This window comes from Nylanderia fulva, unplaced genomic scaffold (genome assembly GCF_048542155.1).
Source record: "Nylanderia fulva isolate GAGA-0341 unplaced genomic scaffold, ASM4854215v1 Scaffold210, whole genome shotgun sequence".
Classification (NCBI taxonomy): domain Eukaryota; kingdom Metazoa; phylum Arthropoda; class Insecta; order Hymenoptera; family Formicidae; genus Nylanderia; species Nylanderia fulva.
Genome location: NW_028190276.1, coordinates 20,243 through 92,331, shown reverse-complemented (window position 1 = coordinate 92,331; position 72,089 = coordinate 20,243). Strand labels below are relative to the sequence as shown.

Sequence of the window (72,089 nt, the reverse complement as noted above, 5' to 3'; positions counted from 1 at the left end):
CATCGAGATGTATATACCATCTCTCGGCAGTCTATCAACACCCCTTCTCATGGACACTCTGCATGATTTTGCGGTGCGCTCTCCATTTTGTAAAAATTACTTGTACTGCACAGAAATAACTACTTTATTGCACACTAAACTTTTTCTCACAAGCTATTTTTCCTGAGGAAAGCGTGCGCTCGCCAGTTGGTACTATGGCCCGGCAGCGGCCATCGTTATATATCCCAATCAACCCTTGTTCGTCAACGTACGAACGAGAAAAATTTAGATGACGTAAATTTCGGCGCTTGTTTTGTTATAAATTCCTGCAGCCGCTGGTTATCGGCGCTGGTATTTCTTAGAAATATTACGTATAGATCTATGTATCAACCCCCCTTGATTGTCGGCGTTGCCAAGCGGTGGCCCTTCTTAAAAATTTGATTATCTTAGATTTTCCGAGAACTGATTGTCGGCGCTCGGATCAAGCGGCCCTTCTTAGAATTTAATTATATTCTTAGGAAATATACAGATAACGTATGGGGGAAGAGACGCAACCCCCTTGATGTCGGCGCATGCCAAGCGGTGGCCTTCTTAGAATTTGATTATATTTCTTAGAAATATACAGATAACGTTATGAGGAGAAGAAACGCAACCCCCCCCCTTCCCCGATTGTCGGCAGCCCTTTTGTAATAGATATTGTTTATCTTTTGTTATAAACATAAACGTATGAAGGAAGAAACGCAACCCCCCCCATTGTCGGCAGCCCTTTGTAATAGATATGTATTAAGATTTAACGTTGTAGGATGCCGGGTTAACGTGATCAAATAATTGTACGCGTTTTGAAACGGTTTAATTTAGTTTATTCACTTTCTACAAGTTCGTCGCGTACCTAGACTTATGTTTCTCGGCGCTCGCTCTCTCGAGGACTGACTCGAGGGGCCGCGCGAATTTCGGAGCTCGCGTAGGGCGGCAGCCGATCGGGGGTCCTCGATTGGACCATCGGAAAATCAGGCGATGTACACACGCCAATTAGCGGCGAGTGTACACGTTGGTTTCACGTGTTTCCTTGGCGTAAACACTAAGGAATTAACAAAAAACATTCTAGAAAATTCGATCGTCCTCGAGGATTCGATCCGAAGAACGAATTCTTCAACATACCGCCCGCCTCGTATGCGAACGAATGCGAAATAAAGTTAAACGAAGCGGGGAACGAATCGTCGAGGAAGATGATTACAAAACATACAGGTGAAGACGACTCGCGCTGAGAAAGTCGTCTCGAAGATTACATAACTCTTACAAGTTAGCGGCTTTATCCGTTGCGGACGCGTTAGAGTTATCACGTATTGGCAGTCGGCATAATTGCGCAATAGGTCGTTTCAATGTGGACCGTGCGGTGCGTATGGTCACAACTCGAACGAGTCCATCAGATCCAGGATGGATCTGCTGTACTCGGGCAAGCTCCCATTGCTCGGAGGGGAGCACGGGACTTTTAACTAATACTAACTCGCCTATTGCGAAGTTAGGAGACTGCTATGCACCACTTGTTTCGCTGTTGAAGCGAATGTAAATAATCCTGTGACCAGGCACGCCACACGGTTTCCTGCATGGCACGGAACTAGTTGCCATCGCGAGAGCCTACGCGGGTCGATCGCCGAGTACCGATTCCTCCGGAACGGCTACGAGGGGCCGTCCAATCAGAAAGTGACCCGGGTGAGCGCCGACAAGTCACCCGGGTCGTCACTAAGCGGAGCGATTGGTCGCGAGTTAAGGCACGCTTCTATTTTACATAGAAGCGTCGCGAGTTCAGCCCTCGAAAGTGTGTGGAACCAACAGCGCGGCCTCAGATGCGTTTTAAGGCTCTTGACTCCGGCCTCCTAAAGGCCGCCGAAATGTGGAGCGGCGGAGGAATGAAATGCCAGTTCACTCCGTCGCCTGCGAGCGCGTTTCGCAATTCAGCATCCTTCGATAAGGATTGAAAGTGTCGATGGAAGTTCGTGGTTGGCTCCATGAAAATTTGTGCGCGTTGTCGCTATACATGTGACGCGGCAGACCTCTTCGGCTAGCGAACTCTGATAGGCTGCAAGAAAGCCGGGCGTGGAGTAATCTTCACACTAATTCGAGGTGAATCGCCCTTGTAGCAAGACAAACAAACAAGCGATATATACCTTTCTGGCCTTTTGCCCTCTGCCGACGTATGAAATTACTTGGAGTGGGCCGGCGTACAGATCAATCCCACAATGAGTAAAAGGCGCCGAAGGGTGGACACGAGCGGCTGGGAAGGTCGCCCATGAACTGAGAAGACAGTTTTAGCCGCTTGACGAGTGCAGACTACACATTTTCGAATGTGCGCCTTTACTGAGCTGCGGCCCGTCCAATGATCCAGTATCGCTGACGCAGCACACGGAGTACTAGCGTGGTTCCCCCGTGGAGCGTGGATTATGAGCGCGATCAATTAAGAGATCGGATAAGTGAATGTTTCGGAATTATTATAGGATGTTGCTCGTCATAGCTGAGCGCGGAATTCGTCAACCGCCCGCCAAGACGGAGTAAAGAGTCCTCTCCTAGAAAAGGGACTCAATCTGCTCAACGAGCTCGAATGCGGTATGGTGCCGTTATTCTTTAGTGAGCGCGTTTCCCGTTCGAAGAATCTCTGTTGCAGATAGCGCAACCAGAAGAGTTTCCGCCCTCCTAAACTCGTCGGCGTTCAGAAAGGGGGATTGTTGGGAGCGAGACGCGCTCTTTTCTTTTACACGATGAATAAAGCGATTCATATAGGCAGTCACGCGGACAAGCTTGGTCCAAGTGGAGAACCTATATGGGAGTTTCCCAACCCTCGGCCTCTTGAACATGGAGCGTCACAGGCCCGTCTTCTTTCCACCGACACCTGCTGATCGGTGGACAGAGTCGAGCGGAGCTGAGACATTCAGAATCGGCCACGCAAGTTGATGGTTTCTGAAGCCATCGTGGACCGTTCCACCATAGCGGGTGAGTCACGAGCTCTGAGGCGGTCAAGCCGCGCGAGGGCACAGTCCGCCGGATTATCGCGAGACGGAACGTGATTCCAACAAACGGAATCCAGAACGGTATGCACCTCGGATACGCGGTTAGCCACGTAGGTGCTCCATTTTGATGGATGTTGACGGAGCCACGCGAGAGCGATGGTCGAATCCGTCATCCGTATATGGAATCGGAGGTAATTTCAACGATGTCAAGGTCCACTTGATTAGCCGGCTGAGGAGGACGATAGCGTTCAGTTCCAAGCGCGGGATGCTTACGGTTTTGATCGGCGCGACCTTTGTTTTAGCAGCGAGCAGAGTGATTTGAACTTCGGTGGCGAAGGAAGCACTCGAATATAAACGACCGCCGCGTAAGCGCGGTTTGAAGCTCGGCAACCCGTGGATTTCGAACGCTGAGGTTTATTGGATGTCGACCGGTCCAACGCGGTATTCGGACGCGGTTCAATGATTCCAAATCGTTGGTGTAGCTCTCCCAACGATTCGCGCAACTCCTCTGGAAGAGGGGAGTCCCAATCACATTTGAGAAGCCATAATTCTTGTAGCAAGATTTTCGCGGTTACAACGACCGGAGCAGCCCATCCTAGTGGGTCGTATAATTTTTGCCGTGAACGAGAGAAACGGAACGTTTCGTGTGCGTAACCGATCTCAACGGAGTTATCACGAATTTGAACGCGTCCTCTTTAGCCAGCCATGAAAGCCGAGAACCTTGAGAATTATCTTCTTTTACGAGTAAATGATCGGTGACTTCCGGCTGATGAGCCGGAAAGTCCTTGAAGAAGAGAGGAGGCATTAGAAGCCCACTTTCGTAGTTGAAAACCTACCTTCGCAGGATCTCAACTAGTTGGACACGAGTTTTCTATCAATGAAGTCGTATCGTCCGCTCCAAGAGTGCATCGTCCACGTAGAGGGACTCGCTGAGAATTGGAACGGCCGCGGGATAGTTGTCGCCTCATCTAGAGAAAGCTGTTTCAGTACCCTCATTGCGAGGTACGGAGCGGGGGCGAGCCGTACGTTACAGTGAGAAGGCGATAGTGTTCAATCGGGCCCATCGGCCGACGATCGCCATAAGATTCTTTGAAAAATCCGCGCAGACGGATGCACGAGAATTTGGCGGAACATTTGAGCAATGTCCGCCGGTGTAACAAATTGCCATTGACGCCAGCGCAATAATATAGCGAGGAGGGTCTTGCTGCAGTCCTCTGACCGATCAGTAGTGATCGTTAAGCGAAGTCTTATTGCTCGTTTTGCACGAAGCGTTGAAGACCAACGCGCAATTTCGTAGTGCAACTCGAGTCGCGCAAAACGGGATGATGAGGAATATATACCGTTTGAACCGGAGCGGTCAGAATAATTCACTTCCTTTTGGCCCGAGCGATTGACTTCGTAAGAACCGTTGTACCGCGTGAAGTTCGGACGAACCCTTTAGCTTCTTCCATTTTATTATAAAGCGGGGGTTTTGCAAGTGAAAAGAATCACCGTTTTTTGCGGGAAATAGCGAAGGGCAATCGAACCGCATAGCGTCCTGAGGGGAAAGAAGTGGTTGGCGATGAAATGAGCCTGAAACCTTTCCCTTTCCCCCTCGTAGGGGGACAGGTGGGGGTTTCCCTCATTCCAGAATTCTGGGGGAAGAGAGTGGTGCTTTGTTCAACACGCGTTTAATCGATGCTTGAGCAGTAGTAGTCGGCCACTTTTTTGGGGGCCGGAAAGGTTTAAAACCGACCCCCCCGCCCCCAATTTTTTTTTGCGCGGTTCGGAGTCCATAGGACTGACGGACATCGCGTTCAGAGCGAGCCGTAAAGGTCAGCACCAAAATCAACAAATGATTGATGTTGACTGGAAAGGATCAGGGTCAGCAAAAGAGACCCTTGTAAATGGGCCACGCACAAAGGGGTAAATTTTTTTTTCCCGGCCGAGGAGCGATGAAGAATGCGTGAAAATGAAAGCTTTCGGGGAAAGGGGAAATCGATCGGTTGAGCACACGGGGTTAACTGTAGTTTAGGGCGCGATGCCCAATACCCGTGTATTTTTCGCCGAAGCAATTTAATTTGTAAATCGGTCGTTGCCGTTAGTGCGCAACCCCTGTGAGAGCGATTTTTTGATAAAAAAGCTTAAAAGTGGATCCTTGATCCAAAAAGCGCGAACCTTTAAAACGAAGACCCCGGTGTGGGGGTCGCCCATGCGGGTCGCCAAAAGGACATTGGATGTTCCTGAAGCGAGGGGGGGGGAAAATTTGGACGGCCCGCAATCGTATTTACCGTTTGATAGTAGTCGCATTAGATTCGGCTTTTTTGCGGTGATTCGGGGAAAAGTAGCCGGAAAAGGCCAAGTATCGGAGGGGATTTTTATTTGCCGCTTTTAAGGGAGAATGTGTGACGAGCGAACGACATTTTTCTGCACCCAATTTGTCGGGCATTTCGACGGGAAAGCCGGCTTTAAGCAGTTTTTTGCGAGTTATGCGGCGCGCGAGGCAAAGCGTGTGAGGAGTGTTCTTCGCATTTCGAAAACGTGATTTCTCACCGGAGCAACAAATACATTTAAAAAGGCAGCACGTTGTTTTCTGTTAAACGCGGTTTATATTTTTCGAAAAAACGGGAAAAATTGCTTGAATCGGCAAAAATCCCACAATCCGCGTAAAGAAAAAGTTAACGCAATTTTCGCCAAATCGCTACCTATCTCGCTTGTCATTACGGAAGGCTAATAAACCGCGTGTAAATGAGAATGATTAACGCTTGCTTATGTCGTTTATTCATTGGTGAACAATTGCCAGGCCAGATTCGTAATTTCCGCCCATTCGGGAAATTTTTAAATTATTGTCAGCAAGGAAGGTCTCCCGTTCGCTCGTTTTAAGTATATGAAATTTTTGTGAATTTGAAAAGAAGCGTCGTACTACTAACAAGAAGATTCGAAAATGTTCGGAAATTTTCCCACATCGGTTAAGTTCCCAGAAAAATTTGGAAGCGCGATGCGTGGCAATTGGAACAATGATTATTTGTTTCCGAACGGAGGAATCGGAACTATCGATCGGTAAAACGGGAATGGTATTAGGAGGATAATCGATTTATCGTATCTTGCAGCAAGATCGGCCGTGTCGATTAGTAGAATCCTCAGCTCTCAGGAACTTCGTCCAGAGTGAAAGACGGAAGGTCGGTTTGCGGCTCCGTTGGTGTCTTTTGAAGCAGTTTGACATGAAGGCCGCGGCAGGCGGCCCAGTGCTCATCCAACTTGGCAAGCTACTTCGCGTCTTGGCGAGTGTGTCACGTTGGATTTGGCCAGTTCGTGAAGTTGACGAGATTCGTTTGATCTCGTCATACAGATCCCTGCTCGATTGAGCAGGTTCACTCACGACAAGCGGACAGGATTCGATGCCGGATTGTTGAATCGTTTATCGATATTCGCTACTGAGCGAATCTTCAAGCGCGCGCGCGGACTTGAAGCGCCCGCTGATGACGCGAGAGAGAGGAGAGAGGAGAGAGTCCGAGCGCGAGCTAGCGGCACCGTTGCGTTAGCCGTATCGGATGTACTTTCTCAGCCGAAGCGATTGCGTGGCGCTGTAGCGGCGTCGAAATTTGCAAAAGCTGGTTTTTTAAATCTTAGAAAACGTAGAAAATCACCGGGATGATCGAGAGAGTCACAGAATATGCACGACGCGGACGCGTGATGCGGCCGTCGAAAAGCGAGTCGCGCACTTTTTTAAATGTTTAGAAACTGTCGAAAAATCAACAAGATAATCGAGAGAGGCACAGAGTGATGCACGACGGCCGGACGCGTGATAGCGGCGTTCGAAATAGCGAGTCGCGCACCTTTTTCGTAAAATGTTTAGAAACGTCGAAAATCACCAAGAGGATCGAGAGAGTCACAGAGAGAATGACGGGACGGTACGCGTGATAGCGGCGTTCGCGGGTCTTTACATTCGGTATGCGAGAGTCAAAAGTCAGTGAGAAAAATGCACTGGTTAAGATTCACCGGTTGCGTGCGCGGATTAGCGCGCAACGTTCACTGAGAGTCCTTTAATCAGTAGAGCGATGCATACCGCGTAACGCAAAAGCGCGCTGCTTGCGGTTTGCGGATAACTCGCGTTGTTCACACGCACCAATTAAAATCACTGGCGCGTGATTAAGCGGCGCCGGAGAGTTGAGAGTCACTGAGAGCGCGATTAGCGGAAGTACCACGTGCAGTCACTAATCTCGAAAGGCGTTAACTGCCGTCCGAATGCAAGATGCAAAAGCGCGGGGATAGCGGCGCTGCACTGCAAGTGAAATTAACGTCGAAATCTGTACTACTCAAATGCAGAATCGATGTTTACACCGGGTACGTGAGGGCGCGTTGACCGTCACAGGGGCAGGATGTCAGAAGAAGCGGCATTAGGCAGGTAGACGAAGGGAGGAGGGCGCAGAGGAAGCCAGAGGAGAGCAGCAGCTAGAAGAGATCAGAGAGCGAGCGAGGAGCCTCGGAGGCGCGCGGGCCGTGATACCGTCTCATCGCTCTTCACGTCTTGGGAGAGAGGGGGTGAGAGAGAGGGGAGAGGAGAGAGAGATGTAGACTGTTTAGGAGCTGGCGCGGCGACGCTTTTGTTGTCTGTACGCGGTTCTCACATCCCGCCACACGGAGTTTTTTACTCTAAACGAGAACGCGTAATTAGCATATTTCTCTTGCGCGGATCACTGCGTTTTTAATATGCCCCGATATAGGACACGAGGCAGAATTGTCAATTGTTTTCTCGAAAAGGTACGAAACGAAGGAGCCCTTCTTTTCCGATTTCACTATGTGCGCAAGTCCTGGGGTCGGTTTTTTAATTCCGGCTCGAAGACCATGTTATGGTATAATATTTAACGTTTTAGATGCCGGGTTAAGTTGATCAAATTCATTGTAGCGTTTTGAAACGGTTTTAATTTGGTATCACTTTCTACCAGTTCGTCGCGTACCTAGACTTATGTTTTCGGCGCTTCGATCTCTCGAGGACTGAATCGAGGGCCGCGCGAAGTTCGGAGCTCGCGTAGAGGCGGACGCAGCCGATTCGGGGGTCCTCGATTGGACCATCGGAAATCAGGCGATGTACACACGCCAATAGCGGCGTGAGGTACACGTTGGTGCAGTGGTTTCTTGGCGTAAACACTAAGGAATTTAACAAAAAAACATTCTAGAAAAATTCGATCGTCCCTCGAGGATTCGGATCCGACGAACGAATCTTAAAAAGAATAGTTTATCTTTTGTTTATATGAAAACATAGTAAGCTATGAAGAGAGGAACCCCCCCACGCAACCTCCCCTTCCCCCCCCCCCCCCCGATGTTCAGCAGCCTTTGTAATAGATATGTTTAATATTTTGGTATAAAACATAGATAAGCTGTATTCTGCTGATAAGCCCCACGCCCCCAGCCCGCGTGAACGTCATACCCCCCCGCCCCGCACCCCCCTCGAGGGACCCGGGTTAGAAACCCCCCTAGTATTCCTACGTAAAATCCACTCGCCAATTAAAACGCAAAAATCGCTATCACAACAAAAAAAAATACAAATAAAGTTAATCGCGGGACGGATGGTCGCGGGGTGCATTTCCTAGCGGAAAGAAAAGAAAACGCAAAAAGTATTTTTGGGGGGTCTCTTTCTCTTTTAAAAAGGGGGTTTGGCGAGGGGAGCAAAGGGGTTTCCCCCAAATTTTTCCCCCTTTCCCCCGGGGGGCCTTTGGGCCCTTTTCGGAAAAAAAAAAGAGTCACCAAAAATAATCTATAGGATTTGAAAACATACTTAAAAAAAATTTTTATATCAAATTGTTTTAAGGGTGGGGAAAAAAAAAGTTGGGAAAGGGTTTTTTAAAAATCAAAAAATTGTTTTATTAGAAAAAGTTTCAAAAAAATTGTAAATTTGAATAACTCGCAAAAAATTATCGTATCAAAGAAAAAAAAAGCTTTTTAAAGGGGAAAACTCGTACTACCAAACATTTTGCTTTTTAGGAAATAGTTGGGGTTTTTTTGATTTTACCCTTTAAAATTTTAAAAACTAACCCCCATTTTTTTTTCAATTTTTTTCCCTTCTTTTTGTCTTTCGTTTTTTTAAAAAAATTTATCTCGCTGCATTGAAATGAAAAAATTTTTTAAAAAATAAAATTCATAGTTTTTTTTTTTAATTTTTAGAAATTTTTTATCTTTATTTTTACGAATTTCGTCTTTTAAAATTTAAAAATTTTTTTTTTCCAATTTTTTAAGGGGAAACCCCTTTTTTTAAAGAAGTGTTGTATTTTTTTCGTTTTCCCGAATTTCTTTTTCCTTTTGAAAATTTTTCCTTTAATTTTTAGTATAGGGCTAATGAAATTTTAAAAATTTTCAAATTTTTTTATTATTTCAAAATTTTTTTAAATTTGCCAAAAATTTTTTATTTTCAAATTTTTAATTCTAATTTTTTTTTTTTGTAAAAAATTTTTTTAAATTTGCCGATTTCCAAAGGTCCCTCAAATTTTTTTTGTAAAATTTTTATAGGGTAAAAATTTTAATTTGACGAATTTTTATTTGTACAAAATTTTTAAATTTCTTTTTTAAATTTTATTTTTACAAAAATTTTAAATTTCCCCCCAATTTTTTTTTTGGAAAACCCCCAATTTTTTATTCGAAAATTTTTTTTTTTTTTTAAAAATTTTTTTTTTCCCCCAAAATTTTTATTTGTACAAAATTTTTAAAATTCCCCCAAAATTTCATCAGGGTTTTAAAATTTGGATTCCTAAATTTCATACGGACAAAAATTTTAATTTTTTAAATTTTTAATTTCTTTTTGGTCATAATTTAAATTTTCCCCAATTTTCTATTAAAAATAATTCTAATTTGAAAATTTTAAAATTTTTACAAAATTTTAAAATTTTGAATTTTTTTTTTTATTAAAAAAATTTAATTACCAAATTTCTTTTTTAAAATAATTTTAATTTTGGTAAATTTTTTATGGTGGGGAAATGTTATACCCCAAAAAGGCCCAAATTAAAAGGGTTAAGGTTTAAAAACCCCATGGAGATCGCTGAGGGGCACCCGGGGGGGGGAAAAACCCCGAAAAAACGCAAAAGAGTTAAATTTTTTAAAAGCTTTTTAAACTAAAAAATCTAGCCGCTTTGGGGAAAAGCTAGCCCCAAAACGGGTCCCCGTCGCCAGGAACCCCTTCCAAATGAAAAAAAGAAAAAAAATTAAAACGAAAGAAATTTGGGAGTGACAAGGGGGGCGAGTTTTTAAAGACCAACCTCCCGGAAAAAAATCAAAAAAAACCCCCCAACTCAAATCAGCCCGGAGTCGTTTTTTAAACAAAAAATCAAAATAAATCTAGAGTCGCGTAAAAAACGAAAAAAAAAAACAAAAGTTACCAATTTTTTTTTAAAAAAACCTTTACGCCGGTTTTTTTAAGTTTTTATATCCCAAATTTAACATATATATATATAAAATTTTTTAAAAAAAGAAGTAATTCACTTTAAAACAAAAATAAAATCTAGGGGAAAAACCCCGACGTTTCAGAAGTCCCCTTTAACCCGGGGAAACCCATCCCTTTGCCCCTAAACGCAAAGGCACAACAAAAAATTTTTTAAAAGTTGTCTCCGAAAAAATTTAAAATTAATTTTTTCCGCGTCGGAAACTTTCTTGAAATTGTCCCCGGGAAAAATTTATATACAAATAAAAGTAAAGAAAATTTATTTACAAAATAAAAATTCGAAAATTTAAAAATTTGGCAAAAAAATTTAAATTTGGCAAATTTCTCCCTATTATTTTCTCCATAATAAAAAACATTTTAAAAAAAGAGAGAAATCGCAGAGATGTTTTTTTTATCAAAAAGTTAATAATACAGTTAACCTACAAAAAGACACAGAATTTAAACATCTATGACAAAATTAAAAAGATCGTATAAATTCTATTACTCAGTTTTTTGATGATCTATCATAACGATAAGATGCGGTTACTTTCTTTCAAAAGTTTTTCCCAAAAGTTTTTTCAAATGTTTTTAAAAATTCCGATAATTATATGTTTAATAATGACAACAGTGTCAACTAACGCGTTTTTATTAAAAAAGTATGTAATTTTAATTCTTGCGTTTAACATCAAAATGTTTATCTTTATTAATTTTTAAATTTAAATTGTATCATTCTAGTTTTTACTTGAAAAGGACCAAAAAGATGGTCGAAACTTTTGTGGAAAAAAAAAAAAATTTTCTTGGCTAGTTTGGGTCGAATTTAATATATCGTTCCCATTTTAAATTCACTACGACGTTCTAAGTATTCAATTTGATTTTCTCCTATTGTTAGAATTTACCTTGAAATTATGTAAATTTTGGGAAAAATATGGTGTTGGAAGAATTTTATAAGTTTTCTTTAGATTAATATTTACCACAATAAAAAATATTAATATTTACATAGTAAAATTAATCGAGTATATTTTATATCTTATTATGGTAGATATTAATATTTTTATTGTGGTAAATATTAATCAAAAAAATTCTTATAAAATTCTTTCAATACTATATTGTCCCACGTTTACCATGATTTTCAGGGTAAATTTTAAAAGAAAATTCTCTCTGTGTATTATATACATAATTTTCATTCGCTGAATTTCTATTATGTACATAATTTTATTTTTAAATTTTCATTGATATACATAATATTAATTTTGAATTTTTATTATGTTTTAAATTTTGATTAGTCAAGTTTTTATTATGTACAATACATAAGTATTCTTGAATTTCTATTATGTTATAAGTTCAATTCGCCGAATTTCTATATGTACATAAATTCAATTGGCCAAATTTCTATTAGGTACAATTTCAGTTATTTACATAATAGAAATACGGCAAATTAAAATTATATGCAAATAGAAATTCAAAAATTTAAAAATTTTGTACATAGTAAAAAATAAAAAATTAAAAATTTTTACAAAAAAGAAATACGGCAAAAAAAAATTATGTTCGTAATAGAAATTGGGGAAATTTAAAAAATTATGTACACTCGCGGAGAAAAAATTTGTTCGCGCACGCAAGGCGCGCGCTTGGTTATCTAGTATATATTTATGTAATGAAAATTAAAATAAATAAAATATAAAAACTTTCAACTTGCATTTTGCATTGCGCAATTTTTTTAATTTTCTTAAAATCTTTATTTTGTTCATAAAAATTGTGTTATTTCCCGTTTATTACCAAGAGAAAGACTTTCTCTCTGATATACTGTGGCGACAAAAGTAACCCCACGAGAGGCCAGTCGTGAGGCACGCTCGACAAGTTACCGAGCGTCGCCGCTAGTACCGCAGCGCGGGCGTCCCAGCATAAAAAATCTCTCCCCGGGGGAATAAAGAGGTCCCCAAAAAAGGTTCAAGAGTGGGGAAATTTCTGTATTGGTAAGGAAATTTATAAACATTTTGGGGGTTTTATTTTTAAATATTGATTTTTGAATTTGATAAAAAATCCTTTTTTCTTGTGAATTTTTTTCAAAATCTTTTTAGCGAATTTAAAAAAAGATTTACATTTTTCTTAGAGGAGGATAATTTTTTAGGTTTTTTTTAAGTTTTTTTTGCTTTTTTTTAATTACTTTTGGCAAAAAAAACATTTGTATGCCTTCTACAGATAGAAAACGTTTCTAATTGTCATTCAAAATTTTGTTTAAAAAAAACTCAAAGTATAAAAGATATGTCCAATTTTAGTTTTTGTTCACTAACATGCTTTATCGAGTTATTTTAATAAACTTTTTTTCTTGGGGGGAAATACTTTCATCCATTAAATTGTATAAGCTGAAGCACAGATTTTTGCAAAAACAAAGGGGAAAAAACCAATCAAATTCTCTATTTTTAACCTTTTCTCCTTTTTTGGCATAGCGCCACAGCGCTGAACAAAAGGGTCAAAAAATTCGTAAGATGAAAAATTTTCTTACCATATGCCATGGTTTGAAAATGGCCAAAACCTTTTTTCTCTTTTCACTTCAACAGTTCGACATGCACAAAACCTTTTTAGCTTTTCTTGCTTGAATTTTTATTAAAATTTATTGTAGGATTTGTTTTTTTTAATTTTTTAAAGTGCCCTTTTTTAAATTGTAAAAATTTTAGTTTGTTACTTGATAAATAATTTTTTTAGGTACGGTTATATAGAAGTTTTTATAAAAAAAGTCTTGGTGCGTTCCCAAAAAAGTTAAAAGTAAATTTGATTTGAGGACGCACGCTTTGTTTTGATACCAAAAGTTTAATTAAAATGTGCCATATACTGATTCTCTGCCAAAATCTTTGGAAAAAATGATGTCAAAAGAAAAAATAGGATCTTTGGGAAATAAGTGTTCTTTAATTTTTTGGAACAATTTTTTTAAAGTATTTTTTTTTTAAACTTTTGTTATCATTTTTTATTGCTACTTTTTAATTTTGCTTTTTTACTTTTTAATTTTAAAATTGGGAAAAAAATGTGTAGCGGGGGCATATATGATTTTTTTGCGATGCCATAGGAAAATGGGGAAAGCTTTCTATGCACAAAACAATACTGGCATTATTTAGTAAAAAGTTTACATATAACAAAAAGAAATAACTATTTTACTGATTGAGTTATTTTTTAAATGGGTTTCTTTGAATCGAGTTTTTTTTTAAAAATTTTGACCATTATATTTTTTTACATACTTTTAAAATTCTCTCCGAAATTAAAAGGGGAAATTTTCTCATACTTTTTACTTTAATTTTTAGCCCATGGGTTTCAGATAATTTTTTCTATTTTTTTAGTGCTTTTAATGGCCCTTAATTAAAACTTCCCAAAAGCGACTCTACGACATTTTTCCCATTGAATCTGGAACAACCAGTTTTTTTTTCGTTTTTCTTCAATATATCATAATTTTTTTTTTGCTGGGTTGCTTGAATATTTATTTCTCGCGTCGTAAATTTTTTAAAACTATAATAACATAAATTTATTTTTTAAATTATTGTATATATTTATGCAAAAACGTCAATTTTTAAATTATGCTGTTCGATATTTTAAAAAGTACAATTGACAAATATGTGAAGTTATTTTTAAACTTTGTTTTGTGTTTTTGATATTTTTAAAGTTACACATTTTTTGTCAAAAGGATGATGAGGATTTTCCATCTCATGCATTCTGCAATTGGTTTTCTGGCTTTGTTTCAAAAAAAGGAACAAAGCAAAAAATGGTTGAAACGAAAATGGGGGTGGGCCCCAAACGTGCACTCCAAATATGGGGGCTTTTAACACTCTTCCACAAAAAAAATGATCCAGAATTTTTTTTTTTCCCAATGTGAGGATGAAAAGGAAACTTTCATGTTATGTAAGATGACAAACCATTTTTAACAAAAAGGCAAACGCCATTCAGTCCCAAAAAAGTTAAGCTAACTTTAAGGTATTTTTTCCTTTATTTTGTTTATTTAATTAGACCACGTATTATTTTAATGACTTCAGTATGAAAATTTATACACGTTATTTATGTTATATATATGTTAAAGATAGATTTTTAGTACTAAGTGTATGTCGAAAAAGACGTCTTAACTCCAAGTCAACTGCCCCCACAAACAGAACATCGAAAAAACAGCTAATACTGGGGTCGCCTAAAAAACCCAAAAGTGTTGAATTTGGAGCAGCAAGCTCGGCAGGATTGGCTGCTTCCTTACTTCGTTTGCTGCGGGGTCGTATTTAATTAAAAAACCATTTCTATGAAAATCTTAGGGAAAATTTTCATATATAACTATATAAATTTTTTTATGTAGTATATTTAAATATATGCTAAAAAGAAAAAGTGAAAAAACTTTTTAAAACAATATTATTTTTTTTAGCATTTCATTTATTTAAACCTATTTTTTTCAGATATTTAGCTACGGAAAACAATTTTGTCCGTTGTTGGCTTTTAATGTGGGGAACCACGTCAAAAAATTTTCCATGAAAAAAAGCTCTGTCAATCATGGTATTTCAAAACCCTTTTTCTTGTTTTCCAAAGGAAGAGAGTGGAAAAAAATTGTGCAGGTTATATGGATAATTGGAAATTTTCCAATTGTGGGGGGGTCATTTGATGGAAAGCACGTGCAATAAGCTCCGCCCATTCGAGGCTTTCAAATTTTATTTTTCAAATTTTAAAAAACCTTATTGTAGTGCTAAAGGAAACGTGATACAAAATTGTTTACGCAGTTTATATTGGATCCCTACGGTTAATAGTGATGGAGGGATTTTTACTTCTGAAATTCATATGGCTTTAGAAGAAGGAAGATTAAATCTTCCTACAGGGACTGCAAATCTTCCCGGAAGCAATTTTTAAAGGTTTGTTCTTTATTGCTACACTGATTTCATACTGCACTGCACTGAACGGAACTAGTGCAAGCAGGAAACATGTTATTTGTGAGCAAGTATAAAGAACGCTCAGTGTAATAATCAACATGGCGATGATCTTAAATGATTTATTTGATTCTTCTGATGATGAAAAAATAATATGTTGTTTCCATTTCAACCTTTTATGCGTAACGATGACGATGGTAGTATTTTATATGCAATATTTTATTATATTATAAAAAATTAATTTTTTTTTTTAATTAATTTTAATCTAATGTAAACTAACCTAGTAATTTATAATTTTTTATTTGTAGATTTTTATGAGTTACCATGTTGACATCCAATTTTCGGATTAGTGCAAAGAATTGAACATGTGAAAATAAACAATTATATCGAACATATTGTTCATAATTATAATAACGTTGATTTTATCATGCATTTTCGTTTGTCAAGAAGAGCAGCATATCAATTAATAGACCAATTTACAGTGTCGGAAATATTTACTTCTATACAAATGTGTATTTAACGAAATCTATTTAACTTTAGATATATGGTACACAGAAACAAAATAGTAAAAATAATACTTAAAAATGAAAATAAAAATTTTTTATTATTTTGTGTATTTTTTAGAACGTGAAACAAAATAATAAATTAGCGCTGAAAACATTTTTTATGTTATTTATGGTTTGTGGGTCATCAAACAGGATCTTTCGAGATATAGCAATAGTTTCGGAATAAAAATAAGTGCATTACATACAGTAATATCAAGAGTAACCGATTTTATTTTAGCTTTAGCCCTAATATTATTAAATACCCAACTGATCTCGAAAAAGAACAAACTTCAAACTTTTATCTACAACAAAAACGATTTCCTAATATAATTGGTAATATATAAGAGTATATTCTCACTTTTTAATAAAAATATTTTGCTTATTGAAAATCTTCTCATTATTGAAATTTTTTTTAAGTGCTATCGATGGTTCTCAAATAAGAATAGACAACCTCTTGAAGATCCTGATTCCTATAAAAATCGGAAACAATATTTTTCTATCAAGTGCAAGGGACAGTTAATCATGACATGAAATTTATTGACGTATTTTTGGGTATCCCAGGTTCCGTTCACGATTTCCCAAAAGTTTTAAAAATTTAACACTATATAATGATCTACATAATATTTGTGGAAAGGGAAATTGGAAAAAAATTGGGTTTTATAATATAAATTAAATATATCATATATATAAATATATCATACATTAATATATTATATTATATATAATATATATAATTTTACAGTTTGAATCGGGTCGGATTATGGGAGCACTCTTCAGTGGAAACACCAATAATAATTTTATAGGGTAAGTTATTGGGGTTTTCCCCCGTAAAAAAGCTCAACTATAACCCGACTGTGACTCTGACCCAATTCGAACTCTCGGTGGAAAAATAGTCATAACATATATATATTACATACACAATCTATTATATTTATATTATATATTAAAATAATATATATCAATATAATAATAATTTTCAAAATAATTATTACCTGTTGGGAGATATGGCATCCCTGTTTGAAACAAATTGATTGTTCCCTATAAGGATAACGGACATTGACATGCACCAAAAATCATTCAACCAGAAATAAACTCATGCAGAGTTGTTTCGAAAATGCATTTGGCTGCCTCAAGCAAAGATTTCGTCAGTTATACCATTTTAAATTTCGAGATATACCACGAATGGTACGAGTATACATGCATGTTGTGTATTACCATAACATTGCGAATGTGCAAGACTTCACTATTTGAACCACAGTTAATGACGGAATATCAGATATTGAATTACAAAATAGACATTGTAATGATCGATAATGCAAGGGAATATAGGGTATGTGAGAGGAACGCGTGTTCTGGACGAAATCCCCATGTAATTTTTTACTATTGATAAAAGAAAAAAAATGTTTAATTATTTTGTATATACAATTTTTTTTATTGTTAAAATAAAGTTCTTATTATATTATTGTATTTTAATAAGAATTTGATATTAATATATAAAATATTAATTATTATAATATATCATTAATAATTTTTTATTTGGGTTAAATTATAAATTTTTTTTTATTTTGTTACACATAAAAAAAAGTTTATTTATTAGTAATATTTTAAAAAAAAAAACAAGGAAAAAGAACAAAATAATTTGCATTAATTGTGAATTAATGCCAAAAAAAAAAACCAAAAAAATTAAACCCCCCATAAAAAATTTTAAGTCTTTAACTTTTAGTTAGTTATTTAGTTTCTTTATCAAGAAAAGGCTTTTAATAAATTTCTTTCTCCTCTCATTTTGTTTGCAATTATTAATGCTCCCTACTTTATCTAAAAAACTTTTCAGATGTCTCATTGTCTAAAATTCCGCAATATCTCTGCTTCTTTTCAATTTAGCGTGCTTTTCTTCTTGAACGATTTTATCAATTCTTTCATACTTTCTGAACGTTTTCAAAATTTTTGGCTTTTGTGCCCATTTGCCTCTTGTTTTTTCATTCTTCAAAGAAAGTGTGTTTTGCAGATTAGACTGATTAACATAGTTGGTGTTGTTGTGTTGATTCTTGTTGGTTGTTCCGATTAAATACTGAAAAATCTTGACTGGTTTAATGCGTTACTTTCGTCGGTATATTTCTGTTTCAAATAAAACCAGTAGTGAACCTATAATGACCCAATATAAATTAGTATTAATCATTAACAATTTTTTGTAAAAGATATTTATTATGTATAACAAATATTTCCCTATATTGTTCTTTAAACCATTAACTAAACTTTAGTAATTATTTGTGAAAGAATTATATACCTAATATTATCTAATATAAAAATAATAATACCAAATTATTAAACAACTAAAAACTTACGTAGGTATAGTTCTTCATTCTCAGTATTGTGCTTTTTTTCCAGATACATTTGAGGTTTAATATTATGTTTAAATCCCAATTAAAACTGTCAATCTCTAAATAATGCATTTTATATTATAAAAACATTTTCCTCACAAGTTTTTTAAGATAGATATTTGAAAAATTTAAAGCAAGAAATTTAGTGCATGGGTATATATAAATGTATTATATATTATGTATATACATTATATTATTTTTCAATTAAAATATAATAAATTACGTTTCATATGCAATGTTGGCTCGACCTCTGCCAGTTTTTTTATTATTTGGATCATATTTTTTTAACTTTTTCTAATGATTTAATTTATTTTCAGTTTGTATATTTGATACATTATACCCTTTGAATATTCTTTTCTTCTGCGATTTTTTCCATAATGCTTTTTTGTTCTAATTTTTCTTGTCGTAAGTAAATGTATTTTTTCTTTATACAAACATAAAAATAATTTTGTGCTTGCATCTGACCATGAAAATGTTTTTCTATATTATCTGAGTTTACTGGTATTCTATTTCCATGTAGTTGTCCTTTTTGATTTTCTTTATTGATTTCAAATTTTTATTATTATCATTTAACGGAAAAATATTGACTTGTTGTTTAATGTTAAATTTATGGAGTCACAGTTAAAATTGATCTCTGAATAACCAATTTGAAATTTCAGCCCTCCTAAAAAAATTTATATAAATTTTAATTTTGTTGATTTCTTAATTACTTTCATATTTTATATGATAGATAATTTGACTTACCTTCAGAAATGCAAGTAATTAATCCATTTTCATCAATTAAAATATTTCCTGCTGCATCTCTTTGTATAATTGCTGTTTCACTTTCCATGACTTTGCTTTCAGCTGATCTATTAGTTATAAAAATTCTTTTATATTCTGTATAATGTAAATAATTCATAATGTTTTGATTATAAATACAATTTTATGTAAAAAATACACTAGTTTAATATTTAATAGGTTATTTTATATATATATTTTATAAATTAAACTTCGGCTCGTATACAATTAAAATATGTGATATAATAAAAGGCCAACTTAACGAGCTTATAAGATATTAATTCAAAAAAGTTTTATTATTACTTACGGTCATAATATACAAAAGATAAGATAAAACGTTTCGACTGTATCGACAGTTTTTTTCAATATCATGCTAATATGTCTAAAAATTAATTTAGTTATATCGACCTATTATAAATACAAACCATTTATGAGATTATCTATATGATAGAACGCAGTACAAAATTCATGTTGTGTTGGCTTGAGTTAGAGCGTCAGATTTCTGTATGTCATCTGTTATATTATGTGACCGACACGGTGAACCAATTAATATATCCGCTCAAATATTACATTTTAGATTTTTAATAAATAGTATTAACTTACTTTTTTGTCACGAACATAACACTTTTTTAAAAAATTTTTTCTTTTGAAAAACATAATCACAATGTGTACTTTTTAAAAAAACATTCGATATCTGTATCTCGCAATGTCGGCGCGCTGTATATAACCCAATTTTTAAGAGGGACGTAGACAATTTTTTTAAAATATCAAAATAAGAACCGTCAAGACGCTCGGTGGTCCTTTTTTAGGTTGATACTGTTGTTTTCTTCTTTAATATGTATCATTTCTGATATCAACCTTTATAATAATTCTTTCATAATCTAGGATTTTGTGTCGTTCCAATTGAAATTGTGTGTAAATTTTACAATATGTCAGAAACCACCAAGTCCCTTTGCAGAATTAATCTAATATTTTTTTTATGTTCTTTTACTCTTGTACCTAATTGTCTTTCGTTTGTCCTACATATGTAGCATCACAATTATTACACGATATCTTATATATGACCCCCGAATTATTTGGAGCTTATCTCTGTCTTTTTGCGTTTTTATGACTCTGTTTAATTTCTTTAGACATCGGGTATCCTACTGTTATATTTGATTTCTTTAATTCTGATGCTACTAGTTCCGAGATTCTTTCAATATATGGTATCGCTATAAATTTTTTTATTTCTTTTTGTTTTTTATGATTTCGTTATTATATCTTGAGTCCCTTTCTTTTGTTTAATCTATTAACAATAAGGAACTTCAGTCTATTATTGATTTCTGAGAAAATGAGATCAAGAGGATAACTATTGTTCAATAAATCTCTATGATTAATGTTAAATTTTACTATGAAACGGGGATGTGATAATAATATTGAACCGGCCAAACTAAATTATATATTAGTAGTATAGTGGGCACTATGGCCCGTAAAAAACCAAACCCCCCCCAAACCGACCCGTCTGGCGCCGAGTCTTATCTTATCTTTCCCCCACCACCGGCGTCTGGTTTTTTTTCCCAGTGTGGGTGTAGGGGGAAGAGGGGTTGGGGAAAAAAAAAAATGGGACGGCCCCGAAAAATGGGGATGAGAATTTTTTTTATTTTTTTTTTTATTTTTTCTGATTTCCTCTGGTTTGAACCTGGGGCCTTCGTGTTTCCGAGGCAGGGCCTAGTATGTTAGCTAAACGAGATCTTACTAGTCTAAGGATTTGATGAGGTATTTAAGCTAAAGTTGCGTAGGGACGGTATGGGGGGGGGTATCGTATGGAAAGGAAACTCTGAATAAAAAGGTCAATTGCGGGGGGGGGAAAAAAAAAAATTAGGGTATACGTATGGGAAGATAGTCGCAATCAATGGTCGATTTGAGGGGGGGGGGCACGTTTAATCGGAGCTTCCCCGATTAAAAGGTGACCGGGGGTGAGCGCCGCAAAATCCGTCGGATCCGCGCTCAGTGGGTAGAGTGGCCTCGAGTTGAGGCAAGCTTCGATCTGGCAGAGCAGCGTCGAGAGTTCCTCCGTAGGTGAGAAGCTGGTCCCCCAGTACTCTTCGTAGGTGGTGCTTGGTCGATTTGACACCTGCCTCCCATAGCCCCCCGAAGTGCGGAGCCGCGGGGGGAATGAAGTTCCACTCGACCCCATCGGTGGCGAGGAGGGCTTGACACTCCTGGCCGAATTCCGCTGCTGCTCGAAACATCTTGCGGAGCTCCCTATCGGCGCCTCGGAAGTTGGTTCCGTGGTCGCTGATCAGACGTGCGCAGTGGCCTCGCCGTGCAACGAAGCGCCGGAATGCCGCCAGAAATGCTTCCGTGGTGAGGTCTGATACGGCCTCCAAATGCACGGCTTTCGTGGACAGGCATACGAATAAACAGATGTATCCTTTGAAGGATTTTTGACCTCGACCCTTCGAGGCTCGTAGCTGGATAGGGCCTGCGTAGTCCACGCCGGCGGATATGAAGGGACGTCCTGTCCGGACGCGATCAGCCGGGAGTTGACCCATCTGCTGCTGTAGCGTTTCGGCATCGGACGCAGCGGTGAATCTCGGAGCGGATCAGCGAACTGGCGTGAATAATCCAGTATGTCCGTGCCAGGACGCTTCGAGTCAACTGATGTCCGCCATGAAGAGTGCGCAGATGCGCCTCTCGGACCAGCAGCAGTGCCAAGTGATTGCCCTTGGCCAGTATGATCGGGTGCTTCTCGCTGTAGGCCAGGGGCGAGTGTTCAAGTCGCCCCCCGACTCGTATCAGTCCATCCCGTCCTAGGATGGGTCTGAGCGCCAGGAGATGTGATCGGCGCGGGAGGGGCGCATTGCGCGAGAGGGCCTCCAGCTCTCCCGCAAAGTCCTGTCCCTGCGCAATCCGCAGCCAACTGAGCCTGCAGTCGTTCAGTTCGGCGGTGGTCAGGTGAGTCGTTCTCGGTCGGGCCCCGCGGTGAAGTAACCTACGGCAGAATGCGGTGATGCGTACCAACCGGGTAAGGGAGGAGAAGCGTAACAAAAGAAAAGGTCATTGACCGCTCCCTCGCCTCCGTCGGTAGCTGTCGCGTGCGCTCGGCACTCCTCTGACAGCTCCATGTCTTGACCCCGGTCCGCCGGCCAGGTGTCCTTGGGTCGTTCCAGCCAGCCCGGTCCTTTCCACCACAAGCGAAGTTGCGACAGCTCGATCGGGGTCAATCCTCGCGTGGCAGCGTCCGCCGGGTTTTCTGAAGTGGGGACGTAATGCCAGCGCTCGGCTGGCACCGTCTCTTGGAGCGCAGCAACCCGATGGGCGACGAATGGCTTCCAGCGGGAAGGATGAGCCCGCAGCCATGCCAACACGACCTTGGCGTCCGTCCAGGCGTATAGGTGCGAGAGAGGCACCCCTAGGCCAGCACTGGTGTTCCGGAGTAGGCGTGCGGTCAACAGGGCACCGCACAGCTCCAGTCGCGGCATAGAAACTGGCTTCACAGGGGCCACTTTGGTTTTCGCGACCAAAAGGTTGGAGACCAGGATGCCGTTGGTTGGAGTCAACACCCCGGATGTACACCGCAGCGGCGTACGCTCTTTCCGAGGCATCGGAGAAGCCGTGGAGCTCCACGAGGCGCTCGTTCGAGGTCCCTGTCCACCGCGGAATGCTGAGCTGATCCAGGTCTGGCAGCATAGTCAGAATGCGCGACCACCGCTCGCGCAATGGAGGCGGGATGGTTTGGTCCCAATCCAACCCGGCCATCCACAAGTCCTGGATGAGGATCTTGGCGCCTATGATCACGGGAGCCGCCCAGCCCGCCGGGTCAAAAAGTTTGGCTACAGCTGAGAGGATGGTGCGCTTGGTTGGATTCCCGACCTTCGACAGCGCGGGGACTGCTCGAAGATGAAGCTCGTCGTTGGCCGGGACCCAGAGAACTCCTAGGGCACCCACGCTGTCCACTCCAGAGATGAGTCGTTCGGCTCTGCCCACGGCCGGACACAACGCGGTGTGAGTACCTGCCCACTTGCTGAGTTGAAAGCCGCCGGCAGCGCAGCGAGGAGGGCCACAGTCTGCCGCTGGAGTTCGAGCGCGTCCTCCATCGAGTTTGCTCCCGCGAGGATGTCGTCCACGTAGGTGTTGGCCCGGAGTACAGCTGCTCCCAGGGGGAATCGATGGCCCTCGTCCTGCGCGAGCTGTAGCAGGGTTCTGATGGCCAGGTACGGCGCGGGGGCTGTGCCATAGGTGACGGTGGTGAGTCGGTAGTCTTGCACCAACGCCGCCGGATCCGCCCGCCATAAAATCCGCTGAAGGTCAAGGTCATGCGGATGCACCCGGATCTGTCTGAACATCTTCACGATGTCCGTCGTGAAGGCGAATCGATGTAGACGCCAGCGTGTAAGGACCAGCCATAGGTCCGCCTGCAGCTTCGGTCCCGGGATCAGCACGTCGTTCAATGAGACTCCCGTGGTGGTCCGGAAGGAGGCGTTGAAAACGACCCTGATTTTACCTTCCGGGTCTGACGCCTTCACCACCGCATGGTGCGGCGCGGCAGGTAGTATGGTTCGCCGATTGCCTCGCCGCGGGGTGCCGGTTCCATGTGCCCGCAGGAGGCGTAGGTCGTCAGGAAGTCGTGATATCGCTCCCTGAGCGACGGATCGCGCGTCAAACGACGCTCAGTGCTGAGGAGCATTCGCAAGGCCCCGTGGCGAGAAGACCCAAGAGCCGTCGTCGGGTGCTCCTTGCGAGGGAGCCGCACGATGTATCTTCCCTCAGCATCACGTGTGTGAGTCTCAGCGAACAGCCGCTCGCAACGAGACTCCTCTGGCGTGAGTATCGGCTGGGCGGCCACCTCTTCGAGCTCCCAAAACCTTCGGAGTTCCTGGTGAAGATCAGGCTGCGTGGTAGTATGGTGGACGGCGACTCGGCTTGGAAGAGGATCGGCGGGTCCGATGAGGGAACCCATCAGCACCCAACCGAAGACGGTAGAGTGAGCGGCTGGTTCCCCCGGCTGTCCACGCTTGACTCCTCCGTCTCCGTCGAGCAGTACGCCGTAGATATCGGCGCCTAGGACGGCGTCGACTGCCGCCGGTTTGTCGAAGGCCGGGTCGGCAAGCATGAGGCCCCGCAGGTGCGGCCATTCTCCTCTCGGAATGTGTTTCCCTGGTGTGAGGGCGGTGAGCCGAGGCAGGACCAGCGCCTTCGGTAGGGTGATCCGTACTGTTGGCGGTCGCTCCGTGCCGATCTCCATCGATACTGCGTGAGTCACTCGCCCGGTCGTCGCGCCCTGAAGTCCGGAAACCGTCACGTTCACTCGTCGGCGGGGTAGTCTCAGCTGCTGGGCTACGCGTTCCGAGATGAAGGACGCCTCCGATCCTGAGTCCAGGAGAGCGCGCACTGTCAACGATCGGCCCGATTCACCAAACACTCGAATAACCGCGGTCGCGAGGAGCACTGTGGTGGAGATAGAGCTGGTCAAGGCGGAGACCTTGGACGTCTCCACGTTACTCAGTTTGTCGGCGGAGTCGTCTCGTCTGATGCCGTTTTTTCCCAAGCGGCAGGTTGTGGCGTCGTCTCCGGCTCTGTGTGCAGAAGCGTATGATGCTTCTCCTGGCAGTGGCGACAGCGGTGAATTGAAGGGCAAGCTCCGGCGGCGTGACCCTGTCCCAAGCAGTTGAAGCAGGCCTTCCTTTTGCGCACTTGCTCGCGGCGTTGCTCCGTCGAGTATGTCTTGAATCTCGGGCAGGAGCGCATGTGATGTTGCTCCCTGCACAGGGGGCACGGCGTGCCCTTGTGGTCACTCGCGGCCATGGCGTGAGACGCGACGTCGTCCTTGCGGCCCGTACGCTTCTGTTTCGAAGCGGAGCTGGAAGTCATCGGCGTCCGCAGATTAGAGGCATCCAACGCATGAGCCCGCGTGAGGAGGAACGCCTTGAGCTCCTCGAAATTAGAAAAGTCCCGAGTCGATCGATGGCTTTCCCATAATAGCCTGGTGGCGGGATCCAGCTTCTCGACCAGAATATGGACGAAACGAACCAGTCGTCCCAGTGCTCCACTGGGCGGCCCATTGCCCTGAAGGAGCGCGAAGCCCGGTTGACCGCGCTAATCAGGCGGTTGATTTCCGCTGATGACGGCTTGGTTACCGGCGCGGCAGAGAGTAGCACGCGCATGTGAGTCGCCAAGAGGACTCGCCGGTTATCGTAGCGCGTCACGAGTTCATCCCACGCCAGCGCGTATCCGTCGGAAGAGATTTCGATATTGGCGACGGCGGCCTCCGCGTCCCCGCTTAGGCTGGCCTTCAGATACTGCAGCTTCTGCGAGGGAGTGAGTCCCTCCACGTCATGGACCAGCGACTTGAAGAGGTCTCGGAAGCCTTCCCAGGCTAGCTGATCGCCGTCAAACCTCGGCAAGCTTATCTTCGGCAGCTGGATCTGGCGCAACACTGAACTTGCGGCACTTTGCCCGTCCGCGGATCTCGTCGTCGGCATAAAGGAAGTGATACGCGACTTCGTGGCTACGTAATTTAATTATCCTCGGTCACCGCGTAAACGTCCTGCCGCATATAATCCGAAGAGTCTATTTTCTCGAAAGAGAGGATGGCATCGTGCGCATCCAGGAAGCGCGTCCAATATGACTCGAGCAACTCAAGGCGCGTGGTGAGATACGTGCGTGTCATTTTGTCCTTGCCGACTTTAATTAAATTGTCCCAGAAGCGCTCAATATATCCGGCAGTATTCATCTGTTTTTTAATTGCGAGATCCATCGCAGAGCGTTACAAAAAAAAGAGATGGCAAGATTGACAAGCGCGTTACGAAGCGCGATGGACCGCGTGAATTAGAGAGAGAAAGAACGAGAAAGAGAGAGAAGACGCGCACAGCTGATCGTGGCCCGAGGTCGTAGAGTCAGAGTCGGTAAGTGCGGGGTGCGGTACACGGCACTGTGGGCGCGGCAGGGTGCGCGGCACGGTACGCGGCACTATAGGCGCGGCAGGGTGCGCGGCACGGCACGCGGCACTATAGGCGCGGCAGGGTGCGCGGCACGGTACGCGGCACTATAGGCACGGCAGGGTGCGCGGCACAGTACGCGGCACTATAGGCACGATGCACTAAACGAGCGGTTATTCACTGAAAAGGTCTTAGAGTTTCGTCTCACCCTCGCGATCCGGCTCGAAGGACCAAAAATGTTGGCGACTCGCCGTGCAAATTTTTGCCGGTTGGAGGACGGCCGGTGGATTGCGCGGATTAGAGGGTGGAGATTCAAAAGAATGCTTTACACGTCACTTGTCTTTATTCACGGCACGCGAATCTGTGCCGTCGTTAACTGACACAGAAAACACAAATTACAAAAAAAGAAAGTACAAAGATATATTTCTCGTTGTCTCGATAATTGACGCGCGCGCATGGTACCGCTCGTCGTGCCAGTATCAGACTGGCCCTTTTGGTCGCGAAAAGGAATTTCGAGAAAAGCCCCCCTCCCTCGCTTCGAGCTCCTCGATCCACCCGATCGCGAGGGAAAGGGGACCGTAGTTCTCGTAAACATCATCGAAAAATGACCATATAAGGCAATCGAAAGCGGCGTGTACCGAGCACCAAAATAAAATGTTTTGATGGCTCGAGTCGCAACCTTCCGAAAGCCTCGCGGTCATCGTGCCAACGTCGTCTGTAGTGCCAGCGGAGTTCTGCCGACACTCCAACACGGAGCCATCACGCGAAAAAAACGGAACCAAAGGATAAGTCAAGAAGCCTGTGCGCCGTATGCCAGGGCGACCACTTTATTATGTTTTGTGGCACCTACAAAGAGAAGACGGCTCTGGCTCGCAGACAGTTTGTCAGCAATCAAAACCTCTGTTCGAACTGCCTAGGTCGACACCAGCTAACTGAGTGCGCGTCAAAAAAAGACGTGCACCACGTGTGGCAGTCGGCATCACTCTTCGCTGCACGATGCCTTCCGCGACGCCGAGACCGCCACGACATCACATGTGGCTCAAGGATCGCACCCCGCCTCTGTCACGGTGCTGCTCGCCACTGCTCGAGTCCGCGTCCTCGATTGCCACGGATTCTGGCATTCCGTCCGAGCGCTGATCGACCAGGACTCAGAGTCGTCCATCATAACGGAGCGGTTGGTTCAGCGACTGCGACTGCTTCGCATGCCCGCCGCCGTCAGCGTCTATGGACTCGGCGAGAAACGGACGGGAATTGCCAAAGGCAAGGTAAAGCTTACCTTTCGAGCGCACAACGGTAAGTCGTCCAACTCCGTCGCCGCCTTGATCTTGCCAAAACTCATGCTTTTCTCCAAAGGATGCCGCCGAAGTCTGCAATCCTGGACACATCTAAAGGACCTTTTTTTTTTTTTGACTCTGGGGAAACCTCATGGTACCATCCGCCTCCGGGTAGAGGCGGGGGTTATGTGGGACTCCCTGCCCCGTCTGGCCGGCCCGCACATCCGCCTGGCCGGTCCGCCGTAGCGGGCCGGAGAGTCGGGATCGGCGAGCCGGAGAGCCGGGACAGGACCTACCGCACTAAAACCCCAAAGAATGTCCTTCACGGGCGTTATACAAGGGACGGCCAGGATGCTGGTATCCCATGCCGACTGGCCGCCCCCCCGCCTTATTCCTCCTTGGAAGGATGCCGCGGAAGGCGACACCCTCCCCCCGTCATTGTACGGATTCCTCGCGGTTGCGGCGCAGGGCGACATCGACCCCACGCCGCGCCTTCTCAAAGAGTTTGAGGGGCGGAGCCATGGCTCGAGAACTCCCGCTCGAGCCATCGCCCCTCGCCCTCCCAGTGTCGCAACCCCCAGACCCCCAACAGGGTGGTCCGGTTCGGCGATTTACTGAGGGGGCCCTCATCAGGAGGCTCCTCTCAGAAGGAGAGAAACCCCCTTCCGTAGACGGTGTTGCCCTCCCACCGGTGCCTTATGACTCCCGGTGAGAGGGCCCCACACGTCACGTCTCCGTCCTTGAGAGGGGCCCAGGCACCCCGGGCGGGAGGGCAATGCCCGCCCGCCAGGGACACGTAGGCCTCCCCTCGCCCCCCCCCCCAGTTGCGGCTCCCTCCGCTCCCGTAGGAGTTAGGATTTGGCCGCAACCAGGGGGGGGGCTCCTCCTCTGGGAGGACGATCGCCCATCCCGCGCCTAAGCGCGGGGAGCGCGACCGCTCCCCCCCTCAAGAGGCTGCCGGGGGGCAGAGTGCGAGCCTATGCCCGCACACCTCCCCCCCGACACCCTCATTCGGCGTCAAACGTTGACGCCGGGATTTTCTGGGCGCCCCTCCCCCCGATCCCCGCCGCCGCAAACAGCCGCACCTCTGGGTACGGCTGCCGACGGCCGGGAAAGGGGAGGCACGCCCCCGCCCCTCGACCCCGTCGGAGGTGCCCTGCAGCACTCCTGCTCTCCCAGGTCATGCCCCGCCGGCCGGCGCAGATCCACACAAAGTGGACAGCGCGGGCCGGCGCGGCAGGCCCGTGCGATGTGGCCAGGAGCCCCGCAGCGACAGCAAGCGACAGAACTCCTGTCCACGGCCGAAGTGCACCGCCGCCACATGTGTCCAGGACACAGGCACCGGTAACACCTCGGCTGCACCTCCCTCCTCTCTCCCGTCGGTTTCGGTCACAGGTCTTTCTGGCGCCGTTGTTGTCGCCCCTTTCCGCCTGCGGCGACCGACGACCCTGGACCATGCCTCCCCCCGGACTTCGGTCTCCACCTCCAAGCCCGGTGGCAAGGTGTCGAGGGTTGGAGAGGCCTCTACTCCTTCATCATTCTCCTCCCCCCAACCCCCTTTCCTCCCCTTCGGAGCATTCGGGGTCCGAGCTGCCCTCACCGTGCTCTTCACCCCTCCTGCCCCTCTTCCGTCCGCATCGTCTTTCCTCCCTTTCTCTCCTCCAGCTTGCAGGAGTTTCTCTCCCGCCCTGTCGGAGAGGTAGTCTCTCCACCGAGAATTCCTGTCCATCTTCTCTCTCATGGCGCACCGCAGGTCCTTCATCTCCTCCTGCAGCTCTTTCGCCCATGAGAGAGGAGGCTCTGCCCTGTTTGCTCTTGCAAGGCCCGCTCCCTCTGTGTTGGTACCCCTGGTACTGGTGGTCGGCAACCAGGGGTCCAAGCCAATATCTTTTTTCCTTACCCGAGTGGAGCTGCCCTTCAGGTGCTTATATGCATTCCTCAGGGCTAGGTTATCCCGTTCCATTTCCTCCACTCTTTGCTCCACGAGGACTATGTACTTCCTCGCCCTGGTCAGATGGGCTTTCCACTTGGACAGATCCTCGTAGAGCAATTCCACTGTCTCCTCCTCCTCCTATGTCTTCCTGCTCCACGACAATTCGATGGATGACCCTAGAGCAGTCCCTGTCGCACCAGCGGAGCATGCGTGATATTCGCATGCCACCAGCCTCTTCTTCTTCCTCCGATTCGCATGAATCCTCCGACTCGTAAAAGTCAGAGGACCCATACGAATCCTCCAAAGCCTTTGCAGGCTCTGTCGTCCGCCCGTCGTGTGATGACGACGGGGTGGGGACCGGGACTATACCCCCCTTCCCGTCGGGTCCTGACATATCCGAGGCTGCCTGGACCTGTACCTCCTTTATTTTTGTTTTCCCTTCCATATTTTTGTTTTCTTTTCGAGGTGGACTCCCCTAGGGCGGTGGGCCTAAGCCCTTTTGGCAGCCGCCCGCTGCCATGAGGTGTACCTCCACAGGAGGTACCGACCACTCTTGGCACCCTTCGCAAGGCTATTCCCTTGCAAAGGGTGAGCCCCCCACCACGGCAAAGTGATGGTCGACGGGGGGGGGGACATCTAAAGGACCTGGAGCTCGCCGATCCAGAGTTCAGTTCCGCGGATCCAATAGACCTTCTGCTGGGTGCCGACGTCTACGGAGTAATCATCTGCCAGGGCCTGAAAAAGGGAAGTTCTCAGGAACCGGTGGCACAACAGACCTCTCTAGGATGGATACTGTCAGGCATCATCAATGAGAATGCACGCGGCCAACGTATTTCCTCTCACCATTGCCAGGTAGAGGAAGACCTCACCTGTTTGGTGCGTCGCTTCTGGGAACAAGAAGAAGTTCGCCGGCCGTCTCAGCTCTTCTCTAAGGCCGAACTAAAGTGCGAAGAGCACTATTGCCTGCACCATTCACGCACTGCCGACGGCTGGTACATTGTGCGTCTGCCCACGATTGAGCCTCTGCCGGACCTAGCAGGAACAGTTCGCTCCGCCCGCCGTACTCTGCAACACACGGAGAAGAAATTTGAGAGAGACAGCGAATTTCGAACCATGTACGCGGAATTCATGCGACAATACTTGGACCTGCGCCACATGATGCCTGCTCCTTCGTCGACGGAATCGCATCCGGGTGTTTGCTACCTGCCGCACCACGGGGTTTTGCGTCCGGACAACACATCCACAAAACTGAGGGTCGTCTTCAACGGCTCGAGCTCCTTGCCAAACAGAGACTCCCTCAACAAATATCTCGCAAAGGGACCGAATTTGCTTCCTTCACTGACCGACATCCTGCTGCGTTGGCGACGTCATCGCTACGTCTTCATGACCGACATTGAGAAGATGTATAGGCAGATCCTGGTGCACCCTGACGACCAAAGCCTGCAAAGAATATTGTGGAGAAAGAACGCTAACAACGAAATCAAGGAGTACTGGCTGGATACTGTTACTTACGGTCTATCCTGTGCTCCTTATCTGGCAATCCGCACTTTACGCCAACTGGCCGAGGACGAAGGACATCGTTACCCGAAAGGAGCCATCATTCTGCTGAGCGACGTCTACATGGACGACATCCTGACCGGTGCGGAGACCATGAAAGAAGCCGAAGTCATGCTACAACAGCTGATTAATATCTGCAAGGCGGGCGGCTTCTCGCTTAAGAAGTGGTCGGCAAACCACTCGCTACTGCTGAACCAAGTGGGGCCCGACGACCGCCTTCAACAAAAGGCCAGATGGTGGCTGCCCGGCGAGAGTCACTCCACTCTCGGGTTACGCTGGCAACCCCGGGACGATCGCTTCGCCTTCGCCACCAAACGGATCAATCTATCGACCATCACCAAAAGGTCGGTACTTTCACTGACAGCAAAGATGTTAGACCCTCTCGGCTGGCTGTCCCCAATAACAGTACTGGCTAAGATCTTCATCCAGTCCACCTGGTTGCTAGACCTCGATTGGGACGCTTCGCTGCCAATCGACGAAGAGAGGAGATGGCTACAATTCCAGAGCGAGCTGCCTGCTCTGGAAAACTTGCTCGTACCTCGATGGGTGGGAGGCTTGGCTGACTCACAACGGGAGATCCACGTTCGCCGATGCCTCAGGGCGTGCCTACTCAGCTGTGCTATACCTAAAGACCAAAACAAAGGATATTACTAAGGTAGCTCTCTTAGCTGCGAAAACCAAGGTCGCGCCCTTGAAGCAAGTCTCCTTACCTCGGCTGGAGCTGTCTGCCGCCACTCTTCTGGCTCGTCTAGCCACCCACACCATACCGATCATCGGAGCAGACAAGGCACCTCTTCATATGTGGTCTGATTCCACCGTCACGCTCGGCTGGATCTGTGGGCATCCTTCGACGTGGGCCATCTATGTGGCCAACCAGGTCAGCAAAATACAAACACTGATCCTGGACCCACTGGCATCACGTACCAGGTCGGGAAAACCCAGCGGACTGTGTTTCCCGGGGGCTCTATCCTAGCGAGCTGGTTGACCACCCGCTCTGGTGGCAAGGTCCCGTATGGCTAGCAACGGAGAGCAGTCCTTGAACGACCAACAGCGAGGAGATGTCAGCAGAGGACCTCCCAGAGAGACGAGTCCGTGCTCACGTCGCCGCCGTTGCCGAGCCGAAGCCCGAATCGAAATTGCTGCTTTGCTACTCTTCGCTGAAACGACTGCTGCGGATCACTGCATGGTGCCGTCGCTGGTTGCTGATCCATCGCCAGCTCCGCCATGCGCAAAGTCAGCCTAGCGTGATCAGCGTCGACGAACTGACGGAAGCCCGCATCTCCTGGGTGAGGTTGATCCAGGCTAGAACAGTTAAAGACGAGATTAGAAGGCTGCGCAATGGAACGCCTCTGCCGTCGCGAAGCTCCCTGCACAAACTAAATCCTTTCCTAGACTGCGAGGGACTTCTACGCGTCGGCGGGCGCCTCAGAAATGCTCACCTGCAGTACAATGCCACTCATCCGCCAATACTGCCCAGCGAGTCAACATACACTCACCTCGTCATCGACGACCACCACCAGCGGACGTTACACAGCGGGACTCAGCTGACCTTGTGCTCCCTGCGCCAGGAGTATTGGGTCCCTCGAGGTCGCTCGCTGGTGAAAAGACACATCAACCGATGCAGTAGGTGCACAAAATGGCGAGCCGCCATCCCACAGCTTCTCATGGGCGATCTTCTGGTGCCAAGGGTCACGCCAAGCAGGCCGTTTTTGCACACCGGCGTCGACTACGCCGGACCTGTTTGGCTGCGAACGTCGAAGGGCCGCGGACACAAAGCAACTAAAGGGTTCATTGTAGTCTTTGTCTGTTTAGCTTCCAAAGCCGTTCACCTCGACGCAGCCTCGGACTACTCCGCCGACGCCTTCATAGCCGCCTTGCGCCGACTCATCTCCAGGCGAGGTGTCTGCGCCTCCTTGTATAGTGACTGCGGTACCAATTTCGTGGGTGCTGACAGGCAGCTTGGCGCTCTCTTCTCCGCCGCCAGTGCCGACGGACATCGCATCGCCGCATTCGCCGCACAAGAGAAAATCCGGTGGCACTTCAATCCACCGACGGCACCGAACTTCGGCGGCTTGTGGGAAGCCGCCGTCAAATCTATGAAGCATCATCTGCGACGAATCATAGGTGATGCAACCCTCATCTGTGAGGAGCTGGCGACGCTGCTCTCTCAGATAGAAGCTTGCCTCAATTCTCGATCTCTCAGCCCTTGTCCGACGACCCAGAGGACGTAGCAGCTCTTACCCCAGGTCACTTCCTGATCGGTTCCGCTCTCTCTGCCATACCTGAACCGTCGCTCGAACGAGAGCCGTCGGCCCGGCTTTTACGCTGGCAGCTTCTGCAACAGATGAGGGACCATTTCTGGTCCCGGTGGGCCAGCGAATACTTACACACGCTGGCCCATCGGTCAAAATAGTCTCGAGTCAATTAGGAGACTCGCGTCGGTCGGCTGTGTTTGCTCCGCAGCGAAAACACTTCACCAACGCGGTGGCCGCTTGCGCAAATCACTCGATTGCACCCCGGATCCGACGGCCACGTGCGCGTAGTCGAAATCCGTACCGCGAGTACGAATTTAACGCGCCCCGTCAGCAAACTGATTTTTCTGGGCGACGGCAACGAAACTGCACAATAATTCAGCGTTATAAGTCTCACTCTTTTCTCATTGCAGCACAAAAATCATCTTTTCTTTGTCACTGCTCTATTCATTCCTCTTCATCGTCACTCCACTTATATTACACCGACCTACTGTTATCTCCTTTATCACTGCACTATCCTCATTATTACACTATTTGTATCATTATAATTCACGAGAGATCCGAATACCAAAATTGTCACGGTCTTCGCGACGCGTTAACCAATATGCGTCTATACCGTCACGTTCGAAATAAACAGTTGATCGATTCAGCATTCCTTTCGCGACATCAGTCAGAGCACGTGAGCTACACGTGTCTGTCACTCGCGAGCGCGTGAATAAGCGCGCGCCCCCACTCTCGCACTACAAAGTCGATTGCAGGTATACTGCAAGGCGGGCGGAATGTTCGAAAATCGAACGTCTAAAAAAGCTGAAAGAATTAAAACAATTAAAAACAATGAAAACATTACATGCAAATTCATGCCGTACTCTCATTTCACATGCAGCATGCGTATAATTTATATTATAATACAGTCTATCAATTTCTATCTTAACATGCTGACGTTTCATATTATAAATAGCGCTCGGCCGCAAAGTTATAAGTATACCCCGCGCCTACGAAAAATAAGCGCTTACATTAAAACACATTAAATTGTAAACACCGCGGTCGCGCGAGAGGAGATACAATTTAGTTCCCAATAATAACAAAACTACGATTTGCTGGAAAGAAAATAATTACAGTAAACGCTCTTTCGCCCTCAACCGAACGATAGAATAAAAAAAATGTTCGCGAATATTCTAGAAATACAGGCCTATATAAACCTCCTTTCTCGTGACCGCGGCGCTCTTTTCCGATTGCTTGTCGCGTCAAGAGTGTGCTTCTACTTTACGAAAAAGATCGCTTGTCTTTTTCACGTTTAATTACCGTTGCTTGCGGACACTCAGTACTTTATTTTCAACACGGCTTTTCTCTCGGTTATTGTACTTTCTAATACGTTCGACTCGGCTATCTTTTGGTAATTCTGTGCGGTTTAAATAATTGTATTTTTGTGTTAATAGTTTAAATATATTTTGTTAACGATACGCGTGTGTCGAGTGCAGTGCTTCTCTGTCTTTTCGCTTCCGACCTCCTTATCCTGCTTTCCGTTGCGCACACCTTGTATATTTGAAATATTAAAATAAAACTAAAATAAAATATTAATCAAAAAAACAAAAAAAAATGAATATAATCATTTGGAAAAAATAAAATTTATATTTGTAACAAAAGAACTTAAAATTGAAAATAAAAAAAAGTTAATTTAACACAAATTGCTATCAACATTGTACATCAGTTTGTACCATATTGCTAAAACAGAGTTATTAACGCAGAGTTATATAACGCAAAAGATCAGCAATTATTAGCCAAAAATCATTAAACTATCTATTGGAACATTACCAGAAAAGTTGTGTGCGGAAGACTAATAATTATTGTATTAAATATATAAATATGTATATAAAGAGAAACATTCAATATTTATCGGTATTTGCTTTTGTAGGCTGTTGTGTGCCTCGGGTGAGACACAAGGGGTCGCGCCAAATTAGGATGAGGATCCGGGGCGTCGGGACTTATTTCGGGTTGTTGAAATAAACGCACTCCACTTTTTATTATTAAAACTTTTATTTAAGTAAACCACTTGACTTTTATTTGTTTCACCACTGTTACACTTGTGCGTGTATTGGTTTAACGACACTGTTTAACTATAACTTCGCGTATTGCGCGCGACTGCGAAGGGATGTTATATATCGCACGCGGCTAGCGAGGTCGTTTAACTAACGACGCGAGAGCGTCTTGAGAGCGACTTATTGCGACTGCGACTGAGCGATTCGGCGCGTCTCTGCTTCCTTTTTATAATATCGCTTTTTGGGATTTCCTTGATCGGAAGGTGTGCCTAGCAACGGGCCTCTTTGGTCAAGGACCTAGGTGCAAGCGAAGCAGATTCAAAGTTCTTCTTCTTTGTTTGCATGTTGAGCAATTTCGTTTCGCGCATATCTCGCAGCGTATGCGTTTTTACGCAGTCAGTGTCCGTCGTCAAGCGGATGTAACACGAGTAGCTATTTCTTAATAGTTATATCTTTGAGGGATATAACAAGGCGTTTGCGTGTGCTAACCATATTTTTATGGGATTAGAAATTTGTTCGTCTGTAGCATTTTTGTGTACTTTTCTTATTACACCTAAAAAGACATTTTAAAAAATAAATTTTTATTAATAACAATGAAGAGAAATATATTTTAGATTTAATTTGTTAGAATAATTAAAATATAAAACTTTATAAAAAATCTTTAAAAATGTTCAACTTTTATATATTTCTTTTGCTTCATTAAATAAAATAAATAATATTAAATATTATTAAAATGATATTTGTATGTAAATAATATTATCTTTATTCAACTTATAAAATAATTTTAATTAATTTAACAGTAATACAAAAAATACAAGTAATATAAATTTATATTCATAAATACTTTCTATTATTTATTACTTACACATGATTATTTTGCAGATATTTAGCTGCGAAAAAATTTCTTTTTTTTTGCTCCATACCAACTGTATTGCACTGCTAATTCATTAGAAAATAATTTCTTCATTATCCGTAAAGAAGAAGTTTTTACATCTTGACTTGTCACATGAGTCAATTGTTTGATCTAAAATTATGAAAAGTTGCGTTATAAAAATTTTACAAAAGATTATATTTGTATAACAATGTATTAATGTGGAATATATTTGTAAAATATTTTTTAAAGTATTCTATATAAAATTACTTTGTACATTAATATAAAATTTATTCTAACTAATTATTTGTTAAAATATGTAAAAAACGAGACAATACAGAGGCTATACGCGGTTGGTAGTGCGTGAGTTTCGTTGAAATTTAAGATTTTTACGAAACTTAATTTTATGTGCACACAAGGCACCGGTGTTTCTTAGATATACAAAAACTAAACGCAATTCGCGATCTCAATTTGAGATTCTAATGAACAAACGAAACTCGTTAGGTTTCTTATGTTCGTTAGAATCTCGAATCAAGATCGCAAATCGCGTTTAGTTTTGGTATATCCAAGAAACTCCGGTGCTCTGTGCACTTAAATTTTTTAACCTTATATACTAATTGTTTTATTTCATCTATTTTTTTTCAATTAATCGTACAATATGTATATATTTATTTTTTCTCTTTGGTATTGTTCCTTACTTGAATGACTTCTTCTCCCTTTATCTCATCATTATCCTCATTTAGATTCGTTCCATATAATTGTTCCGAGAGTATATCGGACTCATCATTAACATCATCTTCATCATCTACATAATCTTCATCATTTACGTCATTATCTACATCATCTTTATCATCTGCATGTATCTTTTTAGATGTACTAGGTTTAGGTATATCTAAAAAAATTAATTTATTGCTATATTTAAATGTAATTTTAATATTGTAACCAAAAATATTATGTATTTAATTTAGTTATTTAATTCTTTATATTAAATCTACAAATGCCATATAATATAAAATAGATTTGATTTATTTAAATTATGCATTTATTATTATGTACATTATATGCTAGGTTTTTATATATTTAAAGTTCTATTTTATCATATTAAATTACAGTTATATAATAGTATAAAAAAAAGAAGAAAAATATAATAAAATGCATAATTTATATTTCTTGCTTCTTTACTTTGTAAACATATATATACCTTTTACATTGTAGTTGCAATCATATCTGTCCAATGTTGATTATGAGTTTTTATGTTTCACTGTTAATTCTAAACAAAAAAGTTAGTTTTCTTTATTGTTTTACATAATTAAAATTTGCAGCTTTAAACTAATATTTTATTATTATTAGAATTATGCACTATTAATTATTAAAATTTTTTCAATATTATTCTTTTTCTTAATATTATTCTTTTTCTTAATATTATTCTTCTGACTATTAATATAATTTTTTATGCTTTCACCTTTCTGTGACAATTTTGCCTTTTTCATTTTTTTAGAGGTATGTACAGGCCTAACAGGCATTTTTGGAAGCTGCAAAATAAATGAATTTTTGTCGCATTCATCATCACTATTTAATATAGAAGTTTCATCAAATTGCTTAGCAGCTCTATATTTTCTTGTTTTTTTTTTAATACTTCCTCTTTGTCAGTGCCAGAATTGATATCTGATAGTTCTTCAGCATCTTTTAATTTTCTTCTTGCTAATTCATAGTTTGCTGAAAAAAATAATATACATTTTGTTAATAATTGCTTCCTTGTATTATTTAAAAATATCTATTAATATTATACAGGGTGTCTTAGTATAATCGTATCAATGCTTCAAGACGGATCAAGGTCATCATTTTTTGCAAAGTTCCAATTTTTGTCATTATGTTTCTTTGTAACTAAACCTTAAATTAAAATTTTATTAAAGTAAACTCCATCTGAAATTGACTGAAGAATATAATTATGTTAACCTTTTAACTCCACAAAGTTTGTGAAAAATCCGTTTTTTTCAATTGCTTATAACTCGAAAATTCTTGATTTCTCAACATTTATGCTAGGAAAATCATCTCCAAATTGGTTAGAGAATCCGCCTTTAAGCATTGATAGGGTTATTCTAAGACACTCTATATATATTTATATATATTTTAATATTTATAGTGCATATTCAAAACGCGCTTTTTATCAATAAATAAGAGTATTTTATAGTTTTGAAATTTTATAATATAAATGTTAACGTGAACTATATGCTAATTACATACATTGCTATCAATAAAACCGCGTTCTGAATGATGGCAACTCTCTCTCTCTCTCTCTCTCTCTCTCTCTCTCTCTCGTTCTCTTTCTCTCCACATTTTGTATGCAAGAAATTATATACATATATTTTAAAATCATTGCATATATATTAAAAAAAAGAATATGATGATTGCTTACTGTCTTTTGCATATATTTTCCGAATTGGATGTTCTATCCATGTAGGTTCTGGGTTTTCCATAAATTTCACAGCCTTATAGTAACGCTTGTTGTTAGTGAAATTTGGCCAAACAGCCTTGTTTAAATTCGAATTCAACCAATTATTTGGAACAATTTGAAGCCCATCCTCAAATTCAACAACGGCATAAAATTTTTCTTGTGCCATTCTGTATATAAATAAATGTATTATATATAACCATGGAGGAGTGGAAAAACTGCATATTTGTCATGTTTGATATGGTAACTTTATATATTTTCTAATTACATCTTTTAATGGCCATGATTTCAATTCTGATTGTAAATGTACACAATAAATTCCAAGCATTGTAGATAAACAAGGAACTGTGAATAAGTCTTCCTTTTCCAAAAATGTCTTAATTTTTTGAATATAACGATCTCTCGGTCAAGTGGAAAGCTTGTAACAAATTGGTACAGGAAGGAAACGTGTTCGAACAGATATATAAATTTCTTTTCTAACCACCCTTTTAAATATAAAATGAACACAATCTTTAATCTTGTAGATCACGCGATTCTTTTATCTAATGGCCAGTTTCACGACGAGAATATTAATATCGTGAAACAAATTTTGTTTAATAACTGCTTTCCTAAACATGTAATCGATCGTTGGGTTAAAAAAAGGATTAATTTTTTAAAACACAGAAACATGAATGAATAGAGTAATGAGCGAAATATTGTTGATAATTCTCCTTTCATTTCACTACCTTATGTTAATAGCTTAGGCGATATCAATCAAATTTTTAAAAATATCGGATTTAATGTTGTTCATAATGTTCCTAAAAAGCCGAATCATTTGATCACACTCGGCAAGGATAGACTGCCTACAGATAAAAAAACTGAAGTGGTTTACAAAATTAATTGTAGGGATTGCAACGTGTCATACATCGGACAAACAAAAAGACATCTGTGTACACGTGTAAAGGAACATTTCAGCAACATCAAAATGCATTCGAGTAATTTATCAGTTATCAGCAAACATAAAATTGAATTCGATCACGATTTTGACTGGACTTCACTTGTTATCTTGCATAGTGAAAAACACGTAAGAAAAAGAGAAATCGCTGAAATGTTCTTTATTAAGGGAAATAATAACGCTATTAATTTACAAAAGGATACTGACAATCTAAGTAATATCTACGACACAATAATAAAGGTCGTTTAGTCTCCAATAACTCGTCTAAGAGTCTTGACGTGTTGTCAAACCGACACTATGTTCGTTCTTGACATCTTAGAATTATAATTTTATTTTTAATTTTACAAGTAAGTCTCGCTTCTTTTTCTTTTTATCATTTTGTAATATTGTTAGTAAAGTAATTTTATTTTTTTTAATGTACTAATCTCGGTCTATGTATATCTAGATCACTTGATAAGGACTCAAAGAAGGGTCGAAACGTTGTGATTGACTAAATAATATTTGCCAGTACGGTCGAGAGAAGATTTTTACCTTTTTTGAATTCTCTCTGGCGATTCTCAAATATCTACGTTCTTATTTGATGATAATATTGTATGTGAGTTGATTTCTTTTTCAATACATCTCCGTATGACTTGTTGTAAAGGTTTTTCTGATTTTCTAATTAATTTCTTTAATATTTACATATGGTTTTCAAATTTGAAAGCACTAAAATTATCAAGTGAAATTTTTTAACATCGTTTACGAGATGCACGAGATTATGAACATTATGTGATATCAAAGTGATAAATATAAGGCCAACTTATCTAGCTGAATATTCGAGATGTTCAGTCAACTACCATTTATTAAATGTATAAATTATAAAACTACAGTCATTAGATATTAAAACTAACGCAATTTACAATCATTCTACAAACGTTTCGACCGCACGCGGTCTTCTTCAGTATAATTATTGTTTGTAGTTTGATAATTTATACATTTAATAAATGGTAGTTGACTGAACATCTCGAATATTCAGCTCGATAAGTTGGCCTTATATATTTATCACTTTGTTTTCAATATACGAGCAACAATTTGTATTAATTTATTATGTGATATGTTCTGAACGCCATATAATTCTTCAAATGTTTTTATGAAAAAGAAAATCAAATCTTGCGCATAGTTTAAATATTTATGTAAATCTTTTGAAGACAAGATTCTGATAATCACGTGTAATGTTAGAAAATTAATATATATTTTTTTAAATGATAATCCTTAAGAGTCGCCAGTAATAAATAATAAAAATCTCTCCTCCAATTTTAAAGTCGACCAGACTGGCAATAATTTATTTAAAAAATTTAGTTAAATTACAACGTTTCGGCTGTCATTGCCTAAGATCCATAAAGTAGGTTACCCTCTTCGTATCATAATTTCAACGTTAGGAAGTCCGGTTTATTACATTGCATCTTATTTAAGTGAGATTTTGCAAAATGCAGTCAATAAACCTCGATCTCACATTAAGGATAGTTGGTCCTTTGTTGAAATTATTAAGGATAAAAACATTGATGACAATCATGTCATGATTTCGTTGGATGTGACTTCGCTTTTTACTAACACACCGTGGGAATTAATAAAAGCAGCAATAGAAAATCGTTGGGATGATATCTCACAATTTACTTCATTTAACATGGCACAGTTTTTACATGCTATTGACACGGTTATGCGCTCGACTAGTTTTGTTTTTGATGGAAAATTTTACGAGCAGGTTTTTGGTTCGCCTATGGGGTCTCCTTTGTCTCCAATTTTGTCTGATATGGTTATGGACGATTTGGAATCATATTGTTTGCGTCAATTGGATTTTGAGCCCTATTGTTATTTCAGATATGTTGATGACATTTTTTCAATTATTCCGAAATGTAAAGTGGAGGATATGCTTACGATTTTTAATAGCTTTCACACTCGACTAAGGTTTACGTTTGAATTGGAGAACAATTGTTCCTTAAGTTTTTTAGACACAAACGTTATACGAGTTAATGGCAAATTGACGACTGACTGGTTCCGTAAGCCTACGTTTTCAGGCCGTTATATAAATTTTCTTTCGAACCATCCGATGCGTTATAAAATTAGTGTGATCACAAGCCTCGTGGACAGGGCTATTTTACTCGCGGACCCTATGTTTCACGAGAAAAACATCATTTTAGTCAAACGAATTCTTCGTAACAATTGTTACCCGTCAACAGTCATAAACAAAATTATTAACAGGAGACTTAGGGCAATTAAATTTGGCGGTAATTTTGGTGCGTCTAATCGAGATAAATTTGATACACGAAATGCTATAGCGTTGCCGTATATTAGAGATTTGAGCGAAAATATTACTCGTTGCATAAACAAAAATGGAATCGGTGTATTATATACCGTTCCTAAAAAATTAGACACATTGATAAAAAGAGGAAAAGATAGTATTGACAACTTAAAAAGAACCGATGTCGTTTATAAGATCGAATGCGCGAACTGTGACTCTACATATATTGGACAAACAAAGCGACATTTAGAAACACGTATTAAGGAACATAAAAATAACATCAAAAAAGACACTACATCACACTCAGTTGTTAGTTTGCATCGGACTTGCAACGATCATGAGTTCCGTTGGGATTCTCCTGTGATTCTGCATCAAGAAAAACAAACAAGAAAAAGAGAAATAGCAGGAATGTTCTATATAAAAAACCAAAGAAAGAGCATTAATTTACAAAAAGATACGGAGAATTTCAGTGGGATTTATGATCGCGTTCTTGAAGCTATTTAATATATTATATTGTCATATGTTACATATTTATTTATTTATTTATTTATTTATTTGACTTTGTATTGACGTTTTAAAAATTGCGAAAGACACAGTACTCTGGTTTTCTATTTTCTCAACGCGTTAGTGACTAAGTTTTCTGCTAACAGTCAACATCTATTTTTTCGTGCTCACTTCTGTCAGTTATACATTGTTCATCAAAACAATGGTTAATTTTGTCGGGGGTTTGCTGTAAATTTGATTTATTGTATTAATCTGGTACGTAAACATATATATTTTTGTAAATTTATAATTATTTCTATGATTAAGCGCATTAAGAGTATACTTATATGTATATAATTGTTCATAGATTACTTGAAAAGGGCTGCAATGACAGCCGAAACGTTGTAATTTAACTAAATTTTTTAAATAAATTATTGCCAGTCTGGTCGACTTTAAAATTGGAGGAGAGATTTTTATATATTTTTTTCTTTAATATTGATTTGAATGCTGCTGGACCTGTATATAATAATATTAATCTGTATTCCGTAGCTTTCCATAATATTAAATAATCTAGCTTTTGTGGTTTTCTTGCGAATTCTATTGGTATTGATGGTTTTAATTGTGTTACCAAACGTACAGATACATCTTCAACGGCTTTATGTGGTAGTCAATAATGTAACTCTCCATGAAGCCATAGGTACATTAATTTACGCATAATTCCTAAACATACCAAGTGCATGTAATCCAACGGGACATTTGTGACAGGCTTGAAATAAGGTACTTCTAATAAGCTGCATGTAATATCAGGCTTGTGATAACTATCATCAATTTTCTGTATAAAATCACTATCTGATCTAAGTGGTGCATTTGTCTCTGGAAAACATAATCGCCCTCTTATATAATCTCCTTCCGTTGTGCACTTGGTACAACTGGAATATCCCGCATGTCCTTTCACGCAGAGAACGATGCTTTTGCTGGTGTGTCACATACTAAAGCTTCAATTCTACATTGTACGTTACGACCATTAAAGTAAATTCCATCTTCACACATTTCTTTAGCCTCATTAACAAAATCTTTAAAAAAATCGTTGACATCGGCTGGTTTTTCATCTCTATAATAAATTCCAATTATAAAAACATTATCCTATGGAACAACCGAACCTAATAAGGGCCAAAATTGTTGTGTTGATGATTTCGCTAGTGGTAACCCATCAATATTTATAATAACTTTTACACAATTGATATCATTTTTCGTGAATGTCAATATATTAAATACAGAATTAAGTAACCCAAAATGGTAATATATTCCTGGGTTTACTATACGTTTCTCTTGTTTTCTTGGCGTTTTTAGAAGTGATCGTGCATCAGTTTATAATTTCGAAAAACAAGAATGTTGTCTTAATCTTTTAAGTAATGCATTAAAAGCAGTATGTGATATCTGATGCTCTACGGCCCAGGCAGCAAAATCATTGTTAAAAATGTCTATTGTATTTATATTTTTGCTGTCTGTTGTATTTGTATTTACAAAGGTCACACAAGCTGTAGTAGAAGTACTTCCAGAAGCTTGTGATGATTTTGATTCATATTTGTTTAATTGTCTATGTCATTTCCAGATATATTATTCTTGTTCCAACTATTAGTATCATTTTGAGATGGAATTATCTTATTACATTTATTTATTGTATCTGATTTAAATGTGGACTTATTTTCCAAATATTTTGAGCACATATAATCATCACTATGTGATGAAGATAAAGATATCGCAGTCGTACTTAGCAAATTATCACTTATAAGTTCTAATTCTTCTGTAGCTACTCTATTGAGATGTCGTTTTGATATATAAAAAATATCTTTTCTCGGCCGTTTGCGATTTATTTCTGTTAAAATAGATTTTAAATGTTAATTGTTAAATAGATTATTAGCTTAATTATCATTTCATTTTGTTGTTTAAATTAATTACTTTATCTTATTTAATTTTTAATAATATTATTTGATTATTCAATATTATGTTTCATTATTATATATATATCACATTATTGATATTGCGTTATTACAAAGATTATTACAAAGATAAAAGTATATGTAAATAATATACAGGGTGTTAAATTTTAAATTATATAGTCAATTAACTTAAAAATAAAATATTTTTGGGAAAAATGTTTTATACAAAAGTTTTATAACTTTAAGGGAAACATAAGATGGTGTTATTTGACCTTGCATAGTTGTTTGAAGGTTACATAAAGATCACATTTAATATCCCAAATGGAACACTATTTTTTTTGCATATTCTTGTAGCCTATCTCGAGAGCTTTCCAAAATACTAAAATAAAATACTTTTTCATTAACTTTTCGAGTTATAAGGCTTCTAATTCTAACTTTTTTACATAAATTACAAAATATTGTATAAACCATTCAGTTTTCGAAAATCTTACCTTAATACTTTAATGCATAGAATAAGGAGACTAATTGATGTAAAAAAAACATGTAGTTGTCTTTAAAAAAATGATGAATTTGCATTAAGCCGTTACATAGTGTTTTCGAGATGGGCTACAAAAATATGAAAAAATGTTCTATTAAGAAATTGAGGATGACCTTCAAATCATTATCCAAGACAAACCAATGACACCATCTTATGTCTTCTTCGAAGTTACAAAAGTTTTGTTCGAAATATTTTTCCTGAAAATCTTTTATTTTCAAGATAATCGGCTGCATAATGTAAAATCAAATATCCTGTATACTTAATCAAATGATTAACTATTTACTTACTCAATATATCAATATGATTTTAACCAATTAATATATACATATAATGTTTTTTTCAATTGAAGTATGTATAAAATTGTATGTCGACTTAATATGTGCAATACAAATGTAGAATGCTGGAGACACATAAAATATTTTGTTAATTTATACTTTTTAAATCATTAAATCTCTCTCTTTATAAGAGAGATATTTCTAAATCGGCATAAAATTATATATTTGTATATTTTTATATATACATATTCTACATATTTAAATCAATTAAGGAATTTGGTAATGTTTAGATTTAATGAAATTTCAAAGGTTTATAAAAATATAATATAATAATGAAAATAATTTCATATCTAAATCGAACGTTCTACATATGTGCTACGTTGATATTGAAATACGATCAAAGGCGTGCCAAAATACAAATATATAATAATCATGAAAAATAAATCAAAGTAAAAAAAAAGAAAGAAATATGATTATACTTACTTCTTACTGTGTGTTCCACGAGCTATGCGTAGAGAACAAACTTTTCTAGAATGATGCAGACTTTTTTAAAATAATGCAGATAAATAAAGCGATCCCCAATATATTAGTCTCAATATTTCTTTTGTGACAATGCTGTAACAAAATAAAAATTACAAATAAGAAAAAGAAACTATAATTATAAATTATAAAATATAATACCTATTTCTTTGTCGCACTACTGTAGAGAACACACTACTGTTGTGTATATGAATATAAAGCTGCGATAATATTTTCTTGCAACGCTGTAACAAAATTAAAACTAAAAAAAAAAATTATATGAATATACACATATACAATATATATGATTTCTATTACTTTTATCACATTTTACTTTATTATATATTAGCTTCCTCTATTGTTTAATTGTATTATACTTTGATAAATGCATCAAAGACATATTTTGGTACATCATCATCAATATACAAAAAGGCTAATATTAGAATAAATTGTTATATCCCCCAAAGATATACAATAGATATAACTATTAAAAGTTAACTAATATTAAGAAATGGGTACTCGTATTGCATCCGCAATTACGACATACACTGACCGCGTTAAAAAACGCATACAATGCGAGGTATACGCGGAATCAGAATTACGACAGATAATGACCGCGTTAAAAAGCGCATACGTTGCGAGGTATACGCGAAATCAGAATTACGACAGATAATGACCGCGTTAAAAACGCATACAATGCGAGATATACGCGGAACAGAAATTGGTCAACGTGCAAGCAAAGCAGAAGGACTTTGAATCTGCTTCGCTTGCACCTAGATTCTCGACCGGGGAAACCTGTTGCCAGGCACCCCTTCCGATCGGGAAAACTCCAAAAAACAACGATATAAAAAGAGAGTAGAGACGCGACAGCTCGCTCAGTCGCAGACACAAATAATCGCTCTAACCACGATCTCGCTAACCGCGCGCGCACTTAGCATCGACTCGCAGTTGTGCGCGATACGCGGAGTAATATAAAGTCAGTGCCGCACACTCGTAAAGCTTCAGTGTATTGATAGTGAAATAAAATAAAGACCAAGTGGTTGAAGTTGAATAAAGAATTTTAATACAAAAAGTGTAGTGCATTTCTCTACAAACACCCGACAAGTCCTGACGCCCCGGATTCCCATCCCAATTTGGCGCGACCCTTAAGTGTCTCTCCCGAGGCACACAACAAAATGTACCAAAATAATATGCATGTATATTAAGAAACAGGAATGCAATGAGAAATAAAATAGATTAGACTAAAAATAAAGAATATAAAATGTAAAATGTAAGTTCACGATAAAACAAATCTGAAGTTTAAGGGTCGATTGCACCAACATTATTTTGGCTTTAAGTCTTGCTTAAAACCAAAATATGTCTTTCTTTATTTAGAAAGAAAAATAAATAAGATATAGGTATACATATTTTTGTTCCAAAAGAAAATGTATTGTTGCAATCGGGCCTGTCCGATTATTAATTTTAAGTAGTGACTAAGATTCTTGCGAACAGTTAACATCTATTTAATATGTGCTTACTTCTGTCAGTCTTGCATTGTTCATCAAAACAAGCGTTAACATTGTCGGTAGTTTGCATAGAAGTTGATTTACTGTTTTAAATTTGATGTACTTGAAAAGGGCTGCAATGACAGCCGAAACGTTGTTGTATTTCAAATAATTATTTATAATAAATTATTGCCAGTCTGGTCGACTTTAAACATTGAGGAGTGGTTTTTTATTAATTATTACTGGCAACCTTAAGGATTATTATTTATTAATTTTAAGGTTACCTTGCAGCTGTAAAACATATTTTATAGTGAATTATATAATAATATATTTAGTGAAATATATAATATATTTTACACAAAATAAGATAAATTTTGAAAGAAATGAAAAAGATTTATATTTACGAAAAATTATATAAAAATATACAGACTTACTTTCACACCGTCATGCGACAAGATATCACAGGAAAAAGACCGGTAACCCACTATCATAGAAAAAACACTATCACAAACCGCGTGGCGTGTACGTTTACGCGCCAAAACGCTCTGCACTCAAATGGCTTTATACGACATCCTGTAACGAATATTCTGCGTAATTCAAAAGTATATCTTGAAAATATACGCGAATATACTAATAATAATATACTGTAAGAGATATTAAAATATATTCTAAGAATATACGAAAAATAATATATTGCAAGAGATATTATAAAGATATTCTCAGTATCTTATGTATATTGCGTAGATTAACAGTATGTGTACAGAATATTCGAATGTGATATCATGTGCTGTGTGGGTCACTTTCCATGCTTCTTTCTTTCTTTCCGCTGAACATCTTTTCTAAACTATTGTCTTCTTTCCTACTTATAATTCTCTTGCTCTTTGGCTTTTCCTTTCTTCCTTTCTAATTTCTCTTTATGTTCTCCCTACTCCTTGCTTATCTCTCTCTAAAAGCTACTAGCTATTCCGTAGCACCTGCTCTTTCTTTCTACCGCACATCTCTCTCTCTATATATATTCTATACTCCCTACACAAACTATCTGCTGTCAGCTATCTCTCTATCTAACTCTTTCCTCCACCTTCTATCTATTTTCGTTTGCCACACTTTCACTCTCTCATTTTCTCTTTTTCTCTCTCTTCACACTATCCTTTCCTCTCCCTCTGTTCTCTATATCTTCTAAAGCTCCCTCAAACCTACACACTCACTCTCCACGTGTACACCACCCTCGCACCGGAAACGGAAGGTCAATAATGCGTATATATTTATACCATATTATGCATAATGTAGCACATATAGAGAAATAAGATATCAATTTTGTTAAATAATTAAATATTAATATTTAAATAATATACTAAAAAGTTTCAATTTTTACGAAATAGCGTGAGTAAGCGTGGCCAAATTTTTCTTCTTGTCGGGACCGTTGTTTTAATGCGTACTTACGTTATATTAACATCTAATTTCTAGACAAATAATATTTAAAGTTTATTTTATCATACTTTTTCAAATTTTCGTGAAAATAACAAGATTTTTTAAGCATTAAATTTTTGATAATTTAATATTGTAAACGCAACGTATTTCAAACTCGCATTTAACATCGGCATAAGATAATTGATTTTGTTAAATTATTTAATAATAATTGAATAGTATGCTAAAATGCTAGAATAGTGAGAATTTTGACAAAACAGTGCAAACAAACTTTATAGCGCCAAATTTTTAGTATTGATGGGTATGTTGATATAATGCGTATATTTACATCATATTAAGTATGTGTATATTTAACACCTACATAAGATATCAATTTTGTTAAACAATTAAATATTAACATTTTAATAGTATGCTAAAAGATGAAATAAAATCAATTTTGTGAAATTATGCGAGCAAGATTTATGGCGCTAAAATTTGTTATTGATAGGACTGTTAAATATATAATGCCTATTTGCATCATATTAACACCAAATTTTCAGAAAAAATGATAATATTACTTAAAATTAATATAATTTTTCAAACGTGAAAATAAGAGATTCCTGAAGTATCCGACAAGAACAGAAAAGTCAAACTGATGTTAATTTGACATTATATCGATAAAGTTTAGGCAATTTATATATGTTATATAAAAATAAAATAATACATTTTTTCTGATATAGCACAAAATTTGTGGCACCAAATCTTTGTCACTGGCGGAATTGTTATGATATATATTTACATGGTGATAATGCGTTTTTTCATAAAATAATATTATTGAGCAGCAAGTGGAGTTACTCTGATTTAACTTCTGCAAGGCGCCCAGTTCCTCACTCGGATGAAGTACCAATTCCAATGTTTCACGAATTACCGGAGCTTTCTAGGGATGAATCTACTTTCGGTCATGCCTCTTATGATGCACAACAAAATAACGACAGTGATTATGTTGGATCTTTATTAAGTTCTTACATTTTAACCAAAACGAGTTAAATGACCTCATGAGAGATCTCAGCCTTTGAAAAGAAGCTTCTGAATTAATTGTTTTTAGATTGAATGATAAGAATGTACTCGAATGTGGAACGAAAATTACATTCTACCGCACAAGAGAAAGATATTTCCTACTCTTTTTCTCTCAGGAAAACATTTTTGTTTTCTGTCAAGATGTTAGAGGACTCATCATAAAAATGGGTATTCCTAAATATGAGATTATAGATTTAATCTGACAACACTGGCCTCAATTAGCGTTGTTAATATATATTTATTTTGACGTTTTGACCATGTGGGTTGTGGTCCTTTTCAAAAATACAATTAGAACTTTCTAAAACATATAAATACAATCAGACACTCTAATTAAAACAAAACGGGAACTGCAAATTTGAGACTTACAATGAGTTACAGCATTTCGTCTTTAAGATATAAGAGCAAATTATGATTCGGAGAGATTTAGCTTATGTCACAATAATAAAATTACATATCGAGTTACGTTTTTGTCTTTATACTTTGACAGAACACACTGTACTAAAATTAATAACATTGCCAAGATAAGTATGTCAAAGGTTACATCAATTTCTAACGTTTTTGTCTTCATACTTTGACAGAACACACTGTACTAAATTTAATAACATCGCCAAGATAAGTATGTCGAAGATTACATCAATTTCTAAACAAACAATCATACGCAGTGCTAAAACTTTCTGTGTCTTTTTGTAAATTAATTGTGGAATTTAATTTCTTAATAAAATACATCTCGATTTACTTCTCAATCGTTAGAATAAGATATATGAAAGGTTTTTCAATTTTAAATGTAGTAAATGGATAATTAATAATTCGGATAAAGAAGTACCGGATAACGTTCTTAGATTTCTGAGTTTGGGTGGAAAATTCGGATTGCCTTTTAATCATAACAGTGTAAGGGATTCTGAGTCGTTTGCACTTAATGTAATAAAAAATTTCGAATTAAATAGTCACCGACTGAAAGACAGTTTACTGAATGATACGCGTAATTGTATTGCTAATTCATTGAATAGACTTAAAAACAAAAGAAAACACCAATATTTTATAAGTAGACGTATCCTAAACGAATTCTCAAAATGTAAAAAATATTTGGCAGACAATAGGGATATTTTTGTAATGCAAGCAGATGAGGGACAGGTCACTGTAATCATGAATAGGGGTAAATATTTGCAGCAAATGACAGAATTGTTAAATGATACATCGACATATAAAATTATGAAAAAAGATCCAATAAAAAATTTATCTCAAAAAGTTAATGACTTATTGAAATCTTGGCATAATAACAATTTAATTAATGAACGTACTTATAATAATTTAAAATGCACTAACGGGAATACGCCGAGAGCATATGGATTGCCGAAGATCCATAAGGCAGGAACCCCCTTAAGAATTATCATCTCATCTATTGGGAGTCCGTTGTATATGATGGCAAATTATTTACACACTATTTTACAAAATTCAATTCAAAAACCTCGTTCGTTTGTCAAGGATAGTTGGGCGTTTGCTAATTTAATTAATAATAAAGCCATTGAGTCAACTGAAATAATGGCTTCGTTAGACGTCACTTCACTCTATACTAATATCCCGAAGGAATTAGGCTCTTTGAAGTTGGCACGGCTTTTTTCGATTTTCAAAAAAAACATATGAGTTTTAGTAGCACTTTTAAGAGTTCTAGAGTTCCTGATAGGTTTCGCAAATAGTTCTGTCAATTTGAGGTCAAAAAACGAATTTTTTAAAAATGTCGTGCAAACTTCCCGTAGCACGACACTTACGCAAAAAAATTTTTTTTTTTCGTGTATATCAATAGATTTCGACGAGATCTAGAGTTCCTGATAGATTTTAACAATATTTCCAGCGAACTATGCATTCTACGAGTTAAAAAAAAATTTAAACAATATTTGTAAAAATTGTATCTTGTTGTGCTATTAGAAATATTTATTTCTCACGGCGCAATTTGCGAGTTCTAGGATAGTTCTGACCTTCAAAATAATTTTCGACAATAGTTCTGTCGATTACCAGTAATTAACTTAAATAATTAATAAGATAATTATAGCTCGACACTCGAGCAAAGGGTGTCGTGCTAAGTATATATCGCAGTTCTAAGGGGAATTTTGGCCAGTTCTCGTAGAGTTCTATGCTCTGCAATTATTTTCAAAAATAGTTCCAGCGATTAAACATTTTATAATAATTTTTTCAATTTTTTAATGTCCGATTTCAGCACGACACTCGAGCAAAGGGTGTCGTGCTAAGTATATATCGCAGTTCTAAGGGGAATTTTGGCCAGTTCTCGTAGAGTTCTATGCTCTGCAATTATTTTCAAAAATAGTTCCAGCGATTAAACATTTTTTAATAATTTTTTCAATTTTTTAATGTCCGATTTCAGCACGACACTCGAGCAGAGGGTGTCGTGCTGAGTATATATCGCAGTTCTAGGGGGAGTTTTGGCCAGTTCTCGTAGAGTTCTATGCTCTGCAATCATTTTCAAAAATAGTTCCGGCGATTAAACATTTTTTAATAATTTAAAAAATTTTTTAATGTCCGATTTCAGCACGACACTCGAGCAAAGGGTGTCGTGCTGAGTATATATCGCAGTTCTAGGGAAAACTATTAGGAAAACCTTGCTTTCGCAAATTCTTCAATAGTACGGTGTAGCACTTCATTTTTTGGCTACTGAATGAATCTTGGTACAAAACAATGCAAGGCATAAGTTACCCTTCTTACTGCTCTGAATGCTGTTGCTTTTCCAACACCAAATTGGACATGTATTGAGCTGCGAAAATAAATATATATGCTACACAACTCTACATTTAAAAATAACAAAAAAACTGCATTCTGATATTGTCAAAACTGAAAATCTATAGTGTATGTATGTACGATATATAACGTAAATTATAAATTTTCAGTAATAGCAGTGAATATTAAAATAGTCATTATATTATTATTTTATTATAGTATAAGAATAAAAGTAAATACTTATAAGAATGTGGAGTAGCTAAAAACTATAATATATAAGAACGTAGATATTTGAAAATTGCCAGACAAAATTTAAAAAAGGTTATTTTTGTACATTCCAAGGCACGCATTACGTACCAAATAAAATGATGGCAAAACTTTTTCCACGCGATGCCGCTATAATTGAAAAAAAAACAATATCAAATATGGTAAACAAGTGGCTATCTGAAAACGCAAACGCAGTAATTAAGAGATTAACAAGTATTTATTGTAAATTCAATGTACGCCCTTCTGTTTGATATATAATACTCATTATAAATGTATCATATCAAGAAGAAAGACGTACATTGTAATCTGTTTTTTGGATCATCTTCAGCGCAATTAAATACTAAAACAAAATAATAACACTAAGAACGTAGATATTTGAGAATCGCCAGACAGAATTTAAAAAAAAATAAATATCTTCTCTCGACCGTACTGGCAAATATTATTTATTCAATCACAACGTTTCGACCCTCTTTAAGTCCTCATCAAGTGAGCTAGATATACATAGACCGAGATTAATACATTAAAAAAAAAAAATAAAATTACTTCACTAACAATATTGCAAAATGATAAAAAGAAAAAGAAGCGAGATTTACTTGTAAAATTTTAAAAAAAATTATAATTCTAAGATGTCAAGAACGAACATAGTGTCGGTTTGACAACACGTCAAGACTCTTAGACGAGTTATTGGAGACTAAACGACCTTTATTATTGTGTCGTAGATATTACTTAGATTGTCGGTATCCTTTTGTAAATTAATAGCGTTATTATTTTCCTTAATAAAGAACATTTCAGCGATTTCTCTTTTTCTTACGTGCTTTTCACTATGCAAAATAACAGGCGAAGTCCAGTCAAAATCGTGATCGAATTCAATTTTATGTTTGCTGATAACTGATAAGTTACTCGAATGCATTTTGATGTTGCTGAAATGTTCCTTTACACGTGTACAAAGATGTCTTTTTGTTTGTCCGATGTATGACACGTTGCAATCCCTACAATTAATTTTGTAAACTACTTCAGTTTTTTATCTGTAGGTAGTCTATCCTTGCCGAGTGCAATTAAATGGTTCAGTTTTCTAGGAACATTATGAACAACATTAAATCCGATATTTTTAAAAATTCGATCGATATCGCCTAAGCTATTAACATAAGGTAGTGAAATGAAAGGAGACTTATCAACAATATTTCGCCCATTACTCGATTCATTCTGACTCGTGTCACGATAAAAAAATAATACATTATCGTAGATTAGAAAGAATGCTTATTGTTGAAAAGATGGCAGATAAAATTTTATTTAAAAATAACGCGCGGCTTAATGAAGATGAACAGGAACATGCACGTTGAGGAAATTTCTGGAAAGAGGAAGTGAAAGAAAATCGAACAATGATTTTAAAAAGTACAAATATAATTTATATTTTAAAAATATTTTTACAGAACAAAATTTATTTGTTGATACCAAAATTCATATTATATATTGTTATGATTCGCTTGTTTTTTATGAGTAAAAATTTTACGAAATAAGTGTATGATTAAACAATCGTTATATTCACAATATTCGGTTCAAAGTACAAATATCGTTTATATTTAAAATATTTTTACAGAATAAAATTATTCACAAACATTGCAAGAAAATATTCGTCGAATAATTATTAAAATTTACGTTTTGTTATAATTGCATGTACAATTTGTTCGAAATAAAGTGAAATTATTTCTAAAAATGTTATCTCAAAGTATACATCGAGAAATGTTAAATCTTTCAGCTGGGTGCGTACATTACGTTCTATTTCCTTACTGTTACCTCTGATCGTGAGTTTCACGATACTGCTATTGATGCTGACAGGAAGATTTAACTGTATTTTGTTAATTAAATATCGAGCACATTCGTTGACATTAATTGAAATAAAATTTAGGCGATTTAAATTAGCGTTCACACAATCAACTATATTTTCTACACATTGAAAAGTCGTTCTCTGCATGACTATCGCGATGTTGTAAGTTTTACGTTTCTTCGCCTTCGGTTCGTTTGCGTTCGCATTCTCCGCAGTTTCGGAAGAAAGATCTTGCTCATTTTTACGATACGTTATTAGTATGGCTTTAGCACCATATGCGGTAGTAAAATTTATAATTATCTTGTTAAAGATAACCCTCACAGCACATCAACATTTAAATAAGGTTGCAATAATCTTAAATTGTAAGATTGTAAGATTCCACAGAGATTAATAAATGTGTCATTAACCTCCCAATAACATATGTGCATGTTCGTCCAATCTCATTCCCTTAACATCCCAGAAATCTTACAGGGCATGTTGTATTAACATTCATATAACATACTAAGAACCTTTTAATATTACAAATTAAAAGGTTCTTAGTATGTTATATGAATATTAATACAACATGTCCTATAAGGTTTGTGGGATGTTAAGGGAATGAGATTGGACAAACATGCACATGTTATTGGGAGGTTAATGGCATATTTATTAATCTTTGTGGAATCTTACAATTTAAGGTTATTGTAAGCTTATTAGGATATATGAGAGATTCATTTATATATATATATATATATATATATATATATAAAATTATAAAATTGTATATATATGTTTTATATTATTTATTATGTAATATATATATAAATATATATAATTATTACATTATTAATATACATATCACAGATTAATATATATATATATATATATATATATCATTATATATTATATATTATTTTAATATAACATTATATATATATATATATATATATGTTATTATAAATGATTTTTATATAATAATAACGCAGTAGCGTAACAATTTCTTTGGCTGGGATGCTTCCGCAAAAATTTTTTGAGTCCCCTTGCACAAACATATAAAAATTGCATTATATTTTTAAATAAAAATTAAAGAAAACGTAAACTAAAAAATTAAATAAAAATTTAAATAACAATTAGAACGAAATAAAATAATACTTATTGGCCGCGTTCAACAGACTCAACAGCTCAAGTAGCAATCGAACGTGATTCTTACTTTTAGAACCAGCCACTTAGAAAATTGAAAATTGAAAAAAATGAACCGGAAATAACGCTACTGCGGATAAATAAACTTAATAGTATAATATAAACTATATATAACTTTTACAATATATATAAAATAAACTAAATATGAGTTTTAATATGACTTAATATGAATTATATATTGCATCTTCCCATCATCAGTTCGCATTCTCTGCTTCGTCGATTGCTTCACGCTCCTGTTGCTTTTTCGCTTTTGCTCTATAAATATTTTTTCAATTAATGTGTGTATTTTTCAAACAAATTTACCTGTAATATATTTTTTTAGAGTAATTATAAAAAGCGTTATATGTGTATTGTATTTTTTCTTTTTTATTAATTATAATTCTTAATATATATACTATTTTTATTATTTTTATTAATTATTATAATTTTTAATATTTGTATATATATGATTAACTATAATACTGTAATATTAATATAACAAATAAAATTCTTATTATTATTAATGAATATATACATATACACATGTATCTACATATATATATATATATATATATATATATATTTCCTAAAAAAATCATAAAAATGAAAAGGTCAGGCCATGTTCAAAAGAAGGCACTCAAAAATTTAAACGATCTAATAATAAATTATCACGAAAAGTAACTGATATGTTATTCAAGGTGCCAGTTCAAAGTGAACATACGTAAAGTGTATATTATCTAAATTTAGTAATAATATATTACCATGAAAAATAACTGTGATATTTTATTCAAGGTGCAAGTTCACATTGAACATACATACATATAAGTAAAACTGATTACAATTTGATTCTAGAAAATAAGTGCGATATGTTATTCTTAGTGCACAAAATATAATAGTCGTTTATAGAGATTTGATTTGAAATTCATACTAGCCCGTACAATGAAAAATAATTGCTCGTAATTCCAGAGTACCAATTTGTTAATGACTCAGAAAAATAACATGGCGGCCTGCTCTCAAAAAATTTTCGATGGGTAGAATAAATAATTGAAATAAGAGTTGTGAAAATTGTATAAATTAAAAACCTCCAATCTTTCTTTAGTAAAATTTCGAATTTTCGTATCAACTTCCGATTTGTGTTATACCGTATTTTCAGGGAGTAAGTTATTGATCAGAAAACTTTGCCTTGTTGCTCGAAACGGGTGTATATTAAGTAAAATTTATAAATGTACAGTTCTCAGGTCAACTACAATAAAGCTATACGCTTAAAAAGTTTACTGATTATTTGTCGTAATATACAATAAAAAATTACATATTAATTAAGTGAATAATATCGAAAATTATAAGTCAAATGAAACCTTGCTATTTAAAACCTATTCTTCATGATCGCAAGACACTATTTTCTATTTAAAAGATTTTCTTCAGAAACACAGAAGAAAAAGGTATTTGTATATAGTTTTGTACATTCACTTCGTTGTGTGTGTAGAGCTTTTAAAAATACGTTGAATCCTTATTCTAATCTAATCTTCTTCTAATCTAATACTTTTCGTATTTCAAATGTTGTAGTAATTATTCTGTAAGAGCTTCGACATTATTTCTAAATGGACATCAAGAAACATCATAGTTTTTTGGGAGCAGGCCGCCATGTTATTTTTCTGAGTCATTAACAAATTGGTACTCTGGAATTACGAGCAATTATTTTTCATTGTACGGGCTAGTATGAATTTCAAATCAAATCTCTATAAACGACTATTATATTTTGTGCACTAAGAATAACATATCGCACTTATTTTCTAGAATCAAATTGTAATCAGTTTTACTTATATGTATGTATATTCAATGTGAACTTGCACCTTGAATAAAATATCACAGTTACTTTTCATGGTAATATATTATTACTAAATTTAGATAATATACACTTTACGTATGTTCACTTTGAACTGGCACCTTGAATAACATATCAGTTACTTTTCGTGATAATTTATTATTAGATCGTTTAAATTTTTGAGTATCTTCTTTTGAACATGGCCTGACCTTTTTATTTTTATGATTTTTTTAGGATATCACTTACTTTTTAAAGTACAGATATATAGAGCAGCTTTCTAGTAATTCAAAGTATCACAAATATATGTATTTTCGATTCTTATCACATAACTTTGTATAAGTAACAATTTATGCAATACAGTTCAAAATAATTGAAATATATGGTATATATGTACATATATATAAAATATATAATTATATTATAGTATACATATATATTTTATTTAATCATATATGTAAATGTTTGTATAATTGTAATAACTTTGAACGATACATTGCACATTTATTTCAATTGCAACAGAATGAATTTATATTCTTGTATGAATATTGAAAATAAAGAATGGGCCCCTCCATCGCCCATTCTCGTGAGAACGCAACCATATATTTTTCTTCGTCTCTCCGATTTTAACACGACATACATATTTCTGTCTGATAATTTTTTTCTGAATGATACTTTTTGAAATGTCATAAAGCCTAGGTCAAATTAGAAACTTATTGCACTCGTTTTAATGCAGCGCTTACAGCAGCTTTTATAAAGCGCCAGAGCAGCCGATATTTTATTTTGGCGCTTACGGCAACTTTTATACAGCGCTAGAACAGTTGATGTTTTAATGTAGCGTTTACGGCAGCCTTTATACAGCGCCATTATTTAATCTGTTCTAAGAACAATATTTATGCCCCTTGTGCTCCTTTGGGCCATTTTTTCTTGAACACTTCCATATCATTAGAGTAATACCATTCCGATTTTGTGTCAGCTCTCAACATACACGTGTAGTGACCACGATTCATTTCTTCACCTTCGTGAAATATAGCGCTTATTAGCTTGTACTTTTTTTTATTAATCGTGATATTACTCGTCGGCACGGCGGTCATTCGATTGTTGATAATTTTTTTAGAAGCACCGTTTATAAAAGTATATAAATTGAGCTGTATTACTACGACGGATAAAGTTGATTCGATTACGGTTTTCTTTTTCAACACGGTGCCCTTACATTCGTTACAATTGCCGTTTATCGTTTCCCATTTAGAAAATTCTACATTAATCAAACTTTGTAGAGTGACACCTTTTTTCCTTTTTAATGTCGAATGTATAGGTAATATTAACAAACTACTGCTTTCCAGCTTAGTTACATTGTAATTACATTTGACATTCGAGCAACATGTTACGTGCTTTAATTCGAGTTTTAATACATCATTGATGTCGGAATACGTCGACATTAGAGCCGTAAAAAATTCCGAAACATCTTGTTGTGTTCGTTCTTCGAAGCGTTTTCCGACAGATCTTCTAACCGCTTGAATGTTGCAATATTTACGTTCACCATACGCGCAGATAGCATCAGTCAATGCATTCGATGCTTTATTTTTCAGTATTTGTTGCCTAATACGTACGCAATGAAACGCACATTGTAATATTACATTAGCGTAACACGAAACAGCATCGTTATTGCAAAGGCCATATATTTTCCACGTAACTATACTTTCTGGTTCCTCACAATCATAATTCTGCATATCATCAATGATATTAGGGATATCCCATCGACGATCGTACATTTTCACAACCTTTTTCTCGGACGGATTGATTTGTGGCAGTTCAGATTTGAATATAGATCTCAGTCGATTATATTCTACAATGGCTCTCGAGTTTGCTTTAACTGATGCTGGATTGAAATTTATCAAATGTAGGCCTTCCAATTTACTTACTCGTGACAAACCTACATAGGCTTGACCATCACTGAATACAGTCGTTCCTAAATCCATCATTGCATTGTTACATGTAATTCCTTCGATTATAAATAATTCGACATTCTTTAATTTGTCTCTCAAAGTTTTCAAGACCATGTCTGACAATTGCGTATATTTTGGTGTAGATTCATGACTAACCGGTAGTTGAAACATTCTATGGATTGTCAAGCCATCGATATTGAATGCTGCGATACCCGTGGGAGCAGATATGGCAGTCGTTTTTTCCAAATTTATTCTGATCCAATGTTTAATCGTTTCAATTAGAAAACTTTTCCCTGTACCACCCTCGCCACTTACGTACAGTCGCAGAATCTGATTCTTATCTTGTAAAACTTGGCATACTCCATCAAAGACTCTTTTCTGGTCTTTGTTCAATTGCGACATCATTTGCGATAAATCAATCGGGTCGTCAATCTTACCAAAATCTTCCAGATCTTTCATCACGTCGTCAGCTTCTATCGGATTACAATCCAGTTCATCGTCATCGGATTTGTCTCTGTCTGCTGTTTTCAGATCATTTTCGCGCTTCTCGATTAATTCAGCAACGTTCTCAAAAGCTTTCTGTATTTCTTCGAGCCTTTCGTGATATTTCATTGCCTTCGTTAAAACAGACTCTGAATTCTTAAAGGCATCCGTGTAAGTCTCGAATGTACCTTTGAGTTCACTCAAATCTCTCCATGGTTTGAACAGAAGAAGCAGCGAGTAAAAGTATTTTTCGGGCTCAGTTTTTATATTAAATCGATAATGGTTAATTAAATAACCCTTTTTTCGTTTTTTTTAAATAAACCCGATGCCAGTTTGTAACACTTGACTTCGTCATTATTTGACATCTGTTTCGTAATTTCCCAGAATCTGGCAAAATCGTACAAATTCAATGATTCTAATTCCTGAGGTCTATTTGGATAGTAATCATCGATGAGTGACGAACAGTAAATATTCGTAGAATTTTCATCAAGAGCTTAAATTTCATTAAATGTTTTAACTTTTCTATTTCTCACCTCATTAACATCGATCCATTTGACCATGGTATCATTATCCGTACCGTACAAGGGATTCCCTAATAGTGTATCCGCAGCTTCTAAAGCACCGCATTCTCTGTTATTTAATGAACGCATTGCAAAATTCCACAGTTTCGATGCCAAGGACTTATTCGAATCTATCACTTCAAAGTCTGTATTGCATTTTTCCGACTTTGTCGTGTATTTTGTTAAATATGAGTTTAAAAACTCTGATTTTTCTCTAATAAATTGTATGTCCATATTTCCCTTCCAGGCTAATTTGATAGACGGATTATAATCATTTATAAACCTTTCCGACTCCTTGCGAGGAAGATCGTACAATCTGCTCTTACTGCCTAAATTTTTTCTACCGACTATCGAAGTGATAACGTCTCTTAAAACGAAATTCTCAGTAACTGGCCGAGGAAAATCGAACCGACACTTTCTGTATATATTAGTTTCCGTTTTTTTCGTACGCATGCAATACGAGTTATGTTTATGATTCTGATCACTTATTACCGTATCGTACAACGTTGGCGAAACATTTTCATCTGGAATTTCACACGTTACGTATTTTTGAATAAACGTAGCAACTTCTTCATCCGGCGATTTTCCTAATACTGGAGCATCTTTTATCCAAATCATACAATGCATGTGCTGCATACTTCTACGTTGATATTCCAGTCGCCAGAAGTAATGAATAACCTTTCCTATAGGATTATCGGACGAACAAATAAAATCAATCATGGCTTTGAATTTTATGCACATGAATCTAGAAGTACTTACAGGATCGTATGCGATTAGTTCGTTGATGCCTAACTTCTCTTTATCGGGATTCATATCTCGTAAATATTCACCCAAATCGGACCATTTCCATTCACTAGGACTCAAAGTCAAAAACCACGTCGCTGGACCGTAATGCAAAGTCATGCATTTTACATTATTGGACGGTTGTCGCCAAAATTGATCCGTATTTCTCAATTTTGCGAAAATACTCATTAAATTCGATTCTAATTGGTAACCTTTCAATTCGTTCAAGTATCTACCAGCAGTGTATCTCTCTCGTGGGTTAGTAACCATCATCGTATAATAGATACCACTTTTCAACTGTCGGTAGTTAGCATCATTGAGAAGGAAGAACAGATACTGCAGATTCAACCTGAATCTACTATGTTTCGACATCAATCGTGTTCTAATAAATAAATATTCCGGCAATGCAAAGTTTCTATCTTCTCGTTGTCCATTGACATCATCAGGATATAAATCAGGGAAACACATGACATCCAGATATTTATAACGATTATCCATTGGAAAATCTTCAATTTTCACCATTTGATAAAGCTTCAATGCAGATTCGTTATCGATTCTTTTCGCGTGCATTGGGTATATTGTATACTGATCATTAATATCCGAATGTTCAGTGATTTGTGTGAGAAAAGCCGTACGTTTTAAAACGGTTTGATCATTATTATTTTTGTTTTGCTGTACATTGTACAAATTCAATGCTGGTAATTCCTCAACCACCTCATTTATTTCGTCATTGTCGCTTTCCTCATCGACAATCCTATATTCTGTTCCCTGCAACTTATCCTTTAATAGATCATCAGATGACGCTGGAAGACGAATTTTTTAGTAATGAGGATTATTTTCTTTCAACCATTGTAAAGCCTTATACATTTTATTAATATCTACCAAATTTTCCCAAACCACTTTAGATTTCTTGGGTATACCTCGAACGAGAATGTGCAACTCGTGATTCAAATTTATAGAATCTTCCGGAGGACATACCTTATCCAATGTTTCTTGTAAAGGCAGAGGCAAATGAAATGTTCTACCTTTTCCTAAACAGAGTTCGATTATATAAGTTTCTTGATTTAAAATGTGCTATATTTAAATCATTTAATTATTTTTTTCGTTCAAGTACAATTAACAGCAAAAACTGCATATACGTAGGTATGTATTTGACTCTACTGCCATTACTTGAAACAAATACATTATTCGATATTAACAAATTGGAACTCTGGAATTACGAGTAATTATTTTTCATTGTACAGACTAGGTTTACATTTTTGAGGACCTTCTTTTGAACATGGCTTGACCTTTTCATTTTTATGATTTTTTGAAGATAGGGTGAGAGAGGACGAATGAGGGTAAGAGAAGACGAGATAGGCGAAAGAGGGTGAAAGAGAAGAAAAGAGGGTGAGAAAGGACGTACGAGGGTGAAAGAGGTGAGAGAGGGTGAGAGAGGACGAAAGAGGGTGAAAGAGGACGAAAGAGGTCGAAAGAGGGTGAGAGAGAACGAAAGAGGGCGAAAGAGGACGAAAGAGGGTGAGAGAGGACGAAAGAGTGTGAAAGAGGTCGAAAGAGGATGAGAGAGGGCAAAAGAGGGTGAGAAAGAATGAAAGAGGGTGAGAGAGGACGAAAGAGAGTGAAAAAAGGTGAAAGAGGACGAAAGAGGGTAAAAGAGGGTGAGAGAAAAGAAAGTGAGGAGGAAAACGAAGGGTGAGAGAGGACGAAAAAGAGTGAAAGAGGACGAAAGAGGTGATGAGTGGAAATGAGGAGAAGAGGGTGAGAGGACGAAAGAGGGTGAGGGTGAGAGGTGAATGAAGAGTGAAGGGTGAAAGAGGTGAAGAGGGATGAAGAGGAAGGTGAGAGAGGACGAAAGAGGGTGAAGAGGCGAAAGAGGGTGAAGAGGTGAAAAGAGGAGAAAGAGGGTGAAGAGCGAATGAGGGTGAAGGAGGACGGAGGGGTGGGGTGGTGGGATGTGGAAGGTGAAAGGGGTGGGTGAAAGTTGAGTGGGGTGTGGTGAAAGGTGAGAAAGAGATTAGTAAAGGAGAAGAGAATAGAAGAAGAAGAAGAGAAGAAGAAGAAGACGACGTTACTTCATTTTTCATGAAAAACGTCACTTTTGACCGCTTGTATCTCCAGAACGGCTTGACCGATTTTATTTTTTCTTGGCTCAAATTACTCGTGGCGATGCCGCCTTTCAGGTTATATTACGTGCAATTCAAAATTTTTTATATTTAGTAGTTCTACACCCCCAAAAAATGGACTTTGATGGTGCAGGATAAGGAGACTTGTAGTGTCTTTTAAGGTCTTTTAGGGTTTGAACATGGCTTGACCGATTTTATTTTTTCTTGGCTCAAATTACTCGTGGCGATGCCGCCTTTCAGGTTATATTACGTGCAATTCAAAATTTTTTATATTTTAGTAGTTCTACACCCCCAAAGAATGGACTTTGATGGTGCAGGATAAGGAGACTTTTAGTGTCTTTTAAGGTCTTTTAGGGTTTGAACATACCCTAAAGTATCAATATATATTTATAAAAGAATATGTTTATGATATACTAAACATGTGATATGCGATACTGCATATATGTAATTATATATAATATAAAAAAATATATCACATAATATACGAATACATCAGAATATTTAAAGTCTTCAAAGTGATGATAGTTCACATGATGTCAGATTTACCAAATGTTGACTTTGAACGAGATGTATATCAATTTATTGTAAGTAATGGTTCTCTAGCTTGTACATATTAATTAACTTAATTATTTCTTATTACTTCTATATATTGTTATATAAATATTATAATTTGTAGAAATCCTGCGTTTCGATCAGATGGATTAAAAATGTATCCGACACTTGTCATACGTGGTTATTGAAAACTGGAAGAGCGTACGTGATATACCTGTGCCATTAGTAAGGTAAATATAACAATATTAAATCATATGCATAATATATACATTTATGATAGATTATACATAATATACATATATGTATATTTTTTTCTTTAAGAAAACAGTTCCGGTGTAGAACATGGTGCGGAAATTTACGTGAGTTGTAATACTTTTCGTACTTCAAATGTTGTAGTAATTATTCTGTAAGAGCTTCGACATTATTTCTAAATGGACATCGAGAAACATCATAGTTTTTTGAGAGCAGGCCGCCATGTTATTTTTCTGAGTAATTAACAAATTGGTACTCTGGAATTACGAGCAATTATTTTTCATTGTACGGGCTAGTATGAATTTCAAATCAAATCTCTATAAACGACTATTATATTTTGTGCACTAAGAATAACATATCGCACTTATTTTCTAGAATCAAATTGTAATCAGTTTTACTTATATGTATGTATGTTCAATGTGAACTTGCACCTTGAATAAAATATCACAGTTATTTTTCATGGTAATATATTATTACTAAATTTAGATAATATACACTTTACGTATGTTCTCTTTGAACTGGCACCTTGAATAACATATATATATATATATAATATAATTACAATAATAAAAATAAAATAATAATAGACATATAATTAGAGTAATAAAAAATTAATTGCTTTCGGTTCTTGTGACAGCTGCCTCAATGCCGTTAAGTTCCTAGCAATCCTACAGAGTTTGCTTGCTTACAGTAGCAAGTAAATTTTAGAGAATGCATTAGTGCATCTTGTATAGTACGCACATATATATGTTGTACGTGTCTATTCTCATAAATTTTCTAGTTTTTTTCTTTTTTTATAATGCCTTAAAATATGAATTAAAAAATATATAATTTGAAAAATATTTCTTGACTTGCCCCGTGAATGATACCCAAACTTTTATAAGATTATTTTTTTTCTCTTATCTTAAATATTCAAAGTTCAAAACTAAATTCTAATATTTTTATATCATTATTATGTATTGACCACCTCATTTTTCGTACTATAGAAAGAGTGATATATCTTTTCATTGTCGAAGCTCTATATATAATACATGTATGATTCATACTGAACTGTGATTTGTTCTGTTAAATGCATTAATTGCTTGCAAAAAAAAAACTTGAAGAGTTTATTTTTGACCAGCAGTTTTTCTCATTGAAATATTAATTCTTATATTTAGAAATGTATGTAGAAGTTATAATATGCTCTATTACACATTTAAGGAGGCATATATAAATTATCAATTTTGATATTTTGACATGTTATGTAACAAGAGAAACATGATTATTCTTCATTAATAATATCAGAGGAGGCCACTTTTATATTCTACTTAATTTGTAGTTTCTTATTACTACTAAAATAAATACTTTTAATAAGAGTAAATAAAAAAAGCGATTTATAAATCATTGTCCGAAGAAAGATGTATAAGCTATGTCAAAGCTGATCTAAAATTTTTATGAAATTAGCTATAAATATTTTAGAAAGAAAATTAAATAATATAAGATTATGTTACTCAAAGAAATGTTTTGTGTGTACACACCGATAAAGTTAAAAAAAAAAGTAAAATTATTTGATACAGCAAAAATTGGAAAATTTATCTGCTCTAAAATGCAAGATGCCAAGTCAAAAATTAAAATTTAAAAACTTATGCAAATTTAAAATTAATATAAAATAAAAAGAAATAATAAAATTTTAGTTAAAAAAACTGGGCGCGCTGCTAAATAATATTCTAATGATATTAAAATTAAATTGTTACTTTTAAACTCATTGCAATTAAAAGGGGGGAGAAGAATGAGAAGAGGGTTAGAGAGGACGAAAGAAAGTGAAAGAGGACGAAAGAGGGTGAGAGGGAATGAAAGAGGGTGAGGAAGACGACGAAAACAGGGTGAAAGAGGGTGAGAGGGAATGAAAAAGAGTGAGAGAGGACGAAAGAGGGTGTGAGAAAGAGGACGAAAGAGAGCGAAAGAGGGTGAAAGAGGACGAAAAAGGTGTGAAAGAGGACGAAAGAGGGTGAGAAAGGACGTACGAGGGTGAAAGAGGTGAGAGAGAGTGAGAGAGGACGAAAGAGGGTGTGAAAGAGAATAAAAGAGGGTGAGAGGACGAAGGAGAGTGAAAGAGGACGAAAGAGGGTGAAAGAGGACGAAAGAGGGTGAAAGAGGGCGAAAGAGGGTGAGAGGGAATGAAAGAGGGTGAGACAGAATGAAAGAGGGTGAGACAGAATGAAAGAGGGTGAGAGAGGACGAAGAAAAAGAGAGTGAAAGAGGAACGAAATTGGGTGAAAAGGGCGAAAGAGGACGAAAGAGGGTGAAAGAGGACGAAAGAGGACGAAAGAGGGTGAAAGAGGGCGAAATAGGGTGAAAGAGGACGAAAGAGGGTGAGAGAGGACGAAAGAGGGTGAAAGAGGACGAAAGAGGGTGAGAGGACGAAAGAGGGTGAAAGAGGGCGAAAGAGGGTGAAAGAGGACGAAAGAGAGTGAAAGAGGATGAAAGAGTGAGAGAGAATGAAAGAGGGTGAGAGAGGACGAAAGAGGGTGAAAGAGGCGAAAGATGGTGAAAAAGGACGAAAGAGGACGAAAGAGGACGAAAGAGGGTGAAAGAGGCGAAAGATGGTGAAAGAGGACAAGAGGGAAAGAGGGTGAAAGAGGGTGAAAGAGGACAACAGAGGGTGAGAGAGAACAAAAAGACTGCAAAAATAGGACGAAAGAGGGTGAGTTAGGGCGAAAGTGGGGTGGGAGTGGGGGTGGGGGTGGGGGCGGATGTGGGAGGGAAAGGGGTGGGTGGAAGTTGAGGGAGGTGTGAGTGAAAGGTGAGAAGAGATTTATATATATATATATAATCCTGATGACGTCAGCGGACGCGGACAGAGAAGAAGAAGAAGAAGAAGACGACGTTTCTTAATTTTTCATGAAAAACGTCACTTTTTGACCGCTTGTATCTCCAGAACGGCTTGACCGATTTTATTTTTTCTTGGCTCAAATTACTCGTGGCGATGCCGCCTTTCAGGTTATATTACGTGCAATTCAAAATTTTTTATATTTTAGTAGTTCTACACCCCCAAAAAATGGACTTTGATGGTGCAGGATAAGGAGACTTGTAGTGTCTTTTAAGGTCTTTTAGGGTTTGAACATGGCCGGAGACACTACCGCGTCTCCTGATATATATATATATATATATATATATATATATATAAAACACGGGTAAGAATACACGGCTATGAGAAAGAAGATAAAAAAAATAAATAAAATAAAACAAAATCGAGAAAAGATACCTGAAAATTCCTTATCTTGATTTTCATAAACTCGTATAAATACGGCTCTCGGAGTTAAGTTAGTTAGTTACATTTTTGAATTTCGTCTCTCGCGCACTCACGTATTCGACGCAAGTGTACCATTAAATTTCAATAATGAGTTTGAAAAAAGTAGTTGAAATTTGTGTATCACTAGCGCAGAGTTTATGCGGGAAAAATTTTTCCAAGCATATACAGGGTAGGTCATTTTAATCTTTCCACTAAAATTTCTCAAAATCCAAAAATTTAAGACAAAAATGTTTCAGATAAAAGTTGTATGGTTTCAAGGGGGACATGAGATGGTGTCATTGATTTGACCTTGAATAGCCATTTGAAGGTTACGTGAAGGTCAACTTCAATTTCTTAAATGGAACACTATATTTTTTCTTGCATACTTTTGTAGCCGACTTCGAGATCTTTCCAAAACACTACAATAAAGTATTTTTTCATGAAGTATTTTTCGAGTTATTAAGGCTGCAAATTTGCAGTATTTTGACATAAAATACAAAATATCTTGGGAAATATTCATTTTTCGATTATCATACCTTAATACTTTTATGCACAGAATAATGAGATAAATCAGTTGATGTAAAGAAAACACATAGTTACCTTTAAAAAAAAATATGAAAATTGCAATAAGCAGTTAGATAATTTTTGCGTGCAAACAATGCGTTTGTTTACCAACATTAATATATATAACAGAGAAAAGTATAGAATCGAAAGGATCTGAATAGCTCAGCTGGAAGAGCAGTCGCCCGGCAAGCGAAAGGTCTCGGGTTCGATTCCCGATTCAGCGATTTTCGGATCTATATTTTTCTCTTGCATTCATTTATTTATTTTCCGTAGGGGGGTTAAAGGGGTATTGAAATTAAATCTCAAAATATGAGATTATTTCATATTTAAAATCTTGGCCGTGTCCAAGTAAAAATTTGGTGCCTTGTGCACCGGTATTTAATTCTAACGAAAAATTATTTAGTTTCGTTAGGATAACGCATTGTCATCCGCGATTTGGCTCTTGTTGCCCGTCGTATACGTTAAATTTATATTTATATTACAGAGCCTTGTTAAAAACTCTTATATATTGAATAACAAAGTTAAAACAAAATAAATATTTTTTCAAATAAATATAAAATAATTATAAATATGACAATTATAAAATGTTGAAAATTTATCAAACATAAATACGAAGAAATACTTATTTTATAAATAAATACAAGTGAAAATGGCCTTAAGAGCCGAACGCGGATATTATAATGCGTGTATTTCATCAAAATTAATTTTTTCGTTGAAATTAAATAATTGTGCACAAGGCACATATTTTTCTTGGTCTACTACCAAGACTTAATATATGAATTAATCTCTTAAATTACTTGAGATTTTTAATCCATAGAACCCCCCTAACACCCCTAGAGAATTAAACTTATTTTATAATATATTATAATAAAATATTTTATAATATATTATTTTTATAATTCAATTTAATTAAAATTTTTAATAAATAAATAATTTTGAAAATATGAAAATGTGCAAACATCAAATTTAATAAATATTTTAAAAGATATTTTATAGTTTTATATTACGTATTTTTAGTATTCCCGAAAAATGAGATAACTGCGTGAAGATTACTGAAATATTGAAATAAAGTTCCATTAATCTTCCGACAACATTATAATGTCAGATTATATTGTAAGGTTAGTAGTATATACCAACAACTTTACAATATAATTTTATATTATAATATTGTCAGAAGATTAATGAAATCTTGTTTCAATATTACAGTAATCTTACGTGCAATCATCTCATTTTTATAATTGCGTGTAAGATTACTGAAATATTGAAATAAAGTTCCATTAATCTTCCGACAACATTATAATGTCAGATTATATTGTAAGGTTAGTAGTATATACCAACAACCTTACAATATAATCTTACATTATAATATTGTCAAAAGATTAATGAAATCTTGTTTCAATATTTCAGTAATCTTCACGCAATTATCTCATTTTCATAATTGCGTGTAAGATTACTGAAATATTGAAATAAAGTTCCATTAATCTTCCGATAATATTATAACGTAAGATTATATTGTAAGGTTAGTGGTATATACCAGTAACATTGATTATTAAATATGTAAGGTTGTAACCTCCCTATAATTTTACTGCAATGTTCGGTGCTGTGAGGGAATCGAGCTCAAATTAATTTTATCATCGTTTAAGTAGCTCAACATCGTTTCCATGTTTTCTTGAAATTTTTGCCACAATTCCATGTCAAAGCAAATCCCTGCAGCTCCGTGAGATGTTAATTTAATAGCAGGCAGAAAATCCAGTTCGACGTTGTCTTCCGTCATAAGACCCACTTGAATTTTCTTCGTGTAGGATAAATTCAATCCGTATGTTGACAACAACATGCGCGGTTGTTGCTCGATTTTCTTAAGATTGTTTATGGTAGTTGTTACCACGTAAAAAATCAAAGATTTAATAATCAAAGACGCGGTAAATTCGAAAAATTGAGAACTTTTTACTAACGAACTTTTTTTACTAATTATCTTTTTACTAACAAACTTGAAAGTTCGGACGATGAAAGACGAGTGAGCAAAGATTTTCAAGAAAATTTATAAGGAATATAAAATAGAAAAGTGGTAGGGGGAAAAAGCATGCGCAGAATAATAAAAATTATGTGGAAGAAGAATTTTTTAAACAATATAAATGATATAATTTTTAATGTGAAAGAGAAATTTTTTAAACAATAAAGTGATAGGGAGAAAATGCATACGTAGTATAATAAAAATTATGTGGGAGGGGAATTTTTTAAACAATATAAACAATATAATTTTTAATGTGGAAGAGAAATTTTTTAAACAATATAAATAATATAATTTTTAAATCTGACTACAGAGAAAATATAAAATTCCTATCGCTATCGAGAAACGATACCTGTAAATTCCTCATCTTGATTTCCATAAACTTTTTGTAGATAAGTAAATATATATATATATATATATATATACAGGGTGTAAAAAAATTAGACCGACAAAATTTGAGGGGAAATAGAGGACATAAAAACAAACATATTTGGTTAATAATGTTTTTCTCTACGACGCTCCGTTTTAATATTATAGGGTACAAAATAGGAATTTTATGATTTTAACAAAAAACAAACATATAAGTGAAAAAATTAAATTGATTTCAATTACACATATAATTTTAATCTTTTTTAACTCAATTTATAATATATGTTCAAAAATTACTCCATTTGCTTTACAAGGGTATTTTGTATTTACTTTTACTTTATTTTTATATCTTTAACTTTTACAACTCTTATCGATGAAGCATTGAAACAGAAACAGAATCGTTAATCCGAATTTCGACGTTGTCATTTTTGTGTTGAAACAAATGGAGGAATTTTTGAACATTTATTATAAATTGAGCTAATTATTTGCGAATTTTTGTTCCGTTCTTTTGTTAATTGTTTTTTGAAGATTAAAATATATAATGTGTAATTAAAATCAATTTAATTTTTCCACTTATGTGTTTGTTTTTTGTGAAAATCATAAAATTCCTATTTTTTGTACCCTGTAATATTAAAACGAAGCGTCGTAGAGAAAAATATTATTAACAAAATATGTTTGTTTTTATGTCCTCTATTTTCCCTCAAAGTTTGTCGGTCTAATTTTTTTACACCCAGTATATATATATATATATATATATATATATATATATAGCCGTGTGTATTCTTATCCATGTTTTATATATTGTATATATATATATATATATATATATATATATATATAAAACATGGATAAGAATACACGGCTATGAGAAAAAAGATAAAAAAAATAAATAAAATAAAATAAAATCGAGAAAAGATACCTGAAAATTTCACATCTTGATTTCTATAAACTTTTTGTAACTAAGTAAATAACGCCCTAGATTAAATATTTTCTGTATCTAAGTAAACATTACCATATATATATATATATATATATATATATATATATATATATATATATATGTATATATATGTATATATATATATATATATGAATGTATGTATGTATGTATAATATGTATGTGTATATATATACGCAGGATGTCCTGCAACGTGATATTCACAGTGAAACTTTGTATCATTCGAAAAATAAAGATGATTTTAAAATTTGCAAGATTTTCTCCATCTATATATAAAAATTTTTTGCGATATTGTAATGACATCTCCTTCATTCTTATTCAATATTTATGGGATTCAATTGTTATAAATTTTTTTTACATAATATATATATACATATTTTCTAAAAGTAACAATTTCTGAAATATAAAGCAGTCTCTTGCTTATTTTAAATAGTTGTTAGTAGTAGAAATATTATAGTAATAATAAGTAGTAGTTACAATAGTACAATAGTAATACTAATAGTTATAAAGTTGCAGTAGTAACAAAAAAAAAGAAAAATATCTTCTCCCAGAACGATTTGCATGTGCGTTCTGGTTATTAAAAAAAGATATTTTATATCACAGACGATTTATTCGTCTGTTAGTTGCTTTAAAAATATCTTCTCCCAGAACGATTTGCATGTGCGTTCTGGTTATTAAAAAAGATATTTTATATCACAGACGATTTATTCGTCTGTTAGTTGCTTTAAAAATATCTTCTCCCAGAACGATTTGCATGTGCGTTCTGGTTATTAAAAAAAGATATTTTATATCAAGAGACGATTTATTCGTCTGTTAGTTTGCTCTTGTGTAAAATATGACCATCTCCATACGAAGACAGTACTACTGTGAACAGTCTCTTGGTGTATGATAAAAACGATAGTCTTAGTACTCACAGGACGATTTTCATTTTTTCAGTTTATGGTCTAGGCCCTCTCGCTTCTTACAATCTATCTTCTCCCCAGATTTTTAAGATTTGCATGTCGCCGTTTTTGGTATCAGTAAAAAAGATATTTCACATATACACATACGATTTATTTAGTTCCGGTTAGTCGCTTTAAAAATATCTTTCTGACACCTATGACTCAATGCTTTGTGAACCCAGTGCGTTTGGTTATTAAAAAAAGATATTTTAGCATCAGAGAAGATTTATTCGTCTGTTAGTTGCTTCTATTTAACATATCGTCTACCACGAACGATTGGCATGTGCCGTTTTGCCTTCCCCTTTTCT

The 72,089-nt window shown here is 37.2% G+C and overlaps 5 protein-coding genes, 1 long non-coding RNA gene and 1 pseudogene across 6 annotated transcripts; 3 read left to right on the top strand and 4 right to left on the bottom strand.

Moving 5' to 3' along the window:
• Positions 1 to 20,867: 20,867 nt before the first annotated feature.
• LOC146723269 (uncharacterized) lies at positions 20,868 to 21,482 on the bottom strand. Its single transcript, XM_085482696.1, has one exon. It carries the CDS (start codon positions 21,480 to 21,482, stop codon positions 20,868 to 20,870), a length of 615 nt encoding a protein of 204 aa, XP_085338822.1.
• A 1,970-nt stretch (positions 21,483 to 23,452) lies between these two features.
• On the bottom strand, positions 23,453 to 25,412 carry LOC146723268 (uncharacterized). The gene is made up of 3 exons (XM_085482695.1): positions 25,068 to 25,412; positions 24,629 to 25,026; positions 23,453 to 24,506 (listed from the first exon to the last, which is right to left on the bottom strand). Exons 1-3 carry the CDS (start codon positions 25,410 to 25,412, stop codon positions 23,453 to 23,455), a joined length of 1,797 nt encoding a protein of 598 aa, XP_085338821.1.
• A 3,721-nt stretch (positions 25,413 to 29,133) lies between these two features.
• LOC114943843 (uncharacterized) lies at positions 29,134 to 31,605 on the top strand. The gene is made up of 3 exons (XM_085482694.1): positions 29,134 to 29,151; positions 29,613 to 31,214; positions 31,288 to 31,605. Exons 1-3 carry the CDS (start codon positions 29,134 to 29,136, stop codon positions 31,603 to 31,605), a joined length of 1,938 nt encoding a protein of 645 aa, XP_085338820.1.
• Positions 31,606 to 31,690: 85 nt separating this feature from the next.
• Positions 31,691 to 32,863, top strand: LOC114931276 (uncharacterized). The gene has a single exon (XM_029319562.1). The coding sequence runs from the start codon at positions 31,691 to 31,693 to the stop codon at positions 32,861 to 32,863; it is 1,173 nt and encodes a 390-aa protein (XP_029175395.1).
• Positions 32,864 to 34,950: 2,087 nt separating this feature from the next.
• Positions 34,951 to 47,240, bottom strand: LOC114943844 (uncharacterized). Its single transcript, XM_085482692.1, has 10 exons — positions 47,129 to 47,240; positions 45,373 to 45,455; positions 45,175 to 45,306; positions 38,208 to 38,413; positions 37,428 to 37,507; positions 37,254 to 37,323; positions 36,993 to 37,061; positions 36,490 to 36,683; positions 35,786 to 35,944; positions 34,951 to 35,473 (listed from the first exon to the last, which is right to left on the bottom strand). Exons 4-7 carry the CDS (start codon positions 38,410 to 38,412, stop codon positions 37,033 to 37,035), a joined length of 384 nt encoding a protein of 127 aa, XP_085338818.1. The 5' UTR covers position 38,413; positions 45,175 to 45,306; positions 45,373 to 45,455; positions 47,129 to 47,240; the 3' UTR covers positions 34,951 to 35,473; positions 35,786 to 35,944; positions 36,490 to 36,683; positions 36,993 to 37,032.
• Positions 39,735 to 49,061, bottom strand: LOC146723267 (uncharacterized; annotated as a pseudogene).
• A 14,291-nt stretch (positions 49,062 to 63,352) lies between these two features.
• On the top strand, positions 63,353 to 63,917 carry LOC146723266 (uncharacterized). The gene is made up of 3 exons (XR_014924658.1): positions 63,353 to 63,450; positions 63,543 to 63,648; positions 63,740 to 63,917. It is a non-coding gene; the product is annotated as an uncharacterized LOC146723266 (long non-coding RNA).
• Positions 63,918 to 72,089: the final 8,172 nt, after the last annotated feature.

Excerpts from the sequence above, each read along its gene's own strand:
- LOC146723269 (XM_085482696.1), bottom strand. The coding sequence starts at position 21,482 with ATGGGTCAACTCCCGGCTGATCGCGTCCGGACAGGACGTCCCTTCATA.
- LOC146723268 (XM_085482695.1), bottom strand. The coding sequence starts at position 25,412 with ATGCCGACGACGAGATCCGCGGACGGGCAAAGTGCCGCAAGTTCAGTG. Across the intron at positions 25,027-25,067 it reads TGCTACTCTCTGCCGCGCCG|CGCGGTCAACCGGGCTTCGC; the intron begins GTAACCAAGCCG and ends CCGCCTGATTAG. Across the intron at positions 24,507-24,628 it reads TCGACGGAGCAACGCCGCGA|AGCCGGAGACGACGCCACAA; the intron begins GCAAGTGCGCAA and ends TTCTGCACACAG.
- LOC114943843 (XM_085482694.1), top strand. Across the intron at positions 31,215-31,287 it reads ACTCACAACGGGAGATCCAC|GTAGCTCTCTTAGCTGCGAA; the intron begins GTTCGCCGATGC and ends GATATTACTAAG.
- LOC114931276 (XM_029319562.1), top strand. The coding sequence starts at position 31,691 with ATGTCAGCAGAGGACCTCCCAGAGAGACGAGTCCGTGCTCACGTCGCC.
- LOC114943844 (XM_085482692.1), bottom strand. The coding sequence starts at position 38,412 with ATGGCACAAGAAAAATTTTATGCCGTTGTTGAATTTGAGGATGGGCTT. Across the intron at positions 37,508-38,207 it reads GAAAATATATGCAAAAGACA|CAAACTATGAATTAGCAAGA; the intron begins GTAAGCAATCAT and ends TATTTTTTTCAG. Across the intron at positions 37,324-37,427 it reads CTGGCACTGACAAAGAGGAA|CTTCCAAAAATGCCTGTTAG; the intron begins GTATTAAAAAAA and ends TTTATTTTGCAG.